At 36.3% G+C, this 72,089-nt stretch overlaps 1 protein-coding gene and 2 long non-coding RNA genes across 3 annotated transcripts; all 3 read left to right on the top strand.

Annotated features, from left to right (window-relative positions):
- The first annotated feature begins 4,523 nt into the window (after positions 1-4,523).
- Positions 4,524-5,858, top strand: LOC121212324 (uncharacterized). Its single transcript, XM_041084789.1, has one exon. It carries the CDS (start codon positions 4,524-4,526, stop codon positions 5,856-5,858), a length of 1,335 nt encoding a protein of 444 aa, XP_040940723.1.
- Positions 5,859-44,867: 39,009 nt separating this feature from the next.
- On the top strand, positions 44,868-46,573 carry LOC107895134 (uncharacterized). The gene is made up of 2 exons (XR_001683423.2): positions 44,868-45,941; positions 46,055-46,573. It is a non-coding gene; the product is annotated as an uncharacterized lncRNA (long non-coding RNA).
- Positions 46,574-63,921: 17,348 nt separating this feature from the next.
- LOC107894733 (uncharacterized) lies at positions 63,922-64,614 on the top strand. Its single transcript, XR_001683238.2, has 2 exons — positions 63,922-64,102; positions 64,363-64,614. It is a non-coding gene; the product is annotated as an uncharacterized lncRNA (long non-coding RNA).
- The last annotated feature ends 7,475 nt before the right edge of the window (positions 64,615-72,089 follow it).

The following is a 72,089-nucleotide window of genomic DNA, read 5'->3' as shown; positions in this document are numbered from 1 at the left end:
GTTCGATATTTGGCAATTCGCGGAATCGTGCCCTAACGTGCTGGGTTGCAATTTCTCGTTTGCTTAAAATAATCAAATGTCCCTTTAGAATTTCATTCATGTTTCCTAAAAACTCTTTGAAACGAAGGAAATGTTCGATGTTTGGCGATTCGAGAATTGTGCCCTATCGTGCTGGGTTGCGATTTTTCATTTGTTCAAAACAATCAAAGATTCCTTTGGAATTTCACTCATGTCTTTAAAAACTCTTCAAAACAAAGGTAATATTCGATGTTTGGCAATTCGGGGAATTGTGCCCTATCGTGCTGGGTTGCGGTTTCTTGTTTGTCCAAAATAATCGAAGATTCCTTTAGAATTTCACTCATGCTCTTTAAATTCTAAAATAAGGCAATGTCTGATATCTAGAAATTCAAGGAGTCGTGCCCTACTGTGCTGGGTTTCGATTTTCTCGTTGGACTAAATAATTGGGCATCCTTTTGGGGTTTTCAACATAAAAATTTTTGGAAGTCAAAATTTATCATGTTTTCGAGGGTATAAAGGATCATGTCCTATCGTGCCGGATGTAATGCTATATTCCTCTGAAACAAGAAGATTTTGATGACTAACTCGGGTTATTCAAATGTTATTAAAAGGGACCACTTTTCAAAAACATTTTTAAATCTCAGACATAAGGACAGTATCTAATCGATTTGGTACCAATTTTGGGCGTAATGAGGGTGCTAATCCTTCTTGATACGTAACCAACTCCTGAACCCATTTTCTCAAATTTTGAAGACCAAAATCGTTGTTTTAGTAAGCCGAAATGTTTTATTAAAATGACCAAACTTATTAGGTGATCCAATCACACCTAAACAAAAAGGATTGGTGGCGACTCCATTTCTGTTTTTTCAAAAAGTCGATCCCCCATTTTTCGTTAAATTTTAAAATTTTTTTAAATTGTTTTGATAGCTTGGCGACTCCACTAGGGACGAGATATCAAGAGAGTCTAGCCATGAAATTGATTATTTGTTGTCCTTTTGTCGAAATATTGGAAATTTGTTTTGAAAATCATAATTGCATTTGTTTGTATGATTGCCATGGTGCGAGTCTTGTAGAATAATATTGCATTTCATTGCATGACCGTTGTGGTCACACCTTCTAAGTGGGAGTAAGAAACTATGCTTTCGTGAGGTTTTCACCTCTGCATGGGCAAGTGGATTACTTCCGAGGTACATCCGTAACTATGACTTCGTGAGATTTTCATCTCCACATGGTCATAGAGAAATGTATCCCCCTGAACTGAACTCGATCTATATGAGCCTATAATGGGTGAGGATTGAGGAATCTGCTGGTTCGGGTACCTTATCTCTAGAACCGAACCACATATAGTGAACCTTAGGAGCTATCCTTGGGTGGAGCCGTGTCAAGCCTTAGTATTTACCCGTATATGCATTGTAATTATCGTTTATGTGCTTGCATTTTATCACTATTATTTGGTACTAACCTGTGTTTTATTTTGATTGTGTTTTGCATGACATTGCATACTAAAGGAAGTGTTGATTCTTATTCAATTACTAAGTTAGAAAGTTTGACATGGAGAATGAATTTCTCAATAAAGTTGAGGATAATGCAGCCGTCCGCGCATGGTCAGAGAAGCTACAATCAGAGAAAGGGGATAGCTTGACAGAAGGATATATATCAGAGTTGTAGGAATTTACTCGCGTCAATGTAGCACAGAATGAGCTGCAAGAGTTGAAAGATATATGGGCTCGTTGGGATGAAGGGACCAAACAGTTGTTCTATCAAAGCTATGTGATATATCCTACTTGCTAGATATTAGGGTGGACAGGCATTTATTCCGAGTTATGGTTTAGTTTTGGAATTCTGCTTACAAGTGTTTCACTTTTGGAGAAGTGGATTTAGTACCTACCATGGAGGAATACACTACCTGCTCAGGTGTCCGAAAGTTCAAGTTAGAAAGACTTATGCCAGGGGTTTTAATGGTTAGACTTTCATGAAGAAACTGATGACCATTTCAGGGATGAGCGAGCCTTGGGTCACTGCTCGAATTCAACAAAAAGAAGATAGTAAATGTATCCCTTGGGAGAATTTGCGAGATTTGGTTTTAACGCATCTAGATGAAAGAAAGAGGGTTGATATCTTAGCCTTAAGCATCTACGACTTGGTAATCTTTCCTAAGGCTTTGAGGCACGTAGACGAGGCAGTCATTGACTTATTCGATCGTCTTGAGAAGGGAATCACACCTGTACCGGCGATATTGGCTGAGACGTTCAGATCCTTGAGCACGTGTCGGAAGACAGGCGAGGGGCGGTTTATTGGATATGCACAATTATTGATGGTATGGTTTCATGGGCACTTTTGGAAGGTAGACAATGTTTCTTATCGGGTCTTTTCCGAAGGTTATTCCTCGTTAAAAGAAGAGGTAGCCATACAAAGGAGAGAGGATATCTCGGAGGAGAAGTGGATAGAAATTCTTCAAAACCTCAAGGAGGGGGATATCGAGTGGAAAGCTTATTGGATGGTTCCTGATGAGATAATGTATCGATGTGGGAACTTTGATTAGATGCCGTTGTTAGGAATTTAGGGAGCTACTGGGTATACTTCATTGCTTGCATTAAGGCAATATAAATCGAGGCAGTTTGTACCCACAACCTACGGACTTGTTCAGTGTGAATTCTCTTTTAAAGGTGCCCACTATAAGAAGAAAGTTTGGGAGTTATCCGATGCTTGGAAGCAAACTCGTTGGATGAAGAGGTTGGCTGTCAGTTCCATGGTGACGCCCGAGTATGATGGATGGTTTAAGAATAGGGTTAATGATAATGTTCCTAGGCCAAGCTTGGAAAATATTCGACCTATGGTGGAACAATTACAAGTCGCCCCGTCAGAGTTGGAAATTATAAAGCAAGACTTCGAGAAGAAGAGTTCAGAGCTTCGGAAAAAGATCGAAAAATTGGAGGAAGAGAAGATACATCTAAGATTAGATGCTGATGTCCAGAGGTCAGAGGCGAAAAGTGGAGAAAAGGGAAAACTAAGGCCGAAGAAGATCTAAACAGCTTGAAGACTGATTATAAGAAGCTACGCCTGTCTATGAGGACTGCAGGGTTAGGTAAGACTTCCGAACAATGGCGCCATGAAATTGGAGAAGAAAAGACCAAAGCCGACCGATGGGAAAGGAAATTCTAAGAAGCTCAGTCAGGAAACGAAGATTTGGAGAAGAGTCTGTTAGAAAGTAGAAATGAACTAGGTGAATTAAGGGCTAGAGTGGCAGAACTCAAGAAGTCTCTTCAGCAGTACCGAAGTCGCAATACCGTGATGGAGTTGAGAGCAAGCTTGAGCAAGATAGAAGAAATGAAAGGAAAAATAGAAGAATTAGAAGTGTCATTACAAAACTGTGAGATGCGGATTCAGTTTTTCGAGGCAAATGAGGACCGTTGGAAAGAGCAGCTTCACCATGCGTAAGACCAAGTCAGAAACAGGGATTACCTTATGGGAGAAGCCATAACCCAGATCCGGGAGGTAGCTGAGTACTTACAAGCTTTAGCGGTACAAGCGGACACCCTGAGCGTGAAGTATGAGTTGGAGTCAGATCGGGGACAGGAGCTAGCCTCGTTGCTTAGGAAAATTAAGACTTTGAGCGTTAGAGCGAAATTTTATTTGTAACTCAACTTTATGTAAAAGAATTTTATTCTCTAGTGAAGTTTTCTAAAGGGAATTGAATCCAAATTGATGCCTCCTTTGCATTCATGCACTTGTATTACATCACATCATTATGCATTAAGGTCATAAAAGGGTTTCTAATTAATTAAAAATCATTTCAGTAACCTGGAAACCAACGAAAACCAACCAACTACGCACCCCTATGGTACAAGGAAAAAGTCAATGGATAAAAGACTTGAGAAATTGGAGCAAATGCAAAAGGACATGCAGGAGAAAATGCAGTTTCAGATGCAAGAGCAGCTAGCCAAGATTCAGTGAAAGATGAATGAGCAAATGATGGAATCCCAAAGGGAAATGATGAGTCAGTTATCCCAATTGTTGATGGGAGGAACGGATAAGGGAAAGGGCCCCATGGACAATGTTGAGGAAACTAATGAAGATCCTCAATACCCCCTGGCTTCACTCCGACACATGTACCGATGAAGCCCGAGATTAATCTACAAAACCCATCTGTTACGATCATGCCTCAGCAGATTCAGGTCGGAGCTTTGATACCGATGAATTTTCAAGCTGGCTCAAGCTCTAACTTTGTTAATAACCTGAATTATCCGCCCGTTCCCGATTTGGACGAAGTTGCAGAAGAAGAAAAGGCGAGGGTAGAATCGTAAAAACAATTGGGAGAATGTTGTAAATAGCTGGAGGAAAAATTCAGAGCTATGGAAACCGCAGTTAATCATCAAGGGATTGATGCTAAGGACCTGAGTTTGGTCCCAAACTTGGTCCTTCCCCCCAAATTCAAAATGCTTGAATTCGAGAAATACAATAGAACGAGCTGCCCTGAAGCTCACATCACGATGTTTTGCAGGTGAATGACGGGATATGTTAACAACGACAAGCTATTAATTCACTGCTTTCAAGATAGTCTAGCTGGGGCAGCATTTAAGTGGTATAACCAATTGAGCCACGCTAAAATTAACTCATGGAAAGACCTGGCTCAGGCCTTTATGAAACAATATAATCATGTTACGGACATGACTCCTAGCAGGATCACTCTCCAAAATATGGAGAAGAAATCAAATGAAAGTTTCAGGCAGTACGTACAAAGATGGAGAGAAGTGGCCATACAGGTTCTGCTGCCGCTTCTAGAAAAGGAAACCACGATGCTCTTTATCAACACCTTGAAGGCCCCTTTTATCACTCATATGTTGGGAAGCGCCACCAAAAGCTTCTCAAACATAGTGATGACGGGTGAAATGATTGAAAATACTGTGAGGAGAAGTAAGATAGAAGTAGGAGAAAATAATAGAAAGTCGGCCCCAAGGAAAAGAGATAATGAAGTGAACAACACGAGCACATTTAGTAAGGGTCAGTCCAAATCACTCACTGTAAATCAACCAAAGACGGTGACCACCAATCAACATAGCTCTGTAAGACAAGAATCCAACGCGAGGGAGAACACAGAAAGGCCACAGTTTACCCCTATACCAATGACGTATAGGGAGTTGTACCAGAACCTGTTCAACGCTCATGTAGTGTCCCCTTTTTACCTGAAGCCACTGCAGCCCTTATATCCCAAATGGTATGACACAAACGCCCAATATGAATACCACGCGGGAATCACTGGGCATTCGATCGAAAACTGCATTGCATTCAAGAAAGTAGTTGAAAGACTTATTAAAATGGGGATTGTGAGGTTTGATGACCCAGCCGTGCCCAATGTAGTAGGAAACCCACTCCCCAATCATACCGACCAAGGAGTGAACGGGATAAGTGAAGGCAGGAACAAGAAGGTCAAATATGAGGTTGCAGAAGACAGGACCCCGTTGAGACGTGTGTGGAAGGAGATGGTCAATAGAGGATTGATCTCGTCAGATTCGAGAAAAGAATCTGAAGAAGAGAGGAACTACTGCGAGTTTCACAACGAGGTGGGGCATGAAATCCAAGAGTGTGTGGAGTTCAGGGCCCTAGTACAGAACATGATGAACAATAAAGAAATGGAGTTTTATAAGGAAGCTAAAAACCCCGGAGAGGGAGATATATGTGCATCGGAGGGAGAATCGACCACGCAGAATCAAACAGTTAACTACCCCGTGGTCATCATATCACGACCCAAAAATAATGAAGCTGGAGTGCAAATGCCACCGAGGGTCATAATCCAAAGACCTGCAGTCTTCCCATACAAAGACAGCAAAAAAGTCCCATAGAATTATGATTGTAACATGACGATTCCGGGAAAGGAAAGCTTGGTTGACGCTTCAAAAGAGGACCAAGATAAGGGCTCCTGTACACGTAGTAGGAAACGTTACGATACAGCAAACGAGAAGGCACAACCCGTAAAAGGAAAAGCCCCAATGGTCGAAGAGATGAATAAAAAGCCACCAAATCTGAACTTCCTGTTAATGAGCCAGTTAACGAGGAGGAGGCTAAGGAGTTTTTGAAATTCCTAAAGCACAGCGAGTACAGTGTGGTGGAACAGGTACGTAAACAACCAGCTCATATTTCGGTATTGGCCTTACTCCTGAGTTCGGAGGTCCACCGCAGCGCGCTGATGAAGGTCCTCAATGAAACATATGTTGCCAATGATATCTCTATCAACAAGCTGGACTGCTTGGTTAGCAACATAAGTTCTGACAATTATATCTTCTTCAATGACGACGAGATACCACCTGGTGGCACGGGGTCGACTAAAGCATTTCACATTACCACGCGCTGTAAAGGGTATACGTTGCCAGGTGTACTGATTGAAAATGGGTCAGCCGTGAACGTCCTGCCATTGACTATGCTAAACAGATTACCTATAGACAGCTCTCACATGAAAAAGTGCCAGAACATAATGAAAGCATTCGATGACACGGAGAGAAGGGTGATGGGCAGAATCGATGTACCTCTTCAGATCGGGCCAAACATAAATGAGGTGGATTTTCTAGTGATGGATATCAAGCTCTCATACAATTACTTATTGGGGAGACCCTGGATACATTCAACTAGGGTAGTGCCTTCATCATTGCATCAAAAGTTGAAGTTGGTATCAGAGGGGCGGTTGATAACGATCAATGCTGAAGAGGATATCATTGCAACTGTAAGCAGTAATGCGTGCTATTTGGAGACAAATAACGAAGCAATCGAATACTCATTTTGGTCTTTGGAATTTGTTAATGCAACGTTCATCACCGAGGGAAGTAAGATTCTAATACCAAAATTGTCCAAAAACACGAGGATGAGTCTACAGTTGATGGTTGGAAAAGAGGCCATCCCCGGAAGAGGACTTGAGAGACGTCTCCAATGAAGGGTTGAAACACCAGTATTGAAGGACAAGAGAGACCGCCTCGGCTTAGGATTTAAGCCGGATGCGAGACAAAGGAGAAAGGAGTTAGAGAAGAAGCAAGAAAGAAGGAGAGCACGGTTAACGGGGGAGGCAATCGAATGGGAGCCAATGATATTCCCCCATATATCGAAAACTTTTGTGTTTGGAGGAATCATTCATCCTGAGTGGGGCACGCCAAGGAAAGAAGCCATAGAAGAAAGGTTGGAAAGCTTGGACATCAACGCCACATACGAAGAAGAGACGGGAGGGGAAAATTTTTCGGCATTTGCCCCTACGTACCTGGAAGTGTTCTGGATAACTGGACTTAGCAAGAGATTCCTGTAGTTTTTAGAACTGACTCGGAGTAATGTCCAAAACACACTTATTGCTCTAGGCCTAGGAGTAATAAGAATCTTTTGTGAAATAGGCTTATGTTTAAAAACGTCATTTCAATGAAATGCGCAATTATTATCATTTTGAGCAGATGTCCTTTCATTCTTTCATTTTCATTCATAATCATATTATACAAACGATTACTTTCGGATTCTTTTGTTCTTCGAACGTTCTTCTAAATATTCTTTCAGTCTTCATTCATAATCATACCATACAGATAAGTGTTCTTGAATTCTTTTGATTCTTTGTATCTTCGTTCATCTTCATAATAGGTCCCCAGATATCAATGATATGAGTGACACTACTAGTGGCTCAAAATCTCCTTTTGAGCGAGATATGTGTATGGAGGATTCTCAGGATTTTGAAGATGACCATAGCTGTAACCTATCTCCTGATTTGTTGAGGATGGTAGAACAGGACGAGAAACAAATCCTACCTCACAAAGAATCAATAGAAATTGTGAGCTTAGGAGAGGGACAAGATGTGAAGATCGGAACTTGTATCACTATAGAGATGAAGCGAGACCTTATTGAATTACTTCAAGAATTCAAAGATGTCTTCGCATGGTCATATCAAGATATGCATGGGTTGGACACTGATATTGTAGTGCACCGACTCCCCATAAAGGAAGAATGTAAGCCAGTTTAGTAAAAACTCCGAGGAATGAGGCCTAACGTCTTGCTAAAAATAAAAGAAGAGGTTCGAAAGCAGTTTGACGCTGGATTTTTAAAAGTGGTAAAATACTCAGATTGGGTAGCCAACATCGTCCCTGTCCCTAAGAAAGATGGAAAGGTGCGAATGTGTGTGGACTACAGAGATTTGAACAAAGCCAGCCCAAAGGATAATTTCCCATTGCCTCATATTGACACCCTAGTGGACAACACGGCGGGACACTCACTGTTTTCATTCATGGACGGTTTCTCCGGATATAACCAAATCAAGATGCATCATGAAGACATGGAGAAGACTACATTTGTAAACATGTGGGGCACGTTCTGCTATAAGGTGATGCCGTTTGGACTGAAAAATGTGGGGGCAACATATCAAAGAGCCATGGTAACCCTGTTTCACGACATGATGCACAAAAAATCGAAGTTTATGTCGATGATATGATCGTAAAATCCCGAACAGAGAAGGAGCACATACAAGTCCTGAGAAAGTTTTTCTTAAGATTGAGAAAGTTTCAGCTAAAACTCAATCCGGCCAAATGTACCTTCGGAGCCAGGTCTGGAAAGTTGCTCGAATTCGTGGTTAGTGAAAAAGGGATTGAGATTGATCCAGACAAAGTCAAAGCCATACAAGAACTATCTCCGCCGCATACCCAGAAAGAGGTTTGAGGCTTTCTAGAAAGATTAAATTACATCGCTCGGTTCATCTCACAACTAACCGAGAAATATGACCCTGTTTTTCGCCTCCTCAAGAAACACAACCTAGTGGAATGGGATGAAGAATGCCAAAGGGCTTTCGACAAGGTCAAATAGTACTTATCCAATGCTCCGGTGCTGATGCCACCTAACCCCGATAGGCCATTGATACTGTATTTGGCAGTATTTGAGAATTCCATGGAATGTGTACTGGGTCAGAATGATGAGTCAGGAAGGAAAGAAAAAGCTATATACTATCTTAGTAAAAAGTTCACTGAATGTGAGACAAGGTACCCACCGATAGAAAAGTTGTGTTGTACCCTTGTTTGGACAACCCGAAGGTTGAGGCAATATATGTTGTATCATACTACTTGGCTCATCTCAAAACTGGACCCTTTAAAGTACATGATGGAGTCAACAACCTTGAATGGAAGGATGGCCTGATGGCTGATTCTGCTCTCTAAATTCGACATAGTTTATGTGAACCAGAAAGTAGTGAAAGGGAGTGCAATACCAGATTTTCTGGCCAGTAGAGCTTTGGAAGACTAGGAGCCTTTGAACTTCAATTTCCTGAATGAAGACCTGATGTGTGTTGCGACCATTGAAGAAGGCGCTCCGGAAGAACTTCCCTGGAAACTAAACTTCTATGGGACATCAAATGCCATGGGTAACAGAATCGGGGCAGTCTTGGTATCCCCAAACGGAGATCATTATCCATTCACTAGTAAATTGGATTTTAATTGTACGAATAACATGGCAGAATACAAAGCGTGCATCATGGGTATTCGTGTAGCCATAGAGCGTAAGATTAAAGGGCTAGAGGTCTATGGAGATTCTGCGCTAGTGATTTATCAACTCAAGGGAGAATGGGAGACCAGAGATCCCAAGTTGATCGATTATCAAAAACTGGTCCTTGAATTGGTTAAAGAGTTCGATGACATTATCTTCCACTACCTTCCATGGGACGAAAATCAGATGGCCGATGCTTTGGCCACCTTAGCTTCCATGATCAAGGTGAACAAACAAGAAGATTCCAAACCCATCCAGATGAGCATTTATGAAACTCCGGCTCACTGTTACAATATTGAAGAGGATGAAGAAAAAGATGATCACCCTTGGTATCACGATATATTGCAATACGTGAAGAATCGTGAGTACCCGGACTAGGCAAGCGAGAATGACAAAAGAATGCTGAGACGGTTGGCCATCGACTATGTCTTAGATGGGGAGATCCTATACAAAAGAAGAAAGGATCAAGTGCTATTAAGATGCGTAGACGCTGTAGAGGCTAAGAAAATCTTGGAAGAAGTCCATAAAGGCGTATGTGGGACACACGCTAATGGCTTTACAATTGCTAGGCAAATTATAAGATTCGGGTATTATTGGTCCACTATGGAAGGAGACTGTGTCAATTACGCCAAGAGATGTCATAAATGCCAAATCTACGGAGACAAAATTCATGTGCCTCCTTCACCGCTGCATGCCATGACTTCCCCATGGCCTTTCTCTATGTGGGGCATGGATGTGATTGGACCAATATCGCTGAAAGCTTCCAATGGGCATCGATTTATTTTTATGGTTATCGACTATTTCACCAAATGGGTAGAAGCCACTTCATATGCCAATGTTACAAAGTCGGTAGTGAGCAAATTCCTGAAAAAAAAGATCATATGTCGATATGGGATGCCAGAGAGGATCATATATGACAATGTATTAAACTTGAACAATAGTACGATAGCGGAAGTCTACAACCAATTCAAGATCAGACACCACAACTCGTCACCATACCGCCCGAAAATGAATAGGGCAGTGGAAGCGGCCAATAAAAACATTAAGAAGATTGTGGGGAAGATGACTGAGACCTACAAATATTGGCATGAGAAGTTACCATTTTCCCTATTTGCTTATCGAACATCAGTCAGAACCTCTACTGGGGCAACGCCTTTCTCTTTGGTTTACGAAATAGAAGCGGTGTTGCCGATCGAAGTCGAGATCCTATCCCTTCGAGTGTTGTCGGAGTTAAAGTTAGATGAAGCAGAGTGGATCCAGTCTCGATATGATCAATTGAACTTGATTGAAGAAAAGACGCTAAGAGCTATCCGTCATGGCCAGATGTACCAAAAACGAATGATGCGAGCCTATGATAAAAAGGTTCTCCCGAGGGAATTCCATGAGGGGGACCTGGTTTTGAAAAATATCCTTCCCATACAGAAGGATTTTAGAGGAAAATGGATGCCTAATTGGGAGGGGCCTTACGTGGTGAAGAAAGCTTTCTCCGGAGGAGCGTTGATTCTAGCCGAGATGGATGGTAAAAACTTGCCCAATCCTGTGAATTCAGATTCTGTCAAGAAGTATTTTACTAAAGTGGGAAAGGCCAAGGTGAAAACCCGCAAAGGGCCATTTAAAAAAAATTCGTAAAGGGCGCTTTGAGACCAAAGGGGTTTTTGAGTTGAAAACCCGAAAACGGGCAGCTCAAATTTTGAACATAGGGCATGTGGTAGTCTTGTCCTCCCAAAATCAACAAGAGGGAAGAACAGTACATCTTGGAGCATCGAAAAAGTACGCGAGATCTCCTGAACACACATTTAGTTCGAAAGAGCCTTTGAGAAATTGGAATAATGAAGCTCGTGCTGCGATATCTGGGGCACCTTTTTTCTCATTTTATTTTGTGCCTTAGTAGATTTGCTATCCTGTTTAATGTATTGATTTCGAGTTTTGCTCAATAAAATTCCATCTTGTCCATTATGATAGTCTCTTTCGAGCATTTTTTCGAAATCACAATTTTTAGACTTATAATATTCACACAAAAGAAGTTATGCACATTACTCTGGAAGGTCTCTAAATAGTACAAGGACCTGAAACAGGACCACTAGTCAGGACTAACCAGGTTCAAAAGTTGGAAGTATTGGAAAAAGAATAGTCCAAATTATGACCACTTCTTCAAATTCTCTGTTAAAGATAATGGCTAAGCAAGAAGACGCGATAGCACATCAATGATAGAACTCGGATGTACTATGAGCAATGATACCTTAAGCTTTTTTTTTTAAAATCACTCTCATAACATTTCTATATTCAGAATCATTCATCTAGTTAGGAGCATTTAACTTATTTTGACCATGGCATCCTAATTATTTGGCACAAGCATAGATACAGGAAACCAATTGTACAAATCATGTCCTCAGAAGACGGTGTAGCAACATTGGTGAATTCTACAGATCTTGTCTCCCTGAAGTTGCAGTGGAGTAGATCGAAGACAGCGAATCTAGTTTTCCTGAAGTTGCAATAAAGTAGATTTAAGCCATCATCCTAGCTCCCTAAAGTTGTAGTGGAGTAGGCTGAAGATTGTAGATCTTGTTTCCCTGAAGTTGCAGTGGAGTAGATCGAAAACGGTGAATCTTGTCTTTTTGAAGTTGCAGTGAAGCAGATTTAAGCCACCATCCTATCTCTCTAAAGTTGTAGCGGAGTAGGCTGAATATTACAGATCTCGTCTCCACTCGAGCAGATCGAAGAAAACAAGCCTTAACCCCCTAAGTAGTAGGGTAACAGGATGAAGATTGCAGATCTTGCCTCCCTGAAGTTTCAGTGGAGCAGATCGAAGTCACAATCCTTATCTCTCTGAAGTTACAGTAGAGCAGGATAAAAATACACGAACCATATCTCCCTGGAGTTACAGTGGAGTAAATTGGAGGTACAATTCCTATATCCCTGAAGTTGCATAGAATCGGAACAAAGCTACCTCGAAGAAGAAGAGCTTCAAAGAAATCATTATTTGGCGAGGCCGGGCAAATTCGTCCTCTTTGAAGTCTTTGCTCTATTCTCGTTACACGACAATGAGCAAAGAGGGGCAGCTGTAAATAGGCCAATTTGCCTGAGCCCGAAGAAGAACCCAAAATACAAAATAATAATAAACAAAAAATTAACAGTCCATTAATTAAATGTCCATTTACAAGTCAAAGCCCAAATAAACACAAACCCTAAAACCAAACCTTATATAGGCCCAAATACAGCGGCCCAATACCAAAAATGAGCCCGATAGGCCTAGAAAATTAAAACTCTAGAACCCTAGGGTTCTCTCCCTTACGCCGCAGCCAAGCCTCCAGCGCCATACGCTCCGTACCGTCCAACAGCCAATCCCGCGCCAGCACAGCCCCGTACCCGAGCGACAGCACACCTGTATCTGCAAAAAAACAAACAAGCAACAGCAGTAACAAAAGCTAATACGAAAGCAAAGAAAGAATATATTGTATTTTCTTTATTTATTTTTATCATTTGATCTCTTAGGCTATAAAGCCAAAGTTTTGCTCATTGTAATTTTTTACGAACGCACAAAAACAAACACCATTCGCATATTGAATACAAATAAAAAGCAAAGAAAGGTGATTTTCGAGGGATTCATTTATCTTCTTTTTTGAATCTGTTCCTTTTCTTCCTGGTTTTGTGCATATACCCTTGAGCATAAAAAGATAAAACGAATAGAGAAGAGTTTACCTTGTGAGCCAGCCATCGTTTCCCTCTCACTTCATTGAAATCGAAGTCTGAATGGAGTCTCAAGGCCGAAAACCACTCCTTTGGAGTCCGAGAGCATTAATCGCCATTCGTGGTGGCGCATTAGCGCCGAGAGGAGCACTTGGGGCTCGACTGGGCAACAAAAGAGGGGGCTAGGGTTTGGCCGAGTAACTCGATTTTAGCCCTTTAAAGCGTCAAATATGACGCTGTTTCAAGCCTGTTTCAGTGGCTCAAAAATGACGTCATCTAGTAAGAGCCCCGACCCGATCCGGTTTGCTACCCTCAGGACCCGCATGTTTTTGCGGTGATGGGGTATTTGCGATATAAGTCCCTCCTCTTTTGCGCCGCGTTTTAATCAGCTCCTATTTGTATTTCTTTTTTTTTATTTTTCCCTATCATTTTCGCGCGATTGCACTTTGGTCCGAGCTTCAATGCTGCGTTTTGGGGTCTCGATTATTTCCAGATTTGGCCCTTGCGTATTCGCACATGCTGCGCACTAGTCCTTCCTTTTTATTTTAATAGTTTATTTTATTTAAATTATCCTCCTTATTTTAATGTGATTTCAATTGTCTTTTTTAGATCCATTTCATGTTATTTTTATTTCATTCGTGTTTATTCATTTGTGTTAATCGTATCATTTGTATCAGTTATTTATTTACTATAATTTTGGTAATCGTATTTTCTCACTTTGTATGCTATTTTTTTATATATAAATGTTCTTTATATATATACACACTATTATATAGATATATATATACGTACTTTATAATAAAGTTAATTTTATTTCATGCATACTATTAATGTCATATTATTTTATACATATAATCCCTTTCAAATTTATTCTTGTATTTCATATATAGTCCTACATAATACATCTTTTAAATTATTATTACGTAAGTATATATATTTATTGATACCTATACTTGATCTATATATATTATTAAATCTATGTATTTTATACATATAGTTTTCTTTATATATATATAAGCATGTTCTTAAATTTATTATATAATTTATTAATAAATTAATTTAAGCTCGTATGTATTTCTATGTTTTTACAAATAATCATTTTTAAAAAAAAAGTTATTAATGTATGTATGTTTTGTAAACCTATTATGTATATTATATCTTGTCATGTATTTTTATTATTCTTTTATATTATATATCACTCAAGTTATCATGTACCCTATCATCTTTTAAATGAATTTGTGTTTAAAATATTTTGCATATGATTTGATTCAAACTTTTATTCTATAATATCTATTTCAAAAATTATATATCCCTAGCTTTTATGTTAATTTGTCAACCTATATTATGTGTCCATTTATTCGTTATTATTTTAAAACCGTTTTATAGCACATTGGCTTCTAATTGCTATGTTTTTTTTTATATCTTGCATTGGTTATTCTACATCATGCTATGTATATTATTGTGGCATATTATTGTGTGTATTGTTTTGGTTGTATCGAATTGTTATATTGTTATTTTCATCATTGTATTATTATATCAATTGTTTCCCATGCATGATTGTAATCGGATTATATTTTTAGGTTAGTTATACTTAATTTTTTATTTGTTAATTGATTGTATCTCATGTGCATATTATCCCACATCATCGTTTCCCACTCGGTTTATGAAATTTGGTTTTATAAGGTCCAAATCTTTAAGATTGATTCCATTTTATTTCAAGTCGCATTAATGCGTTTTAAGCTATTTTTGATTTTATTCATTTAAAAATTCTTTAAAATGAAGGCGATGTTCGATATTTGACAATTCTCGGAATCGTGCCCTAACGTGCTGGGTTGCAATTTCTCGTTTGCTCAAAATAATCAAATGTCCCTTTAGAATTTCATTCATGTTTCCTAAAAACTCTTTGAAACGAAGGCGATGTTCGATATTTGGCAATTGGTGGAATCGTGCCCTAACGTGCTGGGTTGTAATTTCTCGTTTGCTCAAAATAATTGAATGTCCCTTTAGAATTTCATTCATGTTTCCTAAAAACTCTTTGAAACGAAGGAAATGTTCGATGTTTGGTGATTCGAGAATTGTGCCCTATCGTGCTGGGTTGCGATTTTTCATTTTTTCAAAATAATCGAAGATTCCTTTGAAATTTCACTCAAGGTAATATTCGATGTTTGGTAATTCAGGGAATCGTGCCCTATCGTGCTGGGTTACGGTTTCCTGTTTGTCCAAAATAATCGAAGATTCCTTTAGAATTTCACTCATGCTCTCTAAATTCTAAAATAAGGCAATGTCTGATATCTAGAAATTCGAGGAGTCGTGCCCTACTGTGCTGGGTTTCGATTTTCTCGTTGGACTAAATAATTGGGCATCCTTTTGCGGTTTTCAACATATAAATTTTTGGAAGTCAAAATTTATCATGTTTTCAAGGGTATAAAGGATCATGTCATATCGTGCTGGATGTAATGCTATATTCCTCTGAAACAAGAGGATTTTGATGACCAACTCGGGTTATTCAAATGTTATTAAAAGGGACCACATTTGAAAAACATTTTTAAATCTCAGACATAAGGACAGTATCTAATTGATTTGGTACCAATTTTGGGCGTAATGAGGGTGCTAATCCTTCCTCATATGTAACCGACTCCCGAACCTATTTTCTCAAATTTCGAAGACCAAAATCGTTGTTTTAGTAAGCCAAAATGTTTTATTAAAATGACCAAACTTATTGGGTGATCCAATCACACCTAAACAAAAAAGATTGGTGGCGACTCCATTTCCATTTTTTCAAAAAGTCGATCCCTCGTTTTTCATTAAATTTTAAATTTTTTTAAATGGTTTCTACAGTCAGAGAAGTGCCAGAAAAGTTTTGATCAGTTGAAAACCCTTTTAACTGAAGCTCTAATACTAGTTCAGCCAGAATTGGGTAAAGAATTTGTTATTTATAGTGATGGATCTTTAAATGGTTTGGGTTGTGTTTTGATATAGGAAGGCAGAGTTATAGCTTATGCCTCGAGACAGTTGAAGCCACATGAAAAAAACTATCTAACACGCGACTTAGAATTGGCAGCAATTGTGTTTGCATTAAAGATATGGTGCCACTATTTGTTCGGTGAAAAATGTCATGTTTACTCTGATCACAAAAGCCTGAAATAATTGATGACTCAGAAAGATCTGAATTTGAGACAATGTCGATGGTGAGAATTGCTAAAAGACTATGAGCTTGTGATTGATTATCACCTAGGAAAGGATAATGTTGTTGTTGATGCTTTAAGCTGGAAATCACTGTTTTCTTTGCGTGCAATGAATACGCATATGACTATGTCTGATGATGGTTCGATTATAGCTGAATTGAAAGCTAGATCGTTATTTGTTCGACAAATATGTGATGCATAGAAGGCTGATAATGAATTATTAGCAAAATGAGTTCAGGGTGAGACGGATGTTGATTCAGAATTCAAAGTTGATGCTGATAATTGCTTAAGATTCAGAAACTAGATATGTGTCCCGCAAAACGTAGAGTTAATTCAGATGATTATGAATGAAGCTCACAACAGTCGGTTATTGGTTCACCCAGATAGTACAAAGATGTATAAATTGAAGTTAGAATAGAGTCATATTGTAACGCCCCAAAAATTGGGCTTAGAAATATTGGGTTTGTAGTTCGAGTTCGGGTAGAAGACAGCCCAAATAAATGGGATGATTTAATTTAGTATGTTTAGTTAGTAATTAAAGAAATTGCAAAGGGTTTATAGCGCGGAAAAAGTCCTGGGCTCGACCTAAGGCTTTGGCAAAAATTTGAGCATTTTTTTTCCTAAAGGGATCTGGGCAGTAGGCCTTATAAGTGATTTGGGCTAAGTTTTAGCACGAACAAGCACCTGGCCCAGTGGCTAAGCACGCTAGGAGGGCATGGGAGGTGCCTGGGTTCAAGGCACGGCGCGCGCAAATGGTTGTTTTTTTTTAGTATTCAGGTTGCGGTTAAAATAGGGGTTAAGAGGAGTTGTGAGCGTGCTGGGCAGTGGCAGCAGCGTGCTGGGCACACGTAGAGGGCGTAGGTTTGAGTCTTTGCGCGGGTGAATTCTGTTTTGTTTTTTTAAAGCGGGCCAGAACTGAAACAGGTAAGGGTTATAAACTATTGTGGCAGTATTATATCGAAAAGAAGGTTGCGTCCCAGTGGCCAGCAGCGTGGGGGTGTGCTTGGAGGACCCAGGTTCGAGCTGCTGTACGCGTGAAGGACTCTCTTTTTGCTGCATGCGTGAGGGAGAGTAGTAGGGTTGGACCAAAACTCTTATTAGCAGGATGATGAAGCGGTGGATAAGGCTACTGATCGGTTAGGAGTTTGAATGAAATTCAAACATTGAATTTGGCCAAGAATCAAGGAGCAAAACATGGAATTTAAATCAGGAAGGAATTGTGCCGAAATTGTTCTTTTAATTTTGGGCTTTTATGAGTTGTTTCCTTCTTGTTCATCTCTTCTTCATCAAGAACCGAACCTATCTTCTTCTACTCTTCTCTTCTCTTTTCACTCATCTTTTCTCTCGATTAAAGATAGCCTATTACTCTTAAAAGCCGAAACCCGGATGTCCTTGGAAGATGATTGTTCCTCTTGGCTGAATCTTTTACCCTCTTTATTCCAATCTTTCAAGAGCCGAAAACCCTCAACTCTCTCATCCATTACCGATTATTTCCTCTTCTTCATAAAACTTCTTTTCATCTCTTTTATATTAAAGCCGAACCTTAACCTCTCATCTGTCGATAATCTCTTCTATTTTGGTAACCCATTCTTCTATTTTCTTCTTAAACCGAATTAAGCATACCTCAGAATAAGTTCTAGAAGCCGAATCATTAGATCTATTCTCTACTCGTATTTTGGAGATTTGATCTACATAGGATTGGGAATAGAAAGGTACGTGGGAATGTTTCTGGCAAGTGAATCTTCGGTAAGTGCTCAGATCTCATATCTCTGTTCATTATTTTGGGAATTAAGAAAAAGTCGAAAACCCCTATTCACATGGGATTGTTTGTATTTATAATTTTGGTATCTTCAACGGTAAGATTGCAAAGTGCGCAATTTCGTGCACCTCGGTGAATTTGGGCTTCGATGGGCCGAAATTGGGTAATGGGCTAACGGGCCCATTTTGGTAAAAACGTCTGGTAAGTATTCTAGAGACGCGTTAATAACTGTAATGAGAATGAAACCCTAAAAATACTGATAAAATTACTGAAATACCTCTGTAAGGTAGAATTACCATAATACCCCTAAAGGGATAAGTTTACCATTACGCCCCTCGAGGTAAATAACTGTTCTTACGCTATAATCTAACTGCCTTTCTGAAGCATGCCTTGTTAATTATATATCCTCTGTATACATGTCATACTACATGGGGTTGGGTTTTGTTATGGAGGAAGAACACGTTCTGGTGGCTATGCCACATATTTTGATATAAGCAGCTTTGCTGCAGATTATAGTTAGTGTCGCAACCGGTGCTAACACTGTAAGTGTAGGGATGGCGTAGGTGATTTATTCCCCACAAGAAGTGTAGGGATAGACGGAGGCAAGTGCAGGGTTGGATGGGGTTATCATGCATTAATCATATGAGACTGTTTTGTTATGGGCCAACTGTATTAAAATGGGCCCAACTGTGTTAATATGGGTAAGGCCCAATATATCTCGACTTGTAATAGGGCTACGACCCAGATTAATATTGATATAGGCTAAAGCCCAGTTAACTCTGATTTCTGAATAGGGCTTAGGCCTAGTAAAGCTTGAACTGATTTGGGCTCTAGTTGGGATACTTTACACACTGAGTTTTCCAAACTCACCCATTTCTTTTTACCCTTGCAGGTGAGCCTTAAACTGGGGACTTGGAGCTGGAGGGATTCAGAGTGGCCATGTGGACTGCTTAAAATAAGTGTTTATACCTTCACTTTTATTTTAGATTATTTCCTTTATGTTTTTGGGTTTTTAAATTGTAATAAGGCCGCTCCTAAGTTTTATTAAATTTCTTTATTAATACTCGTTTGAAACTGATAGAATTAGGCTGAGTGAGTTTTTGTAAAACTAAACAACATTTTTTAAACGAAACACTCGTAACAAATGGATATCAAAATGATGAACATGATTTAGTAAATAGGATGCTCACAAATTAACCGGAAGTTTTCTAATCAACTTAAATAACGTTTTCGCAAACCACACCTTAATAGCAGTAACTAAGGAACGTGACTAAACTTTTGTTGATGTGACACACCAGATTTGGCCATAACGTCTAGGCTGGGTTTGGGTTGTTACACATATCTACCCTCAGTAAGCCTAGTCGAGGGTTGGAACACACACATAGTTGTGATTACAATTAAATTGGCCTAAAACCAAAGTTTGACGAGATAGGGCCACACACCCGTGTGCTTTGGCCGTGAGGAGCAATCCAACCGTGTGGGGGTCCAAATGCCCATGTGAAGGGTTGTACACGGCTCTGTGAGAGAGGCATATGCCCATATGAGGCGGAGGCATGGCCGTGTGAACAGGCCATGTAACTCACAGTCCAAAATTGCTAAAATAAGGTGCAGGGAAGACACGACCGTGTGAGGGTCTCACAAGCCAGTGTGCCAACTAGACATGGCCGTGTGTTCTGAAACACACGCCCGTGTGGGATCCCTAAATCCCCAAATCAACTACACGATCATGTGACAAGACCGTGTGACTCTAAATCTTTGAAACCCTAATTCCCAAACCCACATGCCCGTGTGCACGAAGGACACGGCCGTTTTAATTTTGACAAAATCCCCAAATCGGCCACACAGCCGTGTGGCACCCAATATGTCTCAGAACCCTAGTTTTCAAAACGACCGTCTGCCACGGCACACACCCGTTTGACCATCGGAAAGGTCACAAAACCACTCTCAAAATAACCCGAAACCATCATCTAAGCCACCAGAACCATCCCTAATCTTTACCCTATCAAAAATAGATCAGAAGTGGTGGTTTCTCCTCACTTCCCATGTCTAGAACCCAAAAACCTTTAGGTTAACACATAAACAAGATATGTCGAAAGAAAAATTTTGTAAAAACGATAATGAAAAGACAAGGTTTCTAATCTCACACCTGTTTGAATGACGAGGAAAATGGCAAAGGCATGACAATCTAAAATCCGCAGGCAAAATGTTTCAAAAGTGATCAAAATAACCCTAAAAAGAAAAAGTAACAGAGAACAAAAAGAAAAAGATACCCGGAATAGAACGTGTAACCCGCAAAAATAAAAAATAAAAATAATAAACCCAAATCAAGTAAGTTAAAAAGAAAGTACAAATATTAAACTAAACAAAATAATACTAAATAATTATTTAAAACATACTAAAGTAAAATCGTTTCCTAGAATGATCACAAAAGGACTCGAACACACGACCTCCAACACTCCCCTTAGCCACCAGGCCAGCAGGCCCATTCTTGACACTGAAACACACAGCTATACACAAATGTGTAACCTCCTTACTGTCCCTATGCTCAAAACCCAAAACTTCTAGGCCCAGAATTCGGGGCTTTACAAATGAGGCTATGGACATTGATTCGGTGATAAGTGTGGTACACAATACTAGCTCAAGGGTTATGCACATTACTTTTACTAGCGAGGAGGAGGGCAATAGTGCACAATTGGAGCGAGGTAGTAAGAGAAGGGCATACCCTATTGATCCTATTGCTACTATGGTTGGAACTCCAAGTTTTCTAATGGTGAGCTTATAGCCTATTCCCCTTATTAGCTCATCGATTGCCATTGATGAGGATACCCTTCTACCTATCTTTCGTGTCTCTCATTATGTACTTGTTGTTGAAGAAGAACCAGTTGGAAGTAATAGAGGTTCATTTCCGTGATGTGCGGAGATTTGAGTGCGTAAGAGTACCTCTATAATCATGTTGATGCGTCCCTCGAATAGTAGACTCTTGTACCAAAAGCTGCGAGGCCAAGCAATGCGCGAACACCTTCAGCATCAAGCCTTTCCTCATCTTTGTAATTCTAGATTTCTGAAGTTAATATGGTCAGGTTAAAATATGATGAGGCTCGTCAAAGTGAGCTTGTTGAGACTAAGGCAGAACTGACAAGATTCCCGAGCTGTATCTTAAGACGAGAGAGGAAAATGAGGTCATTAATAAACAGAATAGGGACTTCATAGAATGTCTGGCTGTTGCTGAAGTCAATAAACATTCTCCATTTTCTATTTGCTTTCTTCACCATTACTACATTCAAAACTCAATCCAGATATTCTACTTCTCTGATGAATCCTACTGATAACAGTTCACAATATTCAAATATTCGATTCATGTATTGGGAGTTCTACAAGCATTTGTAATTTATAATAGTGTCATCCCTCACAACTTTGTATTGCAGATTTGCGAGCGCCTTCTTGTCTCGGTTGTCATGTTCGCCTTGGAGTGTGCTAATTATTGGAGTTATCCAGGTCGCCTCCTGGTCCAGGCATAGTACTCAAGGTCTCCCTGTGCTTGAGTACAATATTTCCTCTTTGTTCGATGACAATGGATGATGATAACTTAGATAAATCATCGGTACGTGTGTTGTCTCTTCTCGGGAGCTGTTTAATTTGATCTTTGTCAAACCCCTTGAGCAATTGATTTTTCATTGCATGATGTCTTTTTAGCACTGTTTCTTTTACGTCGTATTCACCGTTCATCTGTTTTGCCACCAACTACAAATCTGTGTGGCCAATTAGGTCATTTGATCTTAGTTGGCACGCTAGTTGCAGTCCCGGTATCAAAGCTTCATATTCAGTGATGTTATTGGACATTTGAAACCCCAATGATAATTTGTATTGTCATTCGATGCCACTAGGATTGATTATTAATGCACTTGTTCCTGATCCTACTTTGGTTGAGGAACCATCAACATAAACTAGACAACTTTTTGAATTATCAGTTGCATGTGCATCTTTTGGAGGTGGGTTAGCTACTAAATGGCGTACAATAAGCGGAAAAATATCTCAGTATGAAATATGATAGAAAATATAGAACATATCATGTTTCATCATAAAATATAACATATCAAAGTGTCAATTTTCATCGATATTCATGTAACATATAAGTTTTATATGATATTGATTATCTAACATTTCAAACTACAAATTATATTACCTGTCATGTCAATAGTTTTTTTAAAGGAACACTCCACTATGAAATCAACTAACACCTGTCCTTTTATCACTGTTCGTGAAGTGAAGTCTATCTCGAATTCGGTTAGCTCAATACTTCACTTCGTTAGCCTTCCTAAAGTGTCTATCTTGTATAATACTTCCTTCATGGACTGATTGGAAGCAACGATGACTAGGTGAGCTTGGAAGTATGGTCGCAATTTGAAAACTACTACTATTAAAGCATAAATGCACTTTTCTATCTTTGAATATCCAAGGTTCCCATTTTGGAGTACCTTGTTGATGTAGTATACTAGGAAATGGTGGTCACCATCTGACTTAACAGGTATTGCTATGACTATCTCCTCCGAGGTAGCCAAATACAGGTAGAGGGTTTCTCATACTCGGGGTGACTTCAAAAGTGGAGGAGAGGTGAGATATAGTTTTAATTCCTCAAAGGTTACCTAACATTCTTTGATCTATGAGAAGGTGGTTTTCAAAGCTTTGAAGAAAGGGAGACACTTGTCTGCTATCCTGGAAATGAATCTGTTGAGTGTCACCACTCTATTTGTGAAGCGTTATATGTCTTTTGTAGTTTGTGAGTGAGATATTTCCATGATCGGTTGGATCTTCTCTAGGTTCGCCTCTATCCCCATTTCTAAAATCATAAAGCCTAAAAACCTACCAGCTCGCACACCAAAGGCACACTCTCAAGATTCAGCTTCATGTTGTGAACCCTTAAGACTGCAAATGTCTCTAACAGGCATCGCACATTCTCCCCTATTGACTCACTTTTTACTAACATGTCATCTATATATACCTTGAGCCCACGACCTATCTGGTTTTTGAATTTTCTATTTACCAATCCCTAATAGGTCACTTCCACGTTATTGAGGTAAAAGGGCATAACTTGATAGAAAAAGAGCCTTTCTTACGTGATGAATGTCATCTTTTCTTAGTCGTTATTATCCAAAAGAATTTTATTGTAACCCGAGAAAGCATCCATGAAGTTCATGAACCTGTGAACTGTAGAAGTGTTAACTAAATGGTGAATTGAAGGCAAGGGAAAACTATCCTTAGGGCACGCTTTGTTAAGGTTGGCGAAGTCAATACACATTCTTCTTTTGTCGTTTTCTTTTTTCACCAGTACTACATTCAAAACTCAATCTAGATATTCTAATTCTCTAATGAATCCTACTAATAACAGCTTGACTATCTCCTACCTCACTACCTCCACCACTTATGGCACAAACTTTCTTCTCTTCTACCTTACTGGCTTCACCTCTAGGAGCATATTCAACTTGTGCACATTTACTTAGGGGTCTACACTCGACATATCTGCTGCAGACAATGAAAAAAATTTTGAATTTTTTCTCAAACATCAGGTCAGTAAACTCTTTTCTTCTTCTCCCAATATTGAGGAAATTTTGACAGTTCTTTCCTTATTATCGCAAAATACCTGCAAAGTCTTAGTATGCTCCGCAAACTCAAGTTTTTTGCTCCTATGCTCATCTCTTACGTCTAAACTATCTAAATCTATAACCTAACTTACCAATTCGATTTCATACGAACTTTGCACTTCAGCTACAGGTTCTCGCGCTTGCTTGACAAACAACATATGGAACTATCATCCTGTTCACTGATCCGACTGCAAGAATCCAACCCAGTCCTTGTCAAAAACTTGATTTTCATACAGAATGTTATGACCACCATATTTTCCATCCTCATTATCTGTAGCCTGAAGATGGCATTGTATGCCATTGGGTGGTTTACCACGTGGAACTAAACATACTTCGTGGTTGTATGCTCACCATGCCCTAAGGCGACTGACTAAGTGATTGAGCATTTCACCTCAATGGGATAGTTCACAAAACCGTATAACGGACTGGCCTTAGACAACGACTATTCCTTTAACCCAATCTTCCTATACGCATCCCAAGACAACACTTCTACTGCGCTCCCATTGTTCACGAGTATTCTCTTAACCTTAAAACCCGCAACTGTCACTGAGACAACATCGGATCGTTACCTTCTTTATCAATGACAGGTTCCTTGTCATCACCACTAAACTCAACGCTTCATTTTTCCTATTATTGTACCTCTTGGGAGCACTAATTGATATCACAGTTCTCATATGTGCCATTCTCTTTATATTGAAACCTGCCCAATCTTTGTCCGAGCCTACAGTCACATGGATGGTACCTCTAAATTTTTTCTTACCCTTGGGACCACTACACGAGCTCTGACTCTACTAGGGACTACTCTTTTCTACTAACTCCGAGAGCTCGCCATTTTAGACTGCCTCCTTTACAGCATTTTAGTGTGAAACAATCCTCAGTCTTCTGCCCCATGTCGTCGTGGAAGACATATTTGTCCCTTGAGTTCAACCTTCTCCTAATTGAGTTCAACCTTCTCCTAATGCTCCTCATTGGAGATGGCTTGGTTAAGATGTTAAGGCTCTTGACTTGTTTAAGAATGTAGGTATAGGTAGCATTTAAGAGGGTGTGGGCCTTAAACTTTCCTTGACAAACATATCTTCTGGTGTGGTCTTGCTGAGGTCTCTGGTGAGCCTTGAGTGTATCACCTTAGGTTTGATTCCTCTGTGACCTATTGTTTCTTACTTGTAGTGATTGGCTAGAGGGCCTTGTCTGTTGCAAGGACCCTCCTTGTTTCTGAACTATCTATCTTCCATTTGAAAGGTGACACGTGATGCTCGTTTGATCTTTTCTTCTTCTGTGAACTTATAGGCTCACTCATACAAGTTGGCCAGACTCTACGATCTATTATTTGTGGAGGAGTACTATACGTGGTCATTCTATACCCTCATGATGAATGCATCTATGGCCCATTAGTCCTCCAAGTTTTTCGTGTTTAGGGTTGTTACATGAAACCTTTTCACGTAATCCTGAAGGGACTCGCCCTCCCTTTGTTTCATAGACATGAGCCCTATGGGCCTGTTCATGATTACCCTGTAGGCTTTGAATCTATCCAGAAACATTTGTCTCAATTGTGAGAAGTTTTGAACTGAACCTTATGGAAAGGATAGCTACCAATAATTGGCGCTCACTTTGAGCGTTGTGGAAAAGGCTTTTGCACTTCGTTGCATATGACATTCCTAGCATATTCATGTAGTCATTGTACTGCATCAAATGAGCTTGCAGGTCCCTTCTTCCCTTAAACATATCTTTTGGGAACTTGAACTCATGTGGTAAGTTTACCGCAGGAATTTCAAGGGCCAATGGGTTATTGGAACAGAATAGTTAATCCATGTCCTGTGATTCAGGGTGTAACGCATGTATGTCTCTATGCAATTCGTCCATTTTGTTTTGCCATTCTTTAATCTGCGTATCTGAGGCCTTGTCCTGTGTGTTTACATTATCCTGAAAACCTGAGTTGTCAGAATATATTTTTTTCGCAACTCTTTTTTCTACTTTAGTAGCTCCTGTTGGAAACCTTGTTGCTACTCAAAATGAGCCTCCTGAGTAGCCATCAGTTCCTTTATAAATCTCATTTGCTTCTGAAGGGCTAGAAACTGTTGTGGGGGTTCTTCTTGGATAGGAGGGAGTGGCAACCCCTGATTGGTAGAAATATTCAAGTCCAAAGGATCATATTCTCCCTGATAAACCATATTGCCGAGGTTTTTCGATTTATCGATGAACCATTCTCTAAATAAGTCTGTTTCATTGTGTTGGTCACCGAAACCTGATGCTCCAACCTGTCATGATGAAGAGTTGAAGGGGAAATTTTCACTTGGGTGAGCCATTTGCTTCGAATACAGAAGGAAACTAACTTAAACTCAAAAAATATGGTGATCGTAAATCCGTCCACATTCACCGCACCAATTGTTGAGTAATATTTTCTCATGTGTTATTCATTGGAGTATTCGAGTATTTATACATGTTATAGATGCTATTAAAACTCATGATAGGACCTCCAGTACTAAGACCCCACTATATTTTGTCTTGACTCTAATGCCTTTAGTACTGACATTCTCTATCCCTAGTACTAACATTCTCTGCGGACTCTAGGCCTACTGGACACGTTCTACGAAACATGTGGTCCTTTTTGTTCCTAGATCTGATGTTCTGAGTGAGCACGGTACCTGTTGGATATGTGTCTGGGTGACTACGCGCTCCTTGGGTATATGCGAACTGAGATTGTGATGAGTTGGATCCGCGAGCTCCTTAGGTATATATAAACTCACCTTGCTGTCCTCTCACAGTTCGTCTTGTACCTAATATTCTAGTGGGACTTATCCAGGTCGTGGGTTAGTGATCTAAATCCTGTCTAGGACTTGAGTTGGTGATCACTGATGTATAACATTTTTAATATAAAAAAATCATTTAAATGATAAAAAGTTGTACATGGTTTCAATACAATAAACCTGTAGGGCCCAATTTTGGCCTGGGGCCCAAAAACCAAAAAATAAAACAAAATAAAACCAAAAATAAAAAAGTTCTACAGTCCCAATTACAACCCAGATCACTTGGCCCAATTTTACAAATGACCCAACAATAGAAATAGGCCCAAGGGGCCTAAAACCGAAAAATTCTCAGCCTAAGGGTGAAAACCTTAGCTGCTAGGTGCCGTAACCCCTCATCCTCACCTCCATCGTAGCACCATATGACCACTGAGCTCCGTACTTTGTACCTGCGCACAAATGCAAAAAGGACAGCACAGCAAAGAGAAAAACAACAGCAAAGAAATTCTTTGTGTTTTTCTTTTTATTTTCGGCTATAAAAAGCCACAGAGATGATGCATTATGAGCCTTTTTTTACGAATATACACGAACACAGAAAGGAAATCAATACAAAAAAGGAGAAAGAGCGATTAAAAAAATCTGAAAGGTGTTTCCTTTTTCTTTTTTGATTCTTTTATTTTCTCTTTTACTTCATTTTCTGCTTTATTTTTCATTGATAAAAGAATAATAAACAAAAAGAAACACAAATAGGGGAGGTCGAAACTACTTGGCCCTTCACGTTCCACCGTCGAAAGCAATTGAGGTCCGCCGATTCCGATGAAAATCGGCGATTAAGGGCTCGAGAAGTTAAAAAACCCAAAAAATGGGTCTTTTTGGTTTTTGGCCATCGCGGACAGCGGTACAGTCACCGGCGGCCGCCGCGGTAGTCGGGTGCCGGAGCCTAAGGCTGGCCATGGAGGGCCTTAAGGGAAGGAGAGAGCCTTTTGCTGTATTTTTTTTGGAAGAAGGGTCAAAATGAAGTTTGAAATAAAAAATTTGATTTAAATAGCATATGGAAACAACGTCGTTTCATCTAGGCCATTTAAAGCCAAAACGGCGTCGTTTCACTAATAGCCCATCTGACCGATCAGACCCGCCAAGGGATCCGCGTGTTTTCACGTTGATGGGCTTATTACGCTTCAAGTCCCTCCGCTTTCTTGCGATGTTCAATCAAATCCTTTTCTTTTCTTTTCTTTTACTTTTTAATTTTGCCCCATGACTTTTACCCTTGATTCACTTAGATCCGCTTTGAAATGCTGCGTTTTGAGGGCTTGGGATTTTTTCTCAGTCAGTCCCTCTCCGTTTTACGTGCGTTCTATTTGGGCCCTATTTCCTTTCTCTTTTTTAAATTCGCCCCTTTACTTTTATTCCATTTTTAAGTCAATCCTTGACCTTTTACTTTAAATTGTTTTATTATAAATTATATTTAATTATTTTATATATTATCTATTTTTAAGTTTTTCTATATATGATTTATTTAAAATTGCTTAACATATTATTTATTAAATATTTTTCATATATTTTAAACTATTTTATATATTATCTATTTTAATTCTTTTATAAGTTATTTAGTCTATACTGTTTCATATGTTAACCGCTTTTAAATTCTTTTTACTATTCATTGTAAACCTTTTTATTATTATTTTTTTTAGATTTCATATTTTTATTGAACCGTTTTATATATATTTTTATATATTCTCTATTTTAAATTTATTTTTCACATATTGTTTATTTCAAACTTTTTATATGTTCGTTTAAATTGTTTTACAAATTATTTATTTTACGTTGCTCTATATATTATTTTATTGTTTTGTATATTAATGATTTTAAATTGTTTTATATCATGTATTTCATTTTTCTTCATTTTTTGATGTTAGTATTTAAATAGTGTATGTTGTAAGATCATTGCTATTGTGTGTATTTTGATTTGTATATTTTTATTTTTATATCATTGTTATTCATTTGTGTAATATTGTACTCGCAAATTATTATTCCATGCTTGCAATTATGTTTTTATTTCTTGTTATTGCATTGTCATTATAATTCCAACTTTTATCCAACAGCGATTGACTTTTATCCTTAAGCAAACCAAACAAATATATTTTGAGTCGGTTTTATAATCGCTTACTTGAAAGCTTCTCAAAACAATGCAATATTTCGTGTTTAGAAATTCGAGAAATTGTGACCTAACGTGCTAGGTTTCGATTTTCCATTGATCAAATAACCAAATATCCTTTTAAAATTTTAATGCATGAGTTTTGGAAATCATGAGATAATCTTGGTATTGAGGGTTTGAAATGTTGTATCTTAACGTGTTGGATATGATATTTTATCCCTTCGAAAAAAGAAAATCTCAATATCCAATTCGAGTTATATAAACATTTTTTAAAAGAATTGTATTTTAATTTTTTTTTCAAATCGTCAACATTAGGACATTAATTAATCAACACGGTATCAATTTTGGGCGTTACGAGGGTGCTAATCCTGCTTCGTGTGTAACCGACTCCTGAACCCATTTTCTTGAATTTCGTAGGCCAAAATCAATATTTTCATAAAATAAAATGTTTATAGGTGATCCGATCACACCTAAACAAAAAGGATTGATGGCAACTCCATTTTCATTTTTAAAGTCGATCCCCTTTTTTTTCAAATATAAAAAAGGGTTTCGACAGCTTGGCGACTCCACTGGGGACAAATAAGAGAGTAAAGCCATAAAATTTGTTATTTTCTGTTTTTTTGTCGAAAATTGAAAATTTGATTTGAAAATCATGATTCTTTTGTTGCATTTGTTTGTGATCCTTATGATTGTTGTGGTTTGAGTCTCGTAGAATACTCTTGCATTGTATTGCATGACCGTTGTTGTTACACCTTTTAAGTGGGAGTGAGAAACTATGCCTTCGTGAGATTTTCACCTCCGCATGGGATAGTGGACTTCTTCTGGGATACATCCGTACCTATGTCTTCGTGAGATTTTCATCTCCGCATGGCCATAGGAAAATGTATTCTTCTGAATTGAACTCAATCCATATGAGCCTATAATGGGTGAAGATTGAGGAATCTGCTGGTTCGGGTACCGTTTTCTTTAGAACCAAACCACATATAGTGAGCCTTAGGAGCCCACCCTAGGTAGAACCACCAAACCCCTAGAGGTCACCCGAATATGTGCTCTATTTGTTCTTTATTTCTTCAATACTAACGTGTTTTGTTTTGTTTATGGTTGCATTACATTGCATCATCATAAAAAAGAGGTGTCGATTCACGTTTAGTTGCTAAATAGAGAGCTTGTCATGGAAAATGGATTTCTTGATAAAGTGGAATACAATACGGCCGTCCAAATATGGTCCGAGTAAACACAACGAGAGAAGGCTGATAGCCCGTGTAGGAGTATACAACTATGCTTCGTTGCTTGATACGACATTCGGGAGCCGTCAACTTTCTTAAAGAAGCTAACAAGCCTCACGGGGATGAGTGGGCAATGGATCACAGCCCGGATCAAGCAAAAATGAGCTAGTGTGGCATCCATTAGGAAGTTCGCGATATTTGATCTTAACATACAAATATGAAAAAAGGGATCGATGTCTTCGCCTGGAGTATGAGGGCAAGGCCGTACATGTTTCCGCTTTATGTAAAGAGATTTGTTATCTAGAAAATTTGTTCTAACAGAATTGAACCAGAATCAACGTCTCTTTTTGCATTCATTTCACGCATCTGCATTGCATTTCATCATATGCATTGAATGTCACAAAAGGGCCCTAATTAGTTAAAAAACTATTTCAGTAATCTAGAAACCGAAAAAAACCTACCAAGTACGCATCGTTATGGAACCTGAAGAAAAACTAAAGCGATAGATAAAAGACTGGAAAGGTTGGAACAAATGCAGAAGGAGATGCAAGAACAGATGCAAGCACAAATGCAAGAGCAATTGGCTAAAATCCAGCAGGATATGAGGGACCAAATGTTGGAATCACAAAGGAACATGATGAACCAACACAATTGTTGACCAGTGGGCTAGACAAAGGAAAAGGTCCTATGGTCAATATTGAGGATGACAATAAAGATCCTCTCTATCCCCTAGTTTCACCCCGACAAACGCTTAGACACAACCCGAGGTGTACACCCGAAAACCCTCTATTACAATCAGGCCTCAATAGTTTTAGGCCGGTGATTCAACACCGATGAATTACCAAGTCGGCTCAGGCTCTAATCCGAGGAACAACCCAACTAATCCCGTTATCCCCGATCTCGATACTGTGGAAGAAACAAGAAAAACAAGGGTGGAGCTCTCGAAACAATTGGAATACTGATGCAAGTGGTTAGAAGAAAAGTTCAAAGCAATGGAAAGTGTTTGCTATCACTGCAGAATCGATGCTAAAGATTTGAGCTTGGTTCCGGACTTAGTGCTTCCCCTCAAGTTCAAAACTCTAGAGTTTGAGAAGTACAACGAGACTGGCTGTCTCTAAGCTCCCATCACTATGTTTTGCAGACGAATGGCAGGCTATGTCAATAATGACCAATTATTGATTCATTGTTTTGAATAAAGTCTAGTTGAGGCAGCATCCAAATGGTACAACCAATTGAGCCGTACCCAGATCAATTCATAGAAAGATCTAGCACAAGCTTTCATGAAGTAGTTTAGTCACGCGATGGATATGACTCCTGATAGGATCAACTTGAAAACATGGAAAAGAAACCAAATGAGAGTTTCCGGCAATACACCCAAAGGTGGAGGGAAGTTTCCATATAAGTCCAGCCACCTCTCCTAGGAAAAGATACCACCATGCTATTTATCAATACCTTAAAGGCTCCATTCATCACTCATATGTTGGGGAGCGCCACTAAAAGCTTCTCAGATATAGTGATAACCGATGAAATGATTGAAAACGCAATGAGCGGGAAGATAAACACAAGAGAAAGCGCCAAGAGGTCAACCCAAAAGAGAAATAAAAATGAAGTGAATAATATGAACAAAGGGTATTCCAAATCAGTCACTGTAGGCCAACCAAAGATAGTAACCACCAATCATCAGGCCCCTCCGAGACAAGCAGAAAAGTTACAGTTCACACCTATACCTATGATATATGGAGAGTTGTGTAAAAAGCTATTTGATGCACATATGGTGTCCCCTTTCTACCTAGAACCGATGCAACCTCCATTTCCCAAATCGTACGACCCAAATGCTCAGTGCGAATAACATGCTAGAATCATTGGGCATTCAATCAAAAATTGCACCGCGTTCAAAAAGCTAATTGAAAGATTTATTAAAATGGGGATTGTGAAGTTTGATGACCCATCCGCGCCCAATATAGTGGGAGTTCCACAATGAAGAGGGGCATGAAATCCAAGAATGCATCAAGTTTAGGGCCCTGGTGCAGGACATGATGGACAATAAAGAAATCAAATTTTATGAAGATATCGGAGGCCCAGTGGGAATGTCAGGGAATATAAACATTAACAATGTATCTGAAGAGGGAACCAGGGAATAGAATTTTCCAAGCATCTGCCCCTACATACTTGGGGGTGTTTTGAACAATGGGACTGTGGAAGAGATCCCTGTAATTTTAAAGCTAACTCAGAGTAATGTTCAAAACACACTTACCACTCTAAGCCTAGGAGTGATGAGAATCATTTTGTGAAATAGGCTTATGTTCAAAATCTTTATTTCAATAAAATGCATCTTTGCTACCATTTTGAGCAAATATTCTTTCATTCTTTCCATTTCGTTCATAATCATACTATACAAATAATTATTAGATTCTTTTGTTTTTTGGACTCTCTTTGAAATATTCTTTTATTCTTCATTCATGATCATACCATAAATAACTATTCTTAGATTCATTTATTCTTTAGAATATTCCTTCGTACCTACAATAGGTCCCTATATATCAACGATATAAGTGACACTGCTACTGACCCAGAGTTTTCTTTTGAGCAAGATATGTGTCTAGAGGGATCTCAAGACTTTGAAGATAATAGAGATGGTAGCCTATCTCCTGATTTGTTAAAGATGATAGAACAAGATGAGAAACAGACGCTACCTTACAAAGGGTCAATGGACATTGCGAGCCTAGGAAAAGAGAAAGTTAAGATCGAAGCCTATATCACAGAGACAAAGCGAGACGTCATTGATTTTTCTCAAGAATTAAAAGATATTTTCACATGATCGTATCAAGATATGCCTAGGCTGCTAAGACATGTGGATGCTGTTAAGGCTAAAAAATATTAGAAGAGGTCCATAAGGGTGTCTGAAGAACACATGCTAATGGTTTTATAATGACCAGGCAAATCATGAGGTTCAGGTACTGCTGGTTCACCATGAAAGATGATCATATCAAATATGCTGTAAATACCAAATTTATCGAGACAAGATTTATATGTCTCCTTCATTCCTTCATACATGGATGTTTGGGGCTGATCTCGTCAAAAGCTTCTAGCAGACATCGTCATCTTTGTGGTCGTCAATTACTTCACTAAATGGGTGAAAGTAGCTTCATATGTCAATGTTACAAAGTCGACAGTCATCAAATTTAAAAAGAAAAAAGAGGTCGTGTGCAGACAAAGAATGCTAAAAAGGATCATATCCAACAATGTACAACAACATGATATCAAAAGTTTGCAGTCTGTTCAAGACCAAACACTATATCACCCCAAAATGAATGGTGCAGTAGAGACAGCAAAAAAAAAGATCGTGGGAAAAATGACCGAGACTTGTAAATATTGGCATAGGAAGTCACCATTCACCCTCTATGCTTGTTGATTATCGGCCAGAACCTTCGTCGAGGCAACACCTTTCTCATTAGTTGATGGAATGGAAGAGGTTTGCCCATTGAAATCGAGATTCCTTCTCTTCGAACTTTGATTGAGTCAAGAATTGGATAAAGCAGAAGGATCCAGTGAACTTAATTGAAGAAAAGAGGTTGAAAGTTACCCGTCATGGTCAAAACATACCAAAAATGAATGATGCGAGCTTACGACAGAAAGGTTCATCTTAGAGCATTCCACAATGGGGACCATGCGTTGAAGAAGATCCTTTCTATACAGAAAGACTTCAGAGGAAAGTGGATGCCAGACTGAGAAGAACCTTATGTAGTAAAGAAGGCATGTTCTGGAGGAGCATTGATATTGACTGAGATGGATGGCAAGAACCTACCTAATCCCATAAATTCAGATTTAGTCAAAAGTTTTCCAAAAAAAGAAGAGAAGAAAAAAAGAACAAAGAAAAAGGAGAGGCCAAGGCGAAAACCCGCAAAGGGTGCTTTGAAACTAAAGGGGTTTTGAATTGAAAACCCATAAAGGGCAATTCAAATAAAAGTGGGGCATGCGATAGTCTTGTCATGCCTGAATTAACAAGAAGGAGGTATGCTACATCTTAGGGCATCGACAAAGTACTCTAGATCTCCTAAACACATGTCGGGCTCAAAATGATCCTCAAGAAGTTCATACAGAGAAGCTCAGACTACGATATCTGGGGCACCTAGTCTTCATCTTTCCCATATTGAATTTACTATTTTTGAGTACTTTATTCGTTTCAAGATATGCTCCCAATAAATTTCCTTCTTATTCCATTTGCTATCTTTGATTAATTTATTCGTTTCGAGCTATGCTCCTAATCAATTTCCTTCTTGTCCATTGTTATGATCCTTTTCAAGCATTTCGTATTGAAACAATGATTAATGGACTAATAATACTTTCACAAAAGAAGTTCAGCATATTACTCTGGAAGCTTCTAAATAGTACAAGAACCTGAAACAACATTGTTGTTTAGAACTCACAAAGCCTAAGGGTTGGAAATGTTTGAGAAAGAGGACTTTAAATTGTGACTATCTTTTCAAATTTTCTGTCAAAGATATCAGTTGAATGAGGAGACAAGATATCGCGTCAGTGATACAACCTCGACGAATAACGAGCAACGCAAGTAAATGACATTCTACATTCCTGCATACATATCTGGTCATGTTACCCAGATCATTGAAGAAGATACAAATCCTATACCCCTGAGTTGCCGTGGGATGGATTGAATATGGTACAAATCCTATACCCCTGAGTTGTAGTGGGATGGATGGAAAGAAACCACAAAATTTTATCTCCCTGAAGTTGCAGTGGAGTAAACCAGCTAAGCAAATGGTGATTATTTTTTCGAATTTTCTGTCAAAGATCCCAGCTAGCAAAGAAGGCAGGATAACACATCAGTGATAGAATATTGATGAATAATGAGCAATGACAACCCAAATATCAAAAAGGGGATCATTCTTATGATATTCTGCATTCATGCAAATATCATATATACACATCTAGTTAGGAGCATTCGATTCATTCTGATCATGACATCCTAATCATTTGGCATAAACATAGGCTCATGAAATCAATTCTACAGGTCATTTTCCCTAGAAGACGATGTAACAAGATCGGTGAATCCACAAATCCCATATCCCTGAAGTTGCAGTGGGATTGATCGAAGTTATAATGGTGAACCTTATCTCCCTAAAGTTGCAGTGGAGCAGGTTGAAGTTAAAGTCTTATATCCCTGAAGTTGCATTAGAACAGATGGAAACTATAAATAAACAGATCTTATCTCTCTAAAGTTGCAGTGGAGCAGATCATAGCAAACCTTATCTCCATGAAGTAGCAGTGGAGCAGGTTGAAGTAGCAAGTCTTATCTCTCTGAAGTTGCAGTGGAGCAGACTGAAGATAGTGGATTTTATTTCCCTGAAGTTGCAGTGGAGCAGATCGAAGCCACAATCCTTATCTTTCTGAAGTTGCAGTAGAATAGGATAAAAATACACAAACCTTATCTCCCTGAAGTTGCAGTAGAGCAGGTTGAAGTTACCAATTCTTATCTCCTTTGAGTTTCAATAGAGTAGAACGAAGCTACGAATCTCTTCTCCTTGAAAATACATTGGAGTAAACCGAAATTGCAATCTTTATCTCTCTGAAGTTGTAGTAGGTAGGATAAAAATACGCAAACCTTATCTCCCTGAAGTTGCAGTGGAGCAGGTTGAAATTACCAATTCTTGTCTCCTTTAAGTTCCAACGGAGTATATCGAAGCTACAAATCTCTTCTCCCTAAAACTATATTGATGTAAATCGAAGCTACAAGTTTCATCTTCCTGAAGTTGCTGTAGGACTACTGGAGGAAGAGGAGCACCAAAGAAGTCGAGATTCAGAGAGTCTGAGCAAAATTGACCTTTTTATAGTCTTTACTCCATTCTTGATACACGAAAATGAGCAAAGAGGGGCAGCTGTAACGCCCAATTTTGGCCCGAGGCCAACAACCAAAAAATAAAACAAAATAAAACCAAAAATAAAAAAGTTCTACAGTCCAAATTACAGCCCAGATCACTTGGCCCAATTTTACAAATAACCCAACAATAGAAATAGGCCCAAAGGGCCCAAAATTGAAAAATTCTCAGTCGAAGGGTGAAAACCCTAGCTGCTAGGCATCGCAACCCCTTGACCTCACCTCCAGCGTAGCATCGTATAACCACCGAGCTCCATACCTTCGTACCTGCGTACAAATGGAAAAAGGACATCACAACAAAGAGAAAAACAACAGCAAAGAAATTCTTTGTATTTTTCTTTTTATTTTCAGCTATAAAAAGCCATAGGATGATGTATTACGAGCCTTTTTTTTACGAATATACACGAACACATAAAAGAAATCAATACAAAAAAGTAGAAAGAGCGATTAAAAAATTCGAAAGGTGTTTCCTTTTTCTTTTTTGATTCTTTTATTTTCTCTTTTACTTCATTTTCTGCTTTATTTTTCATTGATAAAAGAATAATAAACAAAAAGAAACACAAAGAGAGGAGGTTAAAAATACCTGGCCCTTCTCGTTCCACCGTCGTAAGCAATTGAGGTTCGCCGATTCTGATGAAAATTGGCGATTAAGGGGCTCGGGAAGTTAAAAAACCCAAAAAATGGGTCTTTTTGGTTTTAAGCCATCGCGGACGGCAGCGCCGTCGCTGATGGGCGCCGCGGTGGTCTGGTGCCGGAGCCTAAGGCTGGCCATGGAGGGCCTTAAGGGAAAAAGAAAGCCTTTTTGCTTTTTTTTTTTGGAAGGAGGGTTAAAATGAAGTTTGCAATAAAAAAATTGATTTAAATAGCATGTGGAAACGGTGTCGTTTCATCTAGGCCATTTAAAGGCCAAAACGACGTCGTTTCACTAATAGCCCATCTGACCAATTCGACCCGCTAAAGGATCCGCGTGTTTTCACATTGATGGGCTTATTGCGCTTCAAGTCCCTCCGCTTTCTCGCACGTTTTCAATCAAATCCTTTTCTTTTCTTTTCTTTTACTTTTTAATTTTGTCCCATGACTTTTACCCTTATTCACTTAGATCCGCTTTGAAACGCTACGTTTTGAGGGCTTGGGATTTTTTCTCAATCAGTCCCTCTCCTTTTTGCGTGCGTTCTATTTGGGCCCTATTTCCTTTCTCTTTTTTAAATTCTCCCCTTTACTTTTATTTCATTTTTAATTCAATCCTTGGCCTTTTACTTTAAATTGTTTTATTATAAATTATATTTAATTATTTTATATATTATCTATTTTTAAGTTTTTTTATATATTATTTGTTTAAAATTTCTTTACATATTATTTATTAAATATTTTTCATATATTTTAAACTATTTTATATATTATCTATTTTAATTCTTTTATAGGTTATTTAGTCTATATTGTTTTATATGTTAACTGTTTTTAAATTCTTTTTATTATTCATTGTAAACCTTTTTATTATTAATTTTTTTTATATTTCATATTTTTATTGAACCGTTTTATATATTCTCTATTTTAAATTTATTTTTCTCATATTGTTTATTTTAAACTTTTTATATGTTAGTTTAAATTTTTTATAAATTATTTATTTTACATTGCTCTATATATTATTTTATTATTTTGTATATTAATGATTTTAAATTTTTTTATATCATTTATTTCATTTTTCTTCGTTTATTGATGTTAGTATTTAAATAGTATATGTTGTAAGATCACTCCTATTGTGTGTATTTTGATTTGTATATTTGTATAATATTGTACTCACAAATTATTATTCCATCCTTGCAATTATGTTTTTATTTCTTGTTATTGCATTGTGATTATAATTCCAACTTTTGTCCAACATTGATTGACTTTTATCCTTAAGCAAACCAAACAAATATATTTTGAGTCAGTTTTATAATCGCTTATTTGAAAGCTTCTCAAAACAAGGCAATATTTCGTGTTTGGAAATTCGAGAAATCATGACCTAAAATGCTGGGTTTCGATTTTTTGTTGATCAAATAACCAAATATCCTTCTAAAATTTTAATGCATGAATTTTGAAAATCATGAGATAATCTTGGTATTGAGGGTTTGAAATGTTATATCTTAACGTGCTGGATATGATATTTTATCCCTTCGAAACAAGAAAATCTCAATATCCAAACATTTTTTAAAAGAATTGTATTTTAAATTTTTTTTTTGAATCTTCAACATTAGGACATTAATTAATCAACAAGATACCAATTTTGGGCGTTACGAGGGTGCTAATCCTTCGTCGTGCGTAACCGACTCCCGAACCCATTTTCTTAAATTTCGTAGGCCAAAATCAAAATTTTAATAAAATAAAATGTTTATAGGTGATTTGATCACACCTAAACAAAAAGGATTAGTGGTGACCCTATTTTCTTTTTTAAAGTCGATCTCTTTTCTTTTTTCAAATTTAAAAAAAGGTTTCGACAAAACCATTTAAACGTTAAATGCAATTTAATTAATGCAAACTTTTTAAAACTTTCTATTACCTTTTCAATGGCTTAATTAATGGATTTATTTAATGTAATTAAAAGTCTTTGCATTAATTAAATAAATAAACAAGATTTTGCTTCAATACAAGGAATTGAAGAGTTCAAAAAAAAAAGTAATACGTTAATGTAATATTGCATTAATTAAATAAACGTACAAGATTTTGCACCACAATTTTACATTATTTAAAACTATTAGAATTAAGTGAACCGAATTCTTATTTAAATAAAATACAGTGGTAAAATAAAATAAAAGAAGAATCCATATAGAATTACACTTCTTTTATTTTATTTTAGAATAAGGTTTTTTAAACCTTATTAAATTCCATCTATTTGATATTGATTAGAATAATGTGTTTTAGTCTTACTAGGATATGGCTTTACAAGCCTATAATATAGTCTATTCCTCTTGTATTAAATTCGAATTCGACAAAGTGAATTTTCTTCTCCTCTGCCCGTGGTTTTTTCCCGAAAGGGTTTCCACGTAAAAATCTATGTTTTTTATTTTTATTTTTTTCACAAAAACATTTTTCTTGAATTAATTTTTATTGTAATTAACCATGCAATTTAATTTGTGCACTATAATTATTGTAATTACCTATGCAATTTAATTGATGTAGCACAATTTTGCATTAATTTAAAGATTTTCCATTAATTAAATTAAATTGTAATTATCCATGCAATTTAACTGATGCACCACAATTTAATTAAAGACATTGCCTTCAATTCTTACTTTCCTCTTTTCTTCTCTTCTTTTCTCCAATCCTAAAAGGGGTTGACAAAAAAAAAAACCCAACATACTAAAAAAACATCCTAATAAATAACACACATTTACTATAATTAATAATTAGTTATTAATTAATGTTCTTTTACTTTATTGATTGGTTAGTAATTAACAACTTTCTATTGTAATAATTAAGAATTAATTATCTCATTTAATTGTTAAACATATTTTTACTATTGTATTATTATTAAATATTATAAGTATTATTATTGTATGATTATTAAATATTATAAGTATTATTATTATGATTATTATTAAAGATATAAGTATTATTTTTCAACATATTTTTTTTATTATAGGATTATTGTTAAACATATATATGAATCCATAAATACAAAAATATGAGCAAAATGCTAAAATATAATAAATTAACATTATTCAACAATAATCTGATATGGTTATAACAAGTATTTTGAGATTACAAGGTTTCAGTTGTCTATAAAATTCCAGATGTGACATATACATGGTTTGCCATCCAGCTGTAGACGGGGCTTTATGGTGGATCCAATAAGCCAAAATGGTAGGCATTGGGTAATCTCCTTCTAATTGTACCATCACATTATGATTATCATATACATGTGCAATTGAAATAGTATGATGGTATTGAAAATGTTCCGGACCTCTCCAAAGAGGAAAGAAAGTTATGTCACCTCGCTTGGTTAAATAATTGAAGATCACCCCAAACCTGTTGGCAATCAGGACACCTGTCATAGGCATAACCATCCAGTGTTCTGCTGGTGCAGGCGATTGTGAGAAATATAGTGAATTACATAATTCATCGATTCCATTAGTGAAAACTCTAGCATAGATATCATATGAACTCAATAACTCGTCTAGCAATTGATGTCCAACATAGAGCCACTGATCTTCGCCATAACCAAGACAAACATATATTGCTCGGAATTCGCAATTTCCATCACCCCTGACATCTTGTACATGTGTGATGTAAGAGTGGAACATATCTAGAATTTCTTTTATTAGTGGATGAGTGTCACATGATTGAGGCATCTGGTTTAAGTCTATGAAGTCTGAAACTTACTCTGATGGCTCCTGATTTAAGTCTGGAATTTCGGTTACGTATGAACTATGTCTTGTAGGTTCTTTGTTCAACTCTACCAGATCCAACCCAACAGATTTTGACATGGTTGAATGGCTACGTCTTCTAGGAGCTTGACTTATAGAATCGACTCGTTTTTTGTTTTTGTTTCTTCAAGGTTTGTTGTCCATGCGTATTTTTTTGAATTGTAAGTTCTTTAATGAGTGTTTTACTTGGTTGGAATATATCTCTTAACTTTCTTAACAGACTTTTTTTCCCGGCTTTTGACTACTTAGTGAAGTTTTCTTTGAACATTTCTAACTCACCGTCACAACAAATATCCTCATTTTCCACAGAAGTTGACGGTGATAAGTCAAGCTTCCTTTAGAATACATCTATTGAATCCAACAGAATACACTCACCTGCATTGAAATGCCATTAGTTTATAAAAATTCAATATATAAATATGATAAACCTCAAAAGTAACATATTTTAATCCTATGCTTGGCATATTTTGGATGATTTATCATAAGATTTAGTAGATTTGATGCTCCTAATCCTTTAATTTCATGTTTTATATCCAGATGAGCATAGGAAAGCGAAAAGTGTAAGAAAAAGGCCAGAAACGGACAAAATGGGTCTATTTCAGTGCTTCACACGGCTTAGACACTTCCACAAGGGTAATCCACATGCCCATGTGAGAGACACCGGTAGACCACACGCCCGTGTGTCATGGCCGTGTCGACTTAAAACCATATCAGAATTTCACACGACCTAAGCACCATCACACGGGTGTACCACACGGCCGTGTCCCTGTCGAGACTATTTTAACTCTACTTGGAAAATGCTAATTTTGGGGCTATTTTGGGCATTCCAAAGTCCATTTAAACACACTAAAAGAGGATCAAGGGGGGACACGAAGTAGAAGGTAGAAAATACTTGAAGACAACCATTGGAATCAGCTCGGAAGCAGGTTTACTTCAAGACTAAAGATCTCCATTCAATTTCTACCGGAGTTTTTGAGTTTCTTTATGTTTTGTTGTTTTCTCAATTTTGAGATGTTTTCCCCCATCGTTATGAACTAAACTCCCTAAATACCTAAGGGAGATGAAACCTAAAACAAATCTTATTACTATTTGAATTATATGATAAATACTTGTTCTTATTCTTAATTATGTGTTCTTAATTCTTGTTTTAATATTTCAGGATATTAATTCAAGTCTGATGTGCTTATTCAGTGGAGCAAAAGTCCCTGTTTAAGAGTAGACCTAGCATAATTAAGCGGAGTTGCATGCAATCCTAGAGATAGGATGACATAAATGTGCCAGATTAGAGTCAAATCTAATAAGGGAATCTATAGATCGAGTTAATGCGACAATAGCGGTTTTAATTAGAAAGAGATTTCAATTAATCAACCTAGAGTCAGTTGTTTTTAGTCTCGAGAGAGATATTAGCATAAGCTAAGGATTTCTACGGGTTAAGTTAAATGAATAAGTCGTCTAATTCAGAAGTAATAAGTGAAGTCTAGGTGGATTCTTCCTTGGGTATTGTCTTCTCCATCGGTTTTCCAAAAGTATTTTCCAACTTTTATCCCTGTCGTGTTCTTAGTTAATTAGATAGTTAATCTTAGTTTAAAAACATCCCTTTAATTCTTAGGCTAGATAATAAAAAGATAAATATTACTAGTACTTTTAGTCCTTATGGATACGATATTTCCGGTCTCACCATAACTATACTACAGTTTGATAAGTGCGCTTGCCTTAGTCAAATTTTCAGTCAGTTTAGCGACCATCAAAATAAAATTTAGAAAATAATTGTTAAATATACCACCTGAATTCAAGTAGATTGATAGCATGCAAGCGCATGGTAACCCAAAACTATGACGTAGTTTACAAACATAGTTTGAAGAGTCAAGTTGATGTCTACTCGATTGCTGAAGTTCCCCTTCTAGGATATCTAGAGCTTCAAGTGCCACAAAACCCCGCAATAATCTGAAACACAGTAAGTTGTGTCCTTGTTTGAGGACAATTCTACTCTTTTCAAAACTTTCATATATCGATGTAAGTTGAGACTTCACAATTTGATTGATACAACCAACAAATTTATCTATAGAAGAATTTTTTGCACAAAGGTATTTCTTTAGCTTTGCATGCTGGCTCTCAACTCTATTCGTAGTTCGTTCTCTAAAGTTGAGATGCCGATCAATCCAGACCGACACAAACATTTCCTTATATTTGCTTAACCACATTAGATCTAGATATTTTAAAACACCTGAATGTATATAAATGTTAGTTATGTATAAAAAGTCTTCTAAAACTATAAACAATTATTTATAGAATAACGAGGCTTGTACCTAGATATTCATTCAACATTGATTAGAGTTTTCTGTAGTTTTTGGTGTACAAAATCCACGTTGGAGATTCAACGAGTACAGTCCACATAGCACGAAAGGAGTCCCACTCATGTTGCAACTTGATAGACTGCCTATAATGCTTTTTAATATTTTCAGTAATGTGCCATCTGCATAGTAATCGAGTGGCATCGGGGAAAACTTGTTGGCATGCATTCATCAAAACCAACTCTCTGTCCGTCACAATAACACGTGGGTACATGCACTCCTCTAGTGTCAACTTTAGATATGTTAATGCCCAATTATAGTTCTCCTCCTTTTCATTAATGATAAAGGCAAAAGCTATACTAAATGTCTTGTTGGTTGAAGTCACACCAACAATCTGAACAAAAGGCAGATCATATTTGTTCGTTTTGTACGTTACGTCTACAATCAAAACGTACAGAAGTGCACACCATATATCCAATGATCGTGGGTGAATGAAGAATAGATTTTCCAATTCATTTGAAATATTATTTACTGAAAACTCAGTAAAAAAATTTTTATCATTCAAAAGCAACATAAGAACCTGTATCGGAGTTTTACCGACATTCTGGGACGAGCAAAGCTTTTTTCGTGCATTGTATATGGTTTTTAGTGTAGAAACGTTATTCTCGTCCTGCTCCTTCAGTGTCAATAATATGTCACGTGATGTAACATTCTTACTCGTCAAATCAACCAATAATTTTTTTTTGTTTTCTTTCAACTGCCTTGCATAAGCATGTCCCTCCATATGTTGTGCAGGTGGATGGTTATGCTGATCACATATCACCCTCAACATCCACCCATCATATTGTTTTAAATATGAACCTACCAATTAGAATTTACAGTTGGTCTTTTTGGTGCCAGACTTTTTACTTAATTCTTTAAATTTGTATTCACCGCCACAGTCACAAATAAGTGTGACGTAAGACACCACACCATTTTCCTTTGCTTTTGATCTTCTCGTGACGATGATATAACCAAGAGAGAATGTCGTGTTTTGCACCCATTGCATCAGCTCTTCACGAGACTCGAAAACCTAAAATTTAAATAATTTTGTTAACAAATATTAAATGTTATGAAGATAAAAAAAATATTAACATCATAATAAATATTATACCCGATCGGTAAAAAATGGTGATGTCGCCATAGAAATCTCATTGCCTTCATCTAAGTTACTTCTGTAAAAATTCGACATCTTTTGTTGAACCCTACAAATTATGAAGAAAAATCAGTAGTTATAAAAATTTAAAACAGATTTTAATTTATACAAGAATTAATAAATAAAAAAAGAAAAAAATTAGAAAAACAGATTTTTATAAAAAACTGTTTAGAACAAATTTATAAAAAATAAAATTGCAAATAATAGAGTGTAGTGAGAAGGACTTACTTAATTTTGTTAATAATAATATGAGTTTACGTTAGGGTGTTGTTAATGTTCATCAAAATAAACATATATATATAACTCTGCCTATTTATTGAATTAATTACAACAAAATTAATTTTTCCCCTTTTTTAAGATGTTGACTCTAATTTTTTGGACTAAATTGATTACACTAATTAATTTAAGATGTTGAAAATGAAGATATTTGGAAAATGTACTAATTACAATAAAATTAATTTTTTCCATTTTTTAAGATGTTGACTCTAATTTTTTGGACTAAATTGATTACACTAATTAATTTAAGATGTTGAAAATGAAGATATTTGGAAAATGTACTAATTAATTTTTTGGACCACATTAATTTAAGATCTTTGCTCTGATTATTGTATTAATAAAAAGACTCATTGGGAAAGACACTCATCCAATAAAATGAGAAATGATGTAATCAATTACACGGAAAAGGAGAATTAGGGTATTTTTTTAGTATGTTAGGGGGTATTTTTTAGCCAACCCCATCCTGGAAACTAGAGTACGCTAATAAATTATTTTTTCAAAAATCACATTGGCGTCGACACCAAAAAAGCAAAAATATATATTTTTAAAAAAAATTGAATCAATGTCAAGAATGTGAATGCTGACACCAAAAAAGAAAAAAAATCATTTTTTTAAATTTGAACTAGCGCCGACTACGAGAACACTTACACCTATTAAAATATATTTTTTTTCTTTTTTTAATCTCAAAATACCTGTATTTTTTAAGTGTATTTGAAAAAAATACTTATCGATGTTGGCGAACACAATGTCGACACAAAAATCATTTTTTTATAAACCAGACAATTATCGGGCAATTATTAGGGGATGATGGAGGGTGATGCCGGTGGTGAGATGGCTAGTACCAATAAACATTGTATAAAACAGACCATTTTCATACAAGATTTTACATTTGGATCATTTTCATAAATAATCAATTTATTTGGGTCAATTATGGAAAAAGCCCACTTTTAATTTAGGGTTTGTAACTGTTTCTAATCTTTTCTTATAAAGTCATTTCTCCTCCCTTTCTCTCTACCCTTTCACCTTCTCCTACCAGAGCATCCTCTCCTCCCATGGTTTCTCTGCAACCTAAAACTTTGTCGTTGCCAATGGCAATGTCGTTCTTGTCCATGTGGTTTGTCACCAAGAACAAAACATAGACACCAGAAAGCTTAAACAGCCAGTTCTTTCTCTCTTCTTTTCTTTAATCTATCTAAATACTTCCCTTTCTTTTTCCATGTCACAAAGATGCTATATATGTAGCTGATTTCAAATCGTTTCTTTGCTCAGAAATTAAGAGTCAGGAAGCTTCAACATCTTTGTGATCTGGAAAAGAAGGTGGAGTCCTTAGATGTAAACTTAATCTCTTTCTAGATTCCTTCCATATCTAATTAATTTCTTCCATTCATGAAAATTTTTATTATTTTTTACAAAAATCTTTTCGAACTCTAGTTGTTGTCCATTCCTCTGCTGCAAACAGAGGCGAATATAGGGGGACTGGCAGGGTCCACGCCCCCTCCTCCTTTGAAAATTATAAATATATAGAGTATAAAAAATTAAAATTTCAATCAACCTCCTAAAAAATTGTTGTGGCTTCGCTCCTGACTGCAAATCAAGCAAAACAATGGTGGATGGTAAGGCACTTCAACTCTTATCTTCTCACATTTATTACTTTTATTTCTTAAGGAAATAATATGTAAATATAGTTATGTGTAACGTTTTTCTATTGTTGGTCCTCTTTTTGAATGGTGTGTTGTGAGATAATATAATTTTGAATAGTTGTGCTTCCATTTCATGATATCAATTTGTTTCTTTTTGAAGACTACAAAAACAGGTATTGATTAAAATTCAATTCGATTATGTTTAAATTGCCTTGTGATTCTTCGATATGTAATGTTGCTTTCAATTTCTGTAGATATTTGGGTTGAACACAACTTCACTCCAGTCCATTGCTTACTGCAAGGCCAAAATGGAAGTTTTCCTGGGAGCTTTGGTGGTTCATATGGTACTTCTGGTTTTAGATTAAATTTATTTCTTTTTTATTTTTAAAATGAAGACATATCACAAAATTTATGATACAAAGAACAAGTGTAAATTATATGAATGGTTTTTATGTAGGAAATCATATGCCATCAACTTTTTGAAATCTTTAGTGATGCTTCTTTGAGAATTGGTATGGAGATCTAAATTAGTCAATATTGGTATGTCATGCATGTCCACTTCTGCACCTACCGGGCTAGAAATGGGTGGATTCCTACACAAGAAAAATGTTTGGGCATCAACAATTCATGAGTAAAACAAACGTTAAACTCCGAGAAGCATGGTTTTTATATTAATTTTCTTAGATCAAATGCAAAAAGGTTAATTGGAGTTGGACCGGTTAGGATGTTTATCACGACACATTGGTTAAGAAACCAAATTATATCTCTCATGTTTCATATGAACAAGCTTTTGCCTAGAAAGTCCTCGACTCCACTGCCATTGCTTGGCCTTCTCTCATAAACAAGAGTACTTTGACAAAAATTTCTTCATTTTCTCATTCGGTGATTTTTTTTCTTTTGTGAACAAAAGAATTTCTTCCCTGCTTCAGGGGCTGTATTTATTTGAGAATGTATACTATATTAATTAGTTTCCATAGTAATGCATACGTTTAGAAAATGTTATGTACGTGGCTATGTATATAATATGTAAAGTTATATTTATTAATTAGATTTGGACCCTGAAGTTGTACTAAAAATTTTAAAAATAGAGAAAGATAATGTAGTTTTAGCATAAATAAACGTACATATTCCTCATTAGTAATGAAAAAGTATGTGAATTGGAACCAAACAATTGCTAGTAATAAATATAAATGTAGCAAAGTTAACTTGTCAAAACAAAGGGTACAAAGGTGTAAATTGTAAACAATATAGAATACTTTGGAATTTACGTAAGTTTATTAAGTAAAAACAACAGAAACAAATTAAGCTTGACGTATAATGACAGAATCTACACAGTTATTTGAAACGGAAAATAGTTAAGGACTTAAAAGGATAATAAATAATTTTTACTTGACATTTCATAATTATATAAAAGTTAATGTAATAGTATATGAATGTAAAAAAAAAAATTGTCGTAGAAACATGAGAAAGGTAATCTTAATCAAATGAATAATATTTATAATAATGTCAAACGTAGTAAAAGGAATATTATTTAGTTTGTATGTAACTATTTTAAATAACATAAAATTACTTTATTATATTACTTTAGTCCACTTAATTCACAACCGAAATTCAACATCTGTTTGTGGGGATGGAACGTGGATAATAGGGTGAGTAAAATTTGATTCAATTTGAAAAAATTGAAAAATAATTTGAAATTTCAATTATTTGAATCGAATTAATTGAGTTAACCGAATTAATTAGAATTTTTTTTTCAAATTTCGAGTTCGAATCGAGTTGAATTTTCGAATTTAAATAATTCGAAGAAACCAAATACCAAATCCTTTTACTTCCCTTACCTCAACCTCCCTCAAACCTTTTTACTTTCTCTCCAAAAATTTTACTTTCCTCAAACTCCCAAATTAATTTTCCTTTTGCTTTCCCCCAAACCCCTCTAAAACTTTTTTTAAATTTATGTATACTATTTAATTATTTAATTAAATTTCACATTTTGTACTGTCGAAACCATTTTTATTTTGAAAAACGGGGATCGACTTTAAAAACGAATTATGAAGTCACCACCAATCTTTTTTGGTTTAGGTGTGATCGGATCACCTAATAAATCATTTTATTAAAATATGGATTTCGGCCTACGAAAATTTAAGAAATGGGTTCGGGAGTCGGTTACGTACGATGAAGGATTAGCACCTCGTAACGCCCAAAATTGGTACCTAATTGATTAATTTATGTCCTAATGTTGAAAATTTAAAAAAACATTGAAATACGACCCCCTTAAAAATGTATGCACAACTCGTGATGGATTTTAAGATTCGCTCGTTCCAAAGGAATTAAATACCACATCCAGCACGTTAGGACATGATATTTTAAACCTGCAAAAAACTGAGATCACCTCATGATTCCCAAAACACGTGAAACAACTCAAGTTGGATTTTACGATTCACTCGTTCCAAAGGAATAAAATAGCACATCCAGCACGTTAGGACACGATATTTTAAGCCTCCAAAAACTGAGATCACCTCATGATTTCCAAAACACGAGACGAAAATTTTTAAAAGGGTATTCGGTTATTTAGTCCAACGATAAATCGAAACCCAGCACGTTAGGGCACGATTCCTCGAATTTCCAAACACGAAACATTGCCTTTATTTGTGAAGTTTCAAATAAGCAATTACAAAAACCGAGTCAAAACATACTTGCTTGATTTGTTTGAAATAAAGGACAATCGATATTACGTGGATATGGGAATTATAATCATGATGCAACAATAAGAAATAAAAATATAATTATATGTATAAAACAATAAAATATGGAAAAAAAAACTCATAGTACATAAGACCATTGAAAACTAGGAACCATCGCAAAACAATTCAAAAACTCGTATGAAAAATATACAAAGGAATAACACATGTTAAAATTCAACATAACTTATATGTACACAAAAACTGATAATATATAAACAATCATTAATATATATACAATATGCAGGAAGAATTGCGAAATAAATAATTCATAACATAATAACAAGTAAAACAAATTAATTTGACTAATGATACATATATGAAAATGGAAAAAAAATAATGCATAAACAAAGTTACTAAAGTATTTAAAATATAAAAAAATAAATAAAATAAGATCCCTAAGAGAGAACCAAATTATACATAAATAAATTTAAAAGAATATATATATATAATAAATTTAAGAGAGAATATTTACATAAAATAAAAGGAAGTTAATAATGTACACTTAGTGTAAAAATAACTTAGTATAAGTTACGTATATACATGAAATAAAGAAAACTTAATATAAGCAAAGTATATAAATACAAAATAATATATGAAAGTATTTTGGAAGAAAAAACAAATAAATATGCACATAAAAAAATAACAGTATATTCTTAACTTGTTAAAATAATATATACAAAACTAAATATATCAATTTTGTTAAACAAAACTATATATTAAAATAATATATTCTTATTTTATAGAAAAAATGAATAAAAAACTTAATTGGAAGAAAAATAAAATTAAAGGGACAATTTATGAACAAAGCAAACTATTTAAACAGAATTTTGGGCCAAAGTAAAACGCACTCCAACGTTTGGGGACTAAAACTTCAAATTAACCAAACCCCAAAACGAACTGTTTCAGCACGGACTAAGATGAACACCCGCGCAAATTCCTGGAACAGTTTAAAAGAATTAAAGAAAGCATGGAAAGGACCCAATCGAACACTAGCGCAACAGGGAAGGATTGGCCGCGCAAATTACCCATTTAAAGTAGAATGCACGAACCCAGCCTGGCAATTGGGTCAACACGCCTTCCACCCATCCCAAATGCTGCTGTTTACAATTTATTGCTTAAATTAAAAAAACTGTTTTAAAAACCATTTGATTTTTTTTTTAAAAACCCTAATGCTCTCCAATCTCTTACTCTTCCCTCGCTTCCTAGCCGAAAGGCTAGTGCCTAGGCCCTCCGTTCGTGACTAGCGAAGGCCCTCCGACAGTGACTCCGGTGAGCTTCTCCCCCTTTCTCTTATTGTTTACATACGGTAGATAAAAAAAATTAAAGAAAATGAAAATAAGATCGAAAGAAAAATGAGACTTTGAATCACCTTCAGCAAATATGGTTGCTATATCTTTCTATATGTGTTTGATATTGTCTCTATATTCTATTTTTCCCAAAAAAAAAAGCCCTTTACAATGAAAAATTTGGAGGCTTTTATAGCCGAATACAAGTAGTTTTCCTACTATTTTCTTGCTCAAATCACAGGTCGTAGAGACGTGGATGTGGGCGAGCAATAAACGAGCTGGGGGTTGTGCTTGTTGTGCCAACGTGCGTGGTGGACGAGCGTTGAACGTGGGTGCTGCGGCGCAAGGGAAACTTAGGGTTTTCGAGACCCTCAAAATTTTGGGCCTATCGGGCCTTTGTATTTTTAGGGTATTGGGCAATTATTTAATGTAATTGGGCTGGCTATTATTTGTAAATGGACTTATTTAATATTTATATTTTTTGTTTTTGTATGTGTATGGGCCCGGGCCAAAATTGGGTCATACAGCTGCCCCTCTTTGCTCATTGTTGTGTAACGAGAACGGAGCAAAGACTCTAAAATGACCAATTTTGCCCAGTCTTGCCGAATCTTTGACTTCTTTGGTGCTCCTCTTCTTCAAGTAGTCTTATAGCAACTTCAGGAAGATAAGGTTTGTGACTTCAACCTACTCCACTGTAACTTCAGGGAGACAAAGCCAGTGGCTAAAATCTACTCCATAACCGATACATGGAGATAAGACTCGCCATCTTCGATCTGCTCCATAGCCGATACGTGGAAATAAGATCTGTTATTTTCAATTTGCTTCCTTGCTACCTCAGGAAGATAAGACTTGCATATTGAGCTTGCTCCACTGCAACTTCAGAGAAATAAGGCTGGTGGCTAAAATTTGCTCCATAGCTGATACATGGAGATAAGACTCGCCATTTTCGATCTACCCCATAGCCAATACATGGAGATAAGATCTGTAAATTTCAGTCTGCTTCCTTCAACTTCAGGAAGATAAGACTTATATCTTCAACCTGCTCTCTTGCTACCTCACAGAGATAAGGTTGGTGGCTAAAATCTGCTCCATAGTCGATACATGGAGATAAGACACGCCATTTTCGATCTACTCCATAACTAATACATGGAAATAAGATCTATTATTTTTAGTCTGCTTTCTGCAACTTCAAGAAGATAATACTTGCATATTGAGCCTGCTCCACTGCAACTTCAGAGAGATAAGGCTGGTGGCTAAAATCTGCTCCATAGCGGATACATGGAGATAAGACTTGCCATTTTCGATCTGCCCCATAGCCGATACATGGAGATAAGATATGTAATTTTCAGTCTGCTTCCTGCAACTTCAGGAAGATAAGACTTGTATCTTCAACCTGCTCTCTTCCTTCCTCAGAGAGATAAGGCTAGTGGCTAAAATCTGCTCCATAGCCGATACATGGAGATAAGACTTGCCATTTTCGATCTTCTCCATAGCCAATACATGGAGATAAGATATGTAATTTTTGGTCTGCTTCCTGCAACTTCAAGAAGATAAGACTTGCATATTGAGCCTGCTCCACTGCAACTTCAGAGAGATAAGGCTGGTGACTAAAATTTGCTCCATAGCCGATACATGGAGATAAGACTCGCCATTTTCGATCTGCTTCATAACCGATACATGGAGATAAGATTTGTAATTTTTACCGATGTCGCTACACTATTCTATGGGGAACATACCCTGCAGACTCGGTTTCATTTTTATGTTTATGCCAAATGATTAGAATGTTATGACCGAAATGAATCAGATGCTCCTAACCAAATGTACTATGAATGATATGAATGTAGAAATGAAAATGTTTAAAAAAAGCTTTAAGTGTCATCACTCATTATTCATCAGAGCTTTATCACCATCGTATTATGCTGCCTTCTTGCTCGACTAGCATTTCTCAACAAAACCTGTAAAAACAACACATTTTGCTCAACTGATTTGCCTAATTGCAACTTCAGGGTCTGTTTCACTGTACTTCTAGAACCTAAGGTTTGTACCATCTTCAAAACCCCCTCTTCCATCAATTTGGTCTATTACACCACTCCCCAGGCCCCATGACCAGATGTGCACGCCCGATATTACGCTAATTTGGAATATCATGATCCCCTCTTATGCTTGGTTGACACAATATCCTATTTTCTTATTCAATAAATATCTTTGACTGAAAATCTGAAGAGATAATCCCTATTTGAACACAAATATCCCACCCCTAAGTTGGGTAAGTTCTAATCAAAAGTCCTGTTTCATATTCTTGTTCCATTTAGAAACTTCCAGAGTAATATACAAAAACCTTTTTTTGTAAAAGTATTATTAGTCCATTAACCATTATTTCAATACAAGCGCTCGAACATCAAGATAAATATAGACACAATTGAAATTTATTAGGAACAAGATTCAAGAAGAATAGATTAATCAAGGGAAGCAAATATTGCCAGAGTACGAAAATAGGTAAAAGGGAACAAAAATGAATGCCCCAGATATCGCAGCCAAAGCTCCTCTGTATGAACTTTACGAGGACCATTTTAAGCTTATCATGTGCCTAGGAGATCTAACGTATTCTGTCGATGCCCCAAGACATGCGTACTTCCTCTTCATTAATTCTAGCATAGCAAGACTACTACCTGCCCCATCCTTGGTCAAAATTTGAATGGCCCTTTTTGGGTTTTCAATTCAAAACCCATTTCGTCTCAAGGTGCCTTTTGCGGGTTTTCACCTTTTAAGCGAAGTACTTCTTGACTGAATCCGAATTTACTGGGTTAGGCAGGCTATTACCATCCATCTCAATTAATATCAGTGCTCCTCCAGAAAAAACCTTCTTTACCACATAAGGTCATTCCTAGTTTGGCATCCACTTCCCTCTGAAATTTTTCTGTAAAGGGAGGATCTTTTTTAATACCAAGTCTCCCTCATGGAATACTCTAGGGCAAACCTTTTTGTTGTACGCTCGCATCATTCGCTTTTGGTACATTTGACCATGACAGATAGCCTTCAACCTCTTTTCTTCAATCAAGTTCAGCTGATCATACTGGGACTGGATCCATTCTGCTTCGTCCAGCTTCAACTCTGATAAAACCCGAAGAGAAGGAATCTCGACTTCAATAGGCAAAACTGCCTCCATCCCATAAACCAATGAGTAAGGTGTTGCCCTGGTAGACGTTCTGACAGATGTTCGATAGGCATACAGAGCAAATGGTAACTTTTCATGGCAATCCTTGTAGGTCTCAGTCATTTTCCCCACGATCTTCTTGATATTCTTATTAGCTACCTCAACCCCACCATTCATTTTCGGGCGATATGGTGACGAGTTGTGGTGCTTAATTTTGAATTGCCTGTAAACCTCTACTATCACACTGTTATTCAAACTCAACGCGTTGTCAGATATGATCCTTTCTGGCATGCCATATCGACATATGATCTCCTTCTTCAAGAACTTGCTGACTGCCGACTTTGTGACGTTGGCATATGAAGCAGCCTCTACCCATTTGGTGAAGTAATCGATGACCACAAAGATGAATCAATGTCCATTAGAAACCTTCAGTGAAATCGGCCCAATGACGTCCATGCCCCACATTGAGAAAGGCCACAGAGAAGTCATGACATGAAGGGGTAAAAGAGGCACGTGGATCTTGTCACCATAAATTTGGCACTTATGGTATTTCTTGGCATAGCTGATGCAATCTCCTTCTATTGTGGACCAGTAGTACCCGAATTTCATAATTTGCCTGGTCATTGTGAATCCATTGGCATGCATCCCGCAGACATCTTCATGGACTTCTTCCAGGATTTTCTTAGCTTCAACAACATCAACACATCTTAACAGCACCTGATCTTTCCTCCTTTTATACAAGATTTATCCATCTAAGACATAGTCACTAGCTAGCCTTCTCAACGTCCTCTTATCATTTTAAGTTGCCTGATCAGGATATTCATAGCTTTTCACATATCGCAAAATATCATGATACGAAGGATAATCATCTCTCCCTTCTTCGTCGTCTATATTACAGCAATGAGCTGGAGCCTCGCAAATACTCATCTAGATCGGCCCCATATCCTCTCGTACATTTACTCTGATCATAGAAGCTAACGTAGCCAAGGCATCTGCTATCTGGTTTTCTGCACGGATTCCCATGATACATGCCTCGTACTCTACAATATTATTTGTGCAATCAAAATCTAATTTACAAGTGAATAATGATCTCCATCTAGGGATATCAGGACTGCCCCAATTCCATTACCAACAGTGTTTGATGCTCCGTTAAAATTCAGTTTCCACAGATGATCTTCTGAAGTGTCCTCTTTGGTAGTTGCCACATCTGTTAGTTCTTCATTAGGGAAATCAAAGTTCAAAGGCTCATAATCTTCTAAAGCTCTGCTGGCTAGAAAATCTGCTATTGCACTCCCTTTCACATCCTTCTGGTTCACATAAACTATGTCGAATTCGGAAAGCAGAATTTGCCATCGGGTCATCCTTTCGCTCAAAGCAGTTGACTCTATCATGTACTTTAAAGGGTCCAATTTCGAGATTAACCGAGTCGTATGGTATAACATGTACTGCCTCAATCTCCGAGTAGTCCAAACTAAAGCACAACATAGTTTTTCAATTGGCGAGTATCTCATTTCACACTCAGTGAATTTCTTACTGAGGTAGTATATCCCATCTCATCATGTTGACCGAGCACACATCCTATTAAATTGTCAAATACTGTCAAATACAATATCAATGGCATACCAGGGTTAGATGGCGTTAGCACTGGGGGATTGGTCAAATATTGTTTAACCCTGTCGAAGGTTTTCTGGCATTCATCATCTCATACACCTGAGTTATATTTCTTGAGAAGGTGAAATATGGTATCACATTTCTCTGTCAATTGCAAGATGAACCGGGCAATGTAATTTAGTCTTCCCAAAAACCCTCGAACTTCCTTCTGAGTGCGCGGTGGAAACAATTTTTGTATAGCCCTTACTTTGTCAGAGTCATCCTTAATTCCCTTCTCACTGACTATGAAACCAAGCAGCTTCCCTGACCTAGCCCCGAAAGTGCACTTTGTTGGATTGAGCTTTAGCTGAAACCTTCTCAGCCTTAAGAACAATTTCCTCAAAACCTATATGTGCTCTTTTTCTGTTCGGGATTTTGCAATCATATCATCGATGTAAACCTAAATTTCCTTGTGCATCATGTCGTGAAACAAGGTTATCATGGCTCTTTGATACGTTACTCCCGCATTCTTCAACCCAAATCGCATCACTTTATAATAAAAAGTCCCCCATAAGGTTGTGAATGTGGTTTTTTCCCTGCCTTCAGGGTACATCTTTATCTAATTATACCTAAAGAAACCATCTATGAAAGAGAACAGTGAATAACCTACCGTGTTATCCACCAAAGTGTCAATGTAAGGCAATGGGAAGTTGTCCTTTGGGCTGGCCTTATTCAAGTCTCTGTAATCTACGTACATCCGCACTTTTCCATCTTTCTTAAGGACAGGGACGACGTTAGCTACCCATTCTGAATAATTAACAACTTGCACGAACCTGGCATCAAATTACTTTCAGACCTCTTCTCTTATTTTTACTGCAACATCGAGTCTCATCCTTCGAAGTTTTTGTTGAACAGGCTTGCACTCTTCTTTTATGGGGACGCGATGCACCGCAATATTAGCGCTTAGCCCAGGCATGTCTTGATATGACCACGCGAAGATATCTTTGAAATCTTGTAGTAAATCAATGAGGTCCTGTCTTGTTTCCTCAGTTATGCAAGTTCCAATGTTCACCTCTTTCCCCTCTTCCAAGGTTACACTCTCGATTGTCTCTTTATGCGGTAGAATCTGTTTCTCCTCCTGTTCTACCATCCTTAACAAATCTGAAGGTAAGCTACAGTCTTCATCATCTTCAAAATCCTGAGATCCCTCTAGACACACGTCTCGCTCAAAAAGGAACTCCGGGTTTGTAACAGCGTCACTCATGCCATTGATATCTAGAGACCTATTGTAGGCACGAAAGAATATCCAACAAACAAATGAACCTAAGTATAGCTTTATTTGCATGGTATGATTATAAATGAAATGCAAGAAAAGAAAATTTGCTCAAGATAAAATAATATTTGCTCAGAATAAGACATGAAAGTGTATTTATATGGAAATAAACGTTTTGAACATGATCCTATTTCGCAAAATATTCTTATTGCTTCTAGGCTTTAAAACAACAAGTGTGTTTTTAACATTACTCTGTATTAGCACTAAAAACTACAAGAATTTCCTCCGCAGTTCAGTTGTTCAGAACACTTCCAGGCTCATAAGGGCGAATGCTTACTAAGTCACGTTTCATCACTTTCTCTTCAGATATGACATTGATATTCAAATTTTCCATTGAGTCTTCAGCTGTTCCCTCTCTTGTTATCTTCAATTCAGGATAAATAACTCCACCTGACACAAATGTATAGGATATATGGGGAAAACTCATTGATTCCCACTCGACTTCTGCCCCATTCAGTCGTGCTCTTCGTCTCTTTTGCCTCCTTTCCATCTCCTTTCTTTTCTGCTTTGTATCTGGCCTATACCCTAAGCCAAAGCGATCTTGTTTATCAGCCAAAACCGGTACCTTAACTCGTCCATAAAGATACTTTCCAAGTCCTTTTCCAGGCAATGCTCCCTTTCCTACTGTTAATTGCAAGCTCATCCTCGTAGCCTTAGATATTATTGGCATTGGGACCCTGCCCCCTTCAATGATGAAAGTTGCATTTACAAACTCCAATGACCAAAAGGAACATTCAATTGCTTCATTATCATTTTCTATATACGGTGCACTACTAGTAACGGATGCAATAATGTCCTCCTCGGCATTTATCGTTATCAAGCAGCCCTCCGTCACCAACTTTAACTTTTGGTGCAACGTGACGATACTGCCCCTACCAAGTGAATCCAATGCCTCCCCAACAAGTAATTATAAGAAGGCTTGATATCCATCACCAGAAAATCTACCTCATATGTGTTCAGTCCGATCAAAAGAGGTACCTCAATCCTTCTCATTACCTTTCTTTCGGTGCCATCAAATGCCCTCACTATGTTCTGGCACGTTTTCATGTGAGAACTATCTATTAGCAACCTATTCAACGTGGATAGGGGCAAAACATTCAATGCCGATCCATTATCAACTAGTACCCCTGGTAATGTATACCCCTTGCAGCGAGTGGCGATGTGCAGAGCCTTGGTGGATCCCATGCCCCCTGATGGTATTTCATCATCACTGAAGGAGATAAAGTTATCGGCGCTTATGTTACTGACAAGGCGGTCTAGCTTGTCCACTGAAATATCTTCAGCGACATATGTCTTGTTCAACACCTTCATCAATGTATTTCGGTGAACCTCTGAGTTTTGGAGCAGAGCTAGTACCAATGTGCGTGTCGGCTGCTTGTGCAACTATTCCATAACACTATACTCACTATGTTTTAGGAACTTCAAAAATTATTTAGCTTCATCTTCAGTTACTGGTTCATTAACCAGTGGTTTTGTCCTCTTTTTCCCTTGTTCAATCATCACAGACTTCCCTTTTCCAGGCTCGACCTTTGTACTTGGCGTGCTGACCAGACTCTCCTCCCTTGGATATGTCACATTATAGTTGTAATTCCAAGACATCCTTTTGTTATCCTTATATGGAAAAGCCGCGGGTCTCTGGATTACAACTCTCGGTGTAATTTTTGCTCCAACTTTATTAATTTTCGGTCGCGAAATGATCACTACTGGGTGATTGACCTCAGAAACCTTCTCTATCAACCCCTCCTCCGAGGTGCATACATCTTCCTTCTCAGTAAACTCAAAAAACTCCAGCTCTTTGTTGTCCATTAAAGCCTGTACCAGGGCCCTAAATTCATTACATGTTTCTATCTCATGGTCCTCCTCCCTATGGAACTCACAATAGTTCTCTACTTCTAGGGATTTGCTCCCAAAGTCTTGTATGATTAGACCTTTCTCTACCATCTTCTTCAAAAACTCCTTCATCGGGGTTCTCACTTCTACCACATCCAACTTAATTCTCCTCCCCGTATTCTCAACTATTGCGTTTACCCATTTATCAGTATGATTGGGTAACGGATTTCCTACACCAGGTGCATCATCAAATTTCACAACACCCATGTTGATGAGCCTTTTGACTACCCTCTTAAAAGAGGTGCAGTTCTCTATCGAGTGTCCCTTGATTCCAGCATGATATTCACATTGAGCATTTGTATCATACCACTTGGGGTATAGGGGTTACAGTGGTTTTAAGCAGAAAGGAGATACAACATGTGCATCAAACAAACTTTTGTACAGCTCCCGATACGTTATTGGAATGGGAGTAAATTGGGGCTTCTCCGTGTTCTGCTTTGTATTGGGCTCCTGCCTTAGTGAAGCTTGCTAGTCCGTGGCTACCACTTTCAGTTGATTTACCATGATTGGTTTTATATAACCCATATTCACATTGTTGACTTCATTTTCTTTATCTTTCCACACCTTATTGCATTCTCAATCATTTTACTAGACATAACTATATCCGCAAAACTCTTAGTTGCGCTTCCCAGCATGTGATTAATAAAATGTGCCTTCAAGATATTAATGAAAAGCATGGTTGTTTCTTTTTCCAACAATGGGGGTTGGACTTGTGTAGCAATCTCCCTCCATCTCTGAGCATATTACCTGAAACTTTCATTTGACTTCTTCTCCATGTTCTGTAATATGATCCTATCAGGCGCTATGTCAGTCACATGGCCATATTGTTTCATAAAGGCCTGTGCTAAGTCCTTCCACGATTTAACTTGGCTACGATTCAACTAATTGTACCATTTGGCCGTAGCCCTAGTCAAACTGTCCTAGAAATAGTGGATCAATAACTGATCATTATTGACATGACCAGTCATTCTCTGACAAAACATCATGATATGAGCCTCAAGGCAACTGGTTCCGTTGTATTTTTCAAATTCTGGCATTTTGAACTTTGGAGGGAGTACCAGATTTGGGACTAGGCTCAACTCCTTGGCATCAATTCCGCAATGATAATCAGCGCTTTCCAACGCCCTGAATTTTTCCTCCAACCATTTATATCAGTCTTCTAGTCGCTTTGGAAATTTTTCTCCTGCCTTTCCTACTTCCGTGACCTCATCGAAGTCAAGGACTGTAGGATTTGTCTGATGGTCTTCAGGGTTGGAACACGAACCCGTCAGGACATTACTGCCGAAGTACCAGTCTGATATTGGGGTTTGATATTGGCAAACACCTTTTGCGGAGGCACTGGGGTATTTGTTGGGGTAAAACCCGGAGGGTAAGCAAGAATCCCGCTATCATCCTCAGCATTAACCATGGGACTCTTCCCCTTTTCTGGCCTTCCAACTAGTAGCTGAGTCAATTCGCTCATCATACTCCTCTGAGATTCTAGTATTTGATCTTTCATATCTTGCTGGATCCTATCTAATTTATCTTGCATTTGCCATAGCATCTCTTCCTGCATTTCTTTCTGCATTTGCTCCAATTTTTCCAACTTTTGATCTATAGCTTTGGTCTTTTTCCGTGTGTAATATTGGTGTTCCAAGGTAACTATAATACAATTTTCAATTAATTAAGGTTCTTTTTATGAAATTTAATGCACATGATGCAATGAATGCAAATGCATGAGATGAATGTACAATTAAAGAGACGTCGATTCTAATTCAATTCCATTTAAAAAACTTTATTAGAAAGCAAAATCCTTTACATAAAACAGATCATATATACGGCCTAGACCTAATGCTCAAAGCTTTAACTTTTTTAAGAAGGCAAGCTAGCTCACGACCCCGGTCTGACTCTAACTCATACTTCACACTTAACACATCAGCTTGAACCACTACGGTCTGTAGATGATCGGTCACTTCTTGAATCTGAGCCACGGCCTCGCCCATGATATAATCTCTTTCCCTGACTTGGTCTTGCGATTGACGGAGCTGTTCCTTCCACTGCTCATTGTTCAACTCAAAGAATTCAATTTGGAGCTCACAATTCTGTAGCGTAATCTCAAGTTCTTCCACTTTTCCTTTCAAATCCTTAATCCTATTCAAGCTGGCCCTTAATTCAATGTCAGAGTTACGACCACAGTACAGATGCAGTGCATTCTCTAACTCCGCTACCCGAGCTACCAACATCTTTTTCTCATCTTGGCCTTCAACCAAGCTCTTTTTTAAAGCATTTTCTCATGCTCGAGCATCATGGAACCTCTTCTCCCACTGATCAGCTCTAGCCTTTTCCTCTTGAATTTCCTGTCGCCACTATTCTGACGTCTTCCCCAATCCGGTAGTTCTCATTGACATACGCAGTTTCTTGTAATCAAATTTCAAACTGTCCAAGTCTTTCTCAACCCTTCTTTTCCCTTTCTTCAACTTTTTAGCCTCGAGTTTCTGAACATCGACATCCAACCTCAAATGCATCTTTTCTTCCTCCAATTGTTCTATTTTTTTCCCTAATTCCGTATTTCTCTCTTCGAAGTCCTATTTTAAGATTTCAAGCTCAGAAGGGATTACTTGCAAGTATTCTTCCATCGCACGAACACCCTCTAAACTCGGCTCAGGGATATTATCATTAACTCTTTTACTCAACCACCTCTTATGTTCAGGAGTCGTCATTGATCCAATAGCTATCTCTTTATTCGGCGCATCTGTTTTCAAGCATCAGAAATCCCTCAAACCTTCTTCTTATAATTGTTCTCCCTATACGAGAACTCACTCTGGGCTAGTCCATGTGTCATCGGCATAAACTGCCTTGATTTGTATTGTCCTAAAACGAGCAAAGGGGCATATCCAACAGCTCCCCAAATTCCAGGCAGAGGTACCCAGTCAAAACTCCCACACCGATAAAGAATCTCATCAGGAACAAACCAATGAGCTCTCCACTCAACGTCCTCTTCCTGAAGATTTCAAAGGAGCACGATATAATTTTCTTCTGATATGTCATCTCTCCTGGACATGGTTGTTATTTCCTTTAACGGGGAGCAACTCTCAGAGAAAACCCGATAAGAAACCTTATCCACCTTCCAAAAATGGCTGTGGAACTAAGCCAGCAACAATTGCGCACACCCTATAAATCTTCCTTCACTTGCCCTCCGACATGCACTCAAAGATCTGAATGTCTCAGCTAGAATTGTCAGCACCGATATGACCCCTTTATCAAGTCAATCAAAGAAATCTACAACTGCTTCATCTATATGCCTTAAAGCTTTGGGGAAAATCACCAAACCATAGATACTCAAGGCGAAAACATCCACTTTCCTCTTTGTATCTGGATGTGCCACGATCAAGTCCCTCAAAATCACCCAAGGAATGCACTTACCATCACCCTTTTGCTGAATTCGGGCTGTAACCTACTATTCACTCATCCCAGTGATACCCATTAACTTCTTTACAAAAGTCGGGGTACTAGCAGCCTTGGAATAAATTTTGTCGACTTGAACCTTTGGACAACTAAGCAAAGCTGTATACTCTTACACAGTAGGCACCAAGTCCACCTTCTCAAAGGTGAAACAACTATATGTCGGGTTCCAGAACTAAGCCATAGCCTGAAACAAGTACTTGTCCACCTTGACGTCAAGCAGGTAGAGTAAGTCGCCATAATTTTGATAGAACAGCTGCCTAGCCTTATCATCCCAACTGGCCCATATATCCCTCAGCTCTTGGAGTTCATTTTGGGTCACATTAATACGAGTGAAGTTCCCCAATTCCGATGTACACCCCTCAACCAAGCTATCCCTTTTCTCCAATAGCATATTTTCTGACCACATACGGACAGCCGCATTATCTTCACTTTATCAAGGAATTCGCTCTCCATAACCAGTTTTCTAATTTAGCAACCGAACAGAAATTGACACCTCTTTAATATGAAATGACATGCAAACATAACCACAACAAAACACAACAAGTTAGTATCGAAAAATAAAAAATCAAAGCAAATAGAAAATAATCAAACACCTAACTGGGTGAACGCTAGGGTTCAACATAGCTCTACCTAGGGCGGGCTCCTAGAGTTCACTATATGTGGCTCGGTTCTAGAAAAAGGCACCTGAACTAGCAGATTCCTCAACCCTCACCCATTATAGGCTAATGTGGATCAAGTTCAATTCAGGGGAATACATTTCCCTATGGCCATGCCGAGGTGAAAACCTCACGAAGACATAGGTACGGATGTATCCCGGAAGCAGTCCACTAGCCCATGCGGAGGTGAAAACCTCACGGAGGCATAGTTTCTCACTCCCACTTAAAAAGGTGCGACCACAACTGTCATGCAAGATGATGCGAGGGGATATAAAAAACTCAAAATGTAAAACACGAATAAAATGACAAAAACCATAAAACTCATGAAATGCAATAAAAGGATCGTATGTTAAAATTCAAATTTTAAATTTTCAACAACAGGACAGAAAATAATCAATTTTATGGCTTAACTCTCTTATTGGTCCCCAGTGGAGTCGCCAAGCTGTCGAAACCATTTTTATTTTGAAAAACGAGGATCGTCTTTAAAAACGAATTATGGAGTCGCCACCAATCTTTTTTGGTTTAAGTGTGATCGGGTCACCTAATAAATCATTTCATTAAGATATGGATTTCGGCCTACGAAAAATCAAGAAATGGGTTTGGGAGTCGGTTACATACGATGAAGGATTAGCTCCCTCGTAACCCCCAAAATTGGTACCTAATTGATTCATTTTTATCCTAATGTTGAAAATTAAAAAAAAAACATTGAAATACGATCCCCTTAAAAATGTGTGCACAACTCATGATGGATTTTAAGATTCACTCGTTTCAAAGGAATTAAATACCACATCCAGCATGTTAGGACAGGATATTTTAAACCTCTAAAAAACTGAGATCACCTCATGATTCCCAGAACACGCGAAACAACTCAAGTTGGATTTTAAGATTCACTCGTTCCAAAGGAATAAAATACCACATCCAGCACGTTAGGACACGATATTTTAAGCCTCCAAAAACTGAGATCATCTCATGATTTCCAAAACACGAGACGAAAATTTTTAAAAGGGTATTCGGTTATTTAGTTCAACGATAAATCGAAACCCAGCACGTTGGGCACGATTCCTCGAATTTCTAAACACGAAACATTGCCTTGATTTGTGAAGTTTCAAATAAACAATTACAAAAGTCGAGTCAAAATATACTTGCTTGATTTGTTTGAAATAAAGGACAATCGATATTAAGTGGATATGGGAATTATAATCATGATGCAACAATAAGAAATAAAAATATAATTATATGTATAAAACAATAAAATATGGAAAAAAAACTCATAGTACATAAGACCATATGAAAACTAGGAACCATCGCAAAACAATTCAAAAACTCGTATGAAAAATATACAAAGGAATAACACATGTTAAAATTCAACATAACTTATATGTACACAAAAACTGATAATATATAAACAATCATTAATATATATACAATATGCAGGAAGAAATGCGAAACAAATAATACATAAAATAATAACAAGTAAAACAAATTAATTTGACTAATGATACATTTATGAAAATGGAAAAAAAAATGCAAACAAAGTTACTAAAGTCTTTAAAATATAAAAAAAAAAATTAAAATAAGATCCCTAAGAGAGAACCAAATTATACATAAATAAATTTAAAAGAATATATATATAATAAATTTAAGAGAGAATATTTACATAAAATAAAAGGAAGTCAATAATGTACACTTAGTGTAAAAATAACTTAGTATAAGTTACGTATATACATGAAATAAAGAAAATTTAATATAAGCAAAGTATATAAATACAAAATAATATATGAAAGTATTTTGGAAGAAAAAACAAATAAATATGCACATAAAAAAAACAATATATTCTTAACTTGTTAAAATAATATATACAAAAATAAATATATCAATTTTGTTAAACAAAACTATATATTAAAATAATATATTCTTATTTTATAGAAAAAAAGAATAAAAAACTTAACTGGAAGAAAAACAAAATTAAAGGGACAATTTTTGAACAAAGCAAACCATTTAAACAGAATTTTGGGCCAAAGTAAAACGTGCTCCAACGTTTGGGGACTAAAATGAACACCCGCGCAAATTCCTGGGGCAGTTTAAAAGAATTAAAGAAAGCATGGAAAGGACCCAATCGAACACTAGCGCAAAAGGGAAGAATTGGCCGCGTAAATTACCCATTTAAGGTAAAATGCATGGACCCAGCCTAGCAATTGGGTCAACACGCCCTCCCCCCACCCCAAATGCTGCTGTTTAAAATTTATTACTTAAATTAAAAAAACTGTTTTAAAAACCATTTGATTTTTATTTTTTTTAAAAAAAAACCCTAATGCTCTCTAATCTCTTACTCTCCCCTTGCTTCCCAGCCAAAAGGCTAGTGCCCAGGCCCTCCATTCGCGACCAGCGAAGGCCCTCCGACGGTGACTCCGGTGAGCTTCTCCCCCTTTCTCTTATTGTTTACATACGGTAGATAAAAAAAATCAAAAAAAATGAAAATAAAATTGAAAGAAAAATGAGACTTTGAATCACCTTCAACAAATATGGTTGTTATATCTTTCTGTATGTGTTTGATATTGCCTCTATATTCTATTTTTTCCCCAAAAAAAAAAGCCCTTTACAATGAAAATTTTGGAGGCTTTTATAGCCGAATACAAGTAGTTTTCCTATTGTTTTCTTGCTCAAATCACAGGTCGTGGAGACGTGGATGTGGGCGAGCAATGAGCGAGCTGGGGGTCGTGCTTGGTGTGCCAACGTGCGTGGTGGACGGGCGTTGAACGTGGGTGCTGCGACGCAAGGGAACCCTAGGGTTTCCGAAACCCTTAAAACTTTGGGCCTATCGGGCCTTTGTATTTTTAGGGTATTGGGAAATTATTTAATGTAATTGGGCTGGCTATTATTTGTAAATGGACTTATTTAATATTTATATTTTTGGTTTTTTGTATGTGTATGGGCCCAGGCCAAAATTGGTTCTTACATGTACTATTTATATTATTGATTTGTTTAATCATGTTGAATTTTTATCAATTTTTTTAATTTAATTGTTGATGATGCCGTACATATTGGTTGTAAAATTTTCTTTTGATGTCAATTTCACATTTTATCTCTAAAATAACTTTTATTAAAAAATCTCATTTTTTACATTCAATATTTCTTTTAATTTCAAAATACATGATAAGGATGAGAAGATAATTGAAGCAACTAAGCAAATAAAAAAACTAACCAAACTAACCCATATATAAAAGATGAATAAATAAATTATGAGAAGACCAAAGCTAATAACAAATTTGATTACTGGGTGATTGTGGTTACAAGGACTCAAAACTATTTTTTTTAATTTAACTCAAATAAATATATTCAATTTAATTTAATTCAAATTTCATCTCATTTTATTTATTTTTAAAAAAAATTAAATCAAATTAAAATAATAAAATAAAATTCGTCAATTTAATTACTTTAAAAAAAATTATTCGACTTGATGAAACAAAGAACCCAGTGGACAATACTGGAATATAGCATCCATCGTGTCTTTCTTCAATTTAGCAATAATGACTTGGATTCCATCCACTTGGTCGGACAATTTTTTTGCTAATTTCTTTATTGTTTCCTATAGTTCGATCAAGTGTTTTATATTGTCAACACACTTTATACCATGCGAACTTTTCTTGTCTGTTACTTTCCTAATAAAAAAGAAAAAAAATAGTATGAATGAGGTGTGAAATTTTGGTAAAATTAAACGAGAAAAAAAATAGTGTTCAAAAGTATTAATTTCCTTATCTAAATAAATATGTTTTCTGATTTTGTCATCAAGCCACTATCCATAATGGAATTTAATAAAAGATAAATGTAAAATAAAAGTAGGAAACTTAAAAGAATTTCAAAAGAGGAAGGTTAGTATCTTTTACGAATAAATTTTAAGATTATATATCTAACTTAAATTAAATGTATAATATTACATATGAAAAGAAAATGACACATTTATTTCTTTAAATTAAAATCAAAGTTTCATGTATATAATTGTACCAAATCAAAGTTTATATATCTAATTACATATTGAATCTAAGTTCATATGTAATTTTAAGATTTATTCTTATCTAATTGACTATTTTCCATTCTAGTTTTGAATCGAAAACTTCAAGAAAAAAATTAAAACTTATGTAAATTATATTTGAAAAATACAATATTTTGGTATCATAAGGTAGTACAAAAGATTTTTCTTTAAAGAAAGTAGTTCTTATCATAACTATAAACGACACACTACGAAAATAGTAAGGATTGGTTATTTAAAACACTAACAATAGTTTGAGTTTACGATGTTATTTAATATTTATAGGGTGTGAGATGTGAAAGTTAATTTGAAATAATGATTTAACATTTGATTCTATAAGAAAATTAGAAAAGTCAAATTTAACTTAATCCCATTAAACTCTCATTAAATATGAATGTCTATAATCCCATTAAACTCTCATTAAAGTTTTGAGATAAAACTCTAGTTTATTTATAAGCATGAAAGTACCTAAGATGTTTCAATAAATGTAAAGGAGCCTATAAATAAAGCTCTTGGTAAATGAAATTTGAATACGAGAAAATTTTCTTATATTTTTCATTTATGTTTTACTTATTACTATTATTCTCTTTATTTTTCTATAATACATTATCAGTACGGTTATCTTCTTTAATTGGTATTATGTAGAAAGTAAAGCTTTATCCTATATATAAATACCTATAACTATTAAGACTTATAAGCCACCATTAGATTTGAAGTATTAAACGAAAGAAGAAGGAAAAAAAAAAAAGCTGACCAAATTTCTTGATATCACTTCTCACTCCAATCTCTTATACTTTTGGATTTTCTTTTTCCTTAAATTGCTATATTATATTTGATTATCTCGATAATCATGACTATTAGGATTATGTTTTTAAATGCCAAAATTTTATAAGAATAATGTATCTGTCTCTTTTAATTTCTCTTATCTGCGATTATTCATGAAGTTTTTATATACATCTTTTATTGTGGATTATAAATTCACTAACTAAAAATCTATTTATTTTAGTAAGACATAATTCTTTAAACGTGCATGCAACTAATATTATAAAACCAACCATTTTATTAATGTTGTACTATTTATTGATGTTTTATATTCTAATTATAATTATTTTATACTAGCTTGCATAACGTTAAATCTTGCAAAATTTAAATTTGTGACTTTTGACATATCATGAAAGAATTATTTGTCATGGGTGTTAAATGCTGAAATTCACTTAGATGCTAAAGGTCTTGAGAATACAATTATCCAAGGTAATGAGGTATCTAACAGGATAAAGTTCAAGCTATGATTTTCCTCCGCCATCATCATCATGAAAGATTAAAAACAAAATATTTTTTATAACAGATCTATTTGAATTGTGGAAGAATTTAAAAGAAAGATATGACTATTAGAAAATAGTAAATTTATCAAAAGATATGACTATTGGATGTACTTGAGGTTGCAAGACTACAAATTAGTAAGTGAGTGTAATTCTGTAATATTTAAGATAAAACCGAACTTTGCCTTACGTAAAGTTGCCACTACGATTAACCTCTGGGTTCGAAATCATTGCTTATATAGCTATTATTGGTCATAATTCACAAATATTTTACTATAAAAGATCCATTTGAATTGTGGAATAGCTTAAAAGAAAGATATGACCATAAAAAAATAGTAATTTTACCAAAAGCTTGCTATGATCGAATGCACTTTAGGTTGCAAGATTATAAAAAAATAAGCGAGTATAATTCTACAATATTTAAGATAAGTTATCAATTAAAATTATATGGAGAGAAAACAATTGATGAGGACTTATTGGAGAAAATTTTCTAAATTTTTCATGCATCTAATATGCTCTTGCAGCAACAATACTGTGAAAAGGATTTTAAGAAATACTCTGAATTAATCACATGCCTTTTGGTGATTAAGAAAAATAACAAATTATTAATGAAAAATCATGAAAGTCGTTCTACTAGTTCTATTCCATTCCCACAAGTGACTGCAATAATACACAATAATTATAAAAATGAAAGAAACTGTTGTCATGGTTACGATCACAATTGTGGTTGTGGACATAGACGTGGTCGGGAACGCTATAATTATCGTTATCAAGGTGCTAGCAATTATTATGACCACCAAAAGCAAGAGAAAGAGAAAGATTATGGTATAAGCAATCATTCAAAGGGCACTGAAAATTTGCAACACTGATGTGATATAAGTGGGCATTGGTCGCGTATTTGTTGTATGCGTAAACATCTTGTAAAGCTTTACTAAACCTCCATCCAAACCAAAAGAAAGAATATTGAAACAAATTTGGCTTATCAAAATGATAATATAGAGGCTAATTTTGCTCACAACGATGATGGTTTTAAAAACTTTGTTGATATTACCTATCTTAATATAGAGAAGGCTAGGAATTAAAATTAATTATAATATATAATAATATTTTATATTTATTTGATTATTTTATAATTCTTATTGTTCATGTTTGTTTGACTTTAGTATGTTTTGTTATAATTTGTGTGTGTTTATAATATCTCTTATGATGTGTTTTGTTTTAATGAATAATATGGATCTTTTGGTTGAAATCAAGATCAAGATTGAAGACACATGTCTTGCAGAAAGTACTACAACACATACTAAAAAATATAAAATATTTTTCACATTTAATTGCAAGTAATGAAAAGGTCAACACTATATATGGTAGTGCAGAATTAATCTAAGGCTCTGGAAGAGTTACGATATTATTACCCTCAAGAGATAATGTTTATTATAAATGATGCACTATTTTCATCAAAGTCGTAGAGAAATTTGTTAAGTTTCAAAGATATCCACAGAAATAGATATTATATTGAGACTAAAAATGAAAAAAATATTGAGTATTTGAAAATTATAACATTTATATTTGGAAAGAAATGTGTTTTTGAGAAATTACATGCCTTATCTTCAAGCTTGTAATATACAACTATTAATATAATTGAAACACATGTTCTAGTAAATTAGAAGTTCGCATATTCAAATACATTTACTATTTGGCATAATCAGTTAGGCCATCCCAGGTCATCTATAATACGAAAAATAACTGAGAGTTCACATGGTCATCTACTGAAAAACGAAAAGATTCTTCAATTTAAGGAATTCTCATGTGCTGCTTGTTCTCAAGGAAAATTATTACAAGAGCATCACCATTTAAAACTAAGATAAAATCCTCTAAATTTTTGGAATGTATTCAAGGTGATATATGCTTCATCCACCATGTCGAACATTTAGATATTTTGTGGTATTACTAGATGCATCTACAAGATGGTAACATGTGTGTTTATTGTCAACTCGTAACCTTGTTGGAAAATCATGTTTGAAAAATGCAGTAGAAAATAAATTTAGGGGAAAATCAGAGTTCTAAAAAACTTCCAAAACAAGAACTTGGTTGTGATATCTAAAGTAATAAACACTTAATCAAAATTTTACCTTTTCGATTCGTCTATGATGAACTCTTTGACCGAGTAGTCCTCTTCGCTATCTTCAAGATCACGTCTGCCGAGTGTGGGCTCGCTCCAAATCAGAAAATTTTTCAGAAAAATTACTAGTGGGGTAATTTCATAATTTCTCTAAACTTTTTGGTCAAATTGTAAATAAAAAAATATCTCTAGAAATTCTAAAATAACTTCTTCAGAAAATTCTCTCTATGACTTTCTTTTGAATTCAATTGTGTATAAATAATAACTCAAGCCTCTCTTTATATAGGGAGAGTTTAGAGAGTTTAACTATGATTAAATTTAATCACTTTAATATTAAATTAATAGGATATTTATCTACAAGATAAATATTAAATTAAATTTAATATTAAGATAATCACTTCAATATTAAATTAATAAAATATTGTTAAGATAAGTATTAAATTTAATTTAATATTAAATCTATTAAAATAATATTATTTTTAGAATAGTTAATCTAAAATTAAATTCTTTGGTAAAGTCCCAGTAGGAGTATAATTCTTCCACCGCTCAACCATCGAAGAACCACCGCTATCGACCACTCACCGACCACCGGAATGCCGCAATCACAACCATTGGCACCCTAAGCTAGTTCGATTTTTGTCAGTTCGATTCGAGCTAATGACGAGTCGATCGGTCCGCTCAAGCCACTGATTGGATCGTCGACCTGATTTCTCATACCAGGTTCGGTTCGAGAAATTTTTAGGTTTTGGTCTCAGTTTTAGGGTCTCGAGCCCAATTTACAGTCTTAGGTCCAATTTTCAAGTTCAATTACCCATTGGACCAATTGTTTGACTTGAAAATTAATTTCTAAAAATATCATATTAATTTTAATTATTTTGATTCATTTAATTTTATTTGATCGAAATTAATTTTCCAAAAAATTGCTTATATTTTCCAAATTAATTTTTTAATAAAATTCTTTAATCAAATTCTCTAGTTGAACAATTCTTACGACCACCCAATTTAATTCTAAATTAAATAAATTTACTCAATTAAATTATTTCCAAAGTCGTAGAATTTACTTATAATTCAAATGCAATTCGATTAAGCTTTTGTTAAGCTAGTAGAAGGACCTATCGGATATATATAATTAGGCTCTAGTGATTGCAATTATGTCCAGAAGTATTGTTCCAATATTCGCAATTACTTAACCATGGAGTCAGTCCACAAAAATACCATGATTGAAAACTCCTTATTGTATACTCTTTACGAAAATAGTTCATCAAACTACTTTGTCCAAGGACCTCTTCATGTGTGTGTTACCCTCATATGATATCCTTGATTCCTTTAAGTTAAATCCGTTCACTCAATACAATTCTATTTTATCTCCTTGTCACCATTGTGATGAATCGTTGAGAGCACAAAAAATATCCTATCCTTATAAAATAACGAAAAGAATAGTATAAGGGAAGTAGGGTCAAATCCTCAAGGATTGGATTTGCACTCCTCAAGATCCCCAGGCAGAGTCTGCCCAAGAAAAATGGCGTACCTGGAAAAAAAAATTAAAATTTTGGTTGAATTGAGATTGCGTAAATTGAAATTGAAATTGTAAAAATAAACTGACTTGAGAAAAGAGAGTTTTTGATACAGAGATTCCAGCCTCCGGTTATCTCGATCCTCCTTGGGTTCAATCCTAGGCTTTTAGGTGATCCTTCTTGAATAGAATAAGCCAGTTATAGTGGAAGAGGACGCCTACGACCACCAGCTCCACTTAGATTTTAGACTTACGATTTAGAGGAACCTGAATCTAGCCAACCGTCGCTTTTATGGGACCGTCTAACACTAGATCATCACTTCTCAATGGCGAATGCCACGCCATTTTGTCTCTTAGGCTCGACAACCACTGACGCAGTAAGCTAACAAATCGACTATGCAACCTTCCCAAAACATACAAAGCAGTCGTCTTTGCACAAGATGAAAGATCACTTTTGAAGGGACATGGACAAAAGCATTAGTCCTGTAATGCGGAGAAACGATGAATATTCATTGAGAAGGCTAAGTGCGAATTCTAAGCCTCATGAACTCTTTTGGGGGAATCTCAACAACCTTTGGCTAGATTAATTTAGTGGCTCATGCTTTTTGGGAAAAAGAAATAAACTTAATAAAAATGGAATTTTATTGGATAAATAAAAGGAACAAAGGCTAGAGCTTTTTGGAAAAGGGAGCTTTTACAGAAAAGATGAGTACAATTTGTGTCACTTCATCCCCTATTTATAGTACTTAAAAAACCTAGTCTATTCCTATCTAAATTCTAAAAGATAAATAAAGATAAAAGCTAAAATTAAATCTAAATAATAATCTTAACAATTATCCTAATATAATTAAAATTTAAATAAAATCTTGTGTTTATAAAATCTCTTCTTTGCATTTTTTCCCCCAAAGTCTTCCACACTTTGTATTTTCGGCACTTCTTTCCTATTTCGCATGCTGGCCCATTTTATCTTTAAATTCAAGCTTTTTGCCCCCAAATTCCCTTTTGCCTTCAATTTAGTCCCTACAAGATAAAAAACCATAAATAGCTCAAATTAGTAGGATCATACTCAAAATAAATATGTAATTAATATATAAAAATATGTCATTCCAAAGAATTCACCATTGTGTCTTCTTAATGATTAATATGAACACTGCCAATAAATAACTGTGATAAATTACTCGTTCGAGAACTAACAATCCCTGGCCACATTCCATATTTATCAACCCACATAATGCCAATGAGAGGATATCGTTAACTCTTTAATTGAGCTATGAATTCCACTATTGCTAGAAAAGGCATGCCATACACAAGTCATATACCCAACATACCGACTATCGGTTCGATCATCTTTAGAGCATAAGCCTCCACTATATCAAAGCACATTAGTTACATACGCATAGTCAATAACTAACTAGGGATT

The sequence above is a fragment of the Gossypium hirsutum genome, chromosome A13 (genome assembly GCF_007990345.1).
Source record: "Gossypium hirsutum isolate 1008001.06 chromosome A13, Gossypium_hirsutum_v2.1, whole genome shotgun sequence".
Lineage (NCBI taxonomy): Eukaryota > Viridiplantae > Streptophyta > Magnoliopsida > Malvales > Malvaceae > Gossypium > Gossypium hirsutum.
Note: the sequence above shows the minus strand (reverse complement) of the source record. Positions and strands in the feature narration are given on the sequence as shown.

Excerpts from the sequence above, each read along its gene's own strand:
- LOC121212324 (XM_041084789.1), top strand. The coding sequence starts at position 4,524 with ATGACGGGATATGTTAACAACGACAAGCTATTAATTCACTGCTTTCAA.